The sequence below is a fragment of the Dipodomys spectabilis genome, unplaced genomic scaffold, assembly GCF_019054845.1.
Source record: "Dipodomys spectabilis isolate Male_0828 unplaced genomic scaffold, ASM1905484v1 ptg000576l, whole genome shotgun sequence".
Taxonomy (NCBI): domain Eukaryota; kingdom Metazoa; phylum Chordata; class Mammalia; order Rodentia; family Heteromyidae; genus Dipodomys; species Dipodomys spectabilis.
In genome coordinates this window covers 1,777,411-1,849,499 of record NW_024871253.1, presented here as the reverse complement: position 1 = coordinate 1,849,499, position 72,089 = coordinate 1,777,411, and the positions used below count along the sequence as shown (strand labels likewise).

Sequence of the window (72,089 nt, the reverse complement as noted above, 5' to 3'; positions counted from 1 at the left end):
CTCCATACCCAGATCTTTGAAGTTTCCTACCTCAAGATGGATTCGGGGAATATGGGAAGTACTGGAGCAAGGAAACTGACCAGCCAGCTTGCCATAGCTACTCTTAAAGACACAGTCAAAGTCATCAGAATGAGTCCAGTGAGTCACAGCATTTATGGGTAGTTTCACAACAAGGCCTGTCAGCCTGCAGGGAGAATGGGGTACATTGGACTGTTATTCTTAGACCTTCCCCAACATCTCAGCCACAGGCATCAGTAATGGTCCAGCCTGTAAGGAAATTGAGTCATGAGGTTATTGGAATAGCAAGACCAGAAAGCAAACTCAACAGGCTTTATTAGGGCGTGAAGCCTGGAAAAAACAACCAAGTCTCCTTTAGGGTTGCTGAACAGGATATGGCACCTGGCCATACTACTAGAACTCTTTAATTATTACACAGAAAGAGGGCAATGGGGGAGGGGGTGGGCAGAAGACATCAGCGTGAGATGGAGGCCAAGTGTGTGAGCAATGTTATTTCGACTGAGGAGTTTCAAGGTTTCAGCAGCCTCTGTGTATACCAGGGGCATCAGCAGCAGACCAGGCCTTGGTCTCAGGCTCTCTTCCAAGACTGCTGGTGCATTTGTTCAGAGAGTAAGGGAGAGAAGATGGTTCAGGGGTCTGCAGCAAGAACACTGGTAAGATATGGCTGTCTGAGGGAAGGTGAGTGCTTTAAGAAAAAGCATTTTCCATCACAGCTCTGTGCAGTCCACGAGCCCACTGACCTCCACCAGGCAGGTCACCTTCCCCTCCCGCCCGCTGCCCTTGCTCTCACCCCACAGCCAGGGAAGTTTCAAAGTCCATTAGCTTGTCCTCCAGAAATTGCTCATCAGCAGGGAGGTCAGATAAGCGTTTCCCAGCCATGTTCAGGATTAAGCCATCCTTCCAGTTCCCCCACCTGGGCAAGACACAAACCGATGCCTGGGTCCTGCAGAAGGTTTAGCAGCTCAGTGTGGGGTAACCTGGAGTCAGGGGAGGAGGACTAACCTGTACACCTTCTCTCTCTCCTTCAGCTTTTCTTCTCTGTGTTTCTTGAACAGGCCCTGAGTGTCCTCAACCACAGTGCAGGCTGGGTGGGAGGAGGAGGAGGGCATTGTGGGAATCCACCCAAGGCCTCTGCCTCCTGCCTGCAGGCTCTTGCCCCTCCCCTCGCTTTAGTGGCTCCACAGTCAAGGCAGCTTCAGAGACAGTGGCTGAAAATTCTTCTGCAAATTACAAGATGCAGCTTTTGCCACATGATATGCCATAGGAAAGGCAATGATCGTGTTGCAGTTTTGAAACTTACTGGAACATGCTTCCCCTTTGACTCCTGCCTGCCACATTCCAGAACAGATGTGGCAACCTTCTGGGTGTGGAAGGGCTTTCCTGTGTCCTGAGCCCACCGGCCTCTACTCACCGGTGCCCTCTGGAAGGGTCAGGGTGCCACTGCCTTCAGCCAGCGGTAACAAGGAAACCTGTATTCAGCCCCTCCATCTCCAGGACCCTTCACAGAGATCCAGTTCCAGAACCAGGCGTCATCCTGGACAAAGTGTGATTTTTGCAGTTTCACAAACAGCAGTGGCTCAAGGTACTCTGACACATCCACCTTGAATTCATCCTCCTGTGGGCGACAGTGAAGCACAGTAAGGGTGGTGTCCTCCAGGTGGTCCACAGCCAACGTGACAAGAAGGAAGGGAGTGTATATAGAGCCTGAGGCACCATGACCAGATTTGAGTTACCAAGTCTCTCGTCCCAGATTGAAGGGGTAGAGACAAAATGGACAAGTGCATCCCATTCTTCATCTTCCTCCCTATAGTCACCCTGCCAAGTGCTGGGCAAAGGACTGAGCACCAGGCACAGAGTCCCAGCCAGCACACACTTGTGCTGGGAGACAGTGCTGACCAGTTACTGCTGAGACCCTGCCAACACTGAGGGCCAGCAAGGATCCCTCTCATCTGAAATAGGCTTCTCTCCCAGCAAAGATCTGAAGGTAGAGAAAGACCTGGCTAGGGTTGATGACAGCAAGGAGAAAATGAGAAAGACTGCCAGGCGGAGCCATGCAGAGGCCAGAGGGGCCTCCTCAGGACTTATGCACAGGTAGCAACCTTGGGGCTTAGGGAGAGGGATAATCTTAGAGGTGCAGACAGGGGAACAACATTATAGAATTATTTTTGCAATTGGATCTCATTTTTGACTGTGTTGATCTACATTATAACCTTGCTACTCACATTTACCATACAGCTGGAATGACAAGTAAGCACCATTGAAGCTAGACTGGTGTGGGGGGGGGGAAGGGGTTCTAATAAAATTTTAACCTAGGCTGGCCTTGAACTGTGATCCTCTTGATTTCAGTCTCCTAAGTTGTAAAGATTATAGGCATGAGCCACCAGCAACCAACTGGTAGCTTTGTTTCTAAATGAACTCTCTTTTCAATAATTTGGCCTTCATTTTCATCACAAGTAATAGTAGCTGTGAAATCATGTACATAGTGACTTATTTATTTTAACACAAACTAAAATAAACACATTTTGTTCATATTAAAAAAAACATTATAGAGTACCAGGTTTGGAGAGACAGCAGGACCAAGAATCCCTAAGGTTAATCCAAGGGCTTTGGAGCAGGAGCCATTCGATTTTTTGTTGGGGGGCGGGGGAGGGCTTCAACTCTGGGACTGGACTCTGTCTCTGAGCTTTGCCATTCAAGAATAACACTCTGCCACTGTGAGCCACAGGGCCACTTCTGGTTTTCTGGTGGTTAATTGGAGCTAAGAGACTCATGCACTTTGCTGCTTAGGCTGGCTTTGAACCTTAATCCTCAGCTCTCAGCCTCCTGAGTAGGTGGGATGACATGCTTGAGCTTCTGGCACAGGAAGCATTCACATGTTTTAAGTAGCACAATGTTTTAAGGGTGGGAGTGTATTGGGGAATGATTGTTCTGGCTTTAGAAGGCTCTGGAATGGAGGCCACCAGGCCAGTTAGGAAAGTCAAGGCACATTGGAGGCCAAGGAGAATATTAGGACAAGGAGGCCAATTGTGCAGGAGATGAAACTGATGTAGCTTACTCCATTCTTAGTGACGGGGAGGAGAAGGGATGGAAATAGGAGGAGAGGCATGGGAGGGATAGGGATAAAGCTCCTTTCTCAGTGCTCCACTGAAGGGTTTAATGGCACAGGCAGCGAGATCTGTGGATCTGGGAAAAGGCTGGACAGATGACGGGAATTTGGGGTTTGTGGGAGGGAAAAAGAAAAAGGCCAGGACTGGATTAGAACAGCAGGTAGATGTGAGCAGAGAGGAGGGTCCAGAAACCGCAAATTCTCAGGTCTTTCCTTCTTCCTCCTTCTTTTACCCCCCCCTTCCATCCCACCACCCACTCCACCCACCCTCCCATCTCACCACACACTCCACCCACCCTCCCATCCCACCTCCCACTCCACCCCCCCTCCCATCCCACCTCCCACTCCACCCCCCTCCCATCCCACCTCCCACTCCATCCCCTCCCATCCCACCTTCCACTCTACCCCCCTCCCATCCCACCACCCACTCCACCCACCCTCCCATCTCACCACACACTCCACCCACCCTCCCATCCCACCTCCCACTCCACCCCCCTCCCATCCCACCTCCCACTCCACCCCCCCTCCCATCCCACCTCCCACTCCATCCCCTCCCATCCCACCTTCCACTCTACCCCCCCTCCCATCCCACCACCCACTCCACCCCCCTCCCATCCCACCTCCCACTCCACCCCCCTCCCATCCCACCTCCCACTCCATCCCCCTCCCATCCCACCTCCCACTCCACCCCCCTCCCATCCCACCACCCACTCCACCCCCCCTCCCATCCCACCACCCACTCCACCGCAGGAGCCTCTCCAACAGAATTGGAAACAACAGATTAAAAGACAATACAACACGAAACCTAGAGAGCGAGGAAGCAGGACAGTGGCCTCTGCAGAGACCACTAACTTTGGAGACAAGAGAACTGTGAGGAATGAGGTGTACAGATGAGTATCGCCTAGCATCCCTGGTGCCAGGTAACAGAAACAGAGAGAGCTGCCTGCTTGCCAGCAGCTTCTCTGGAGCACTTCATTCCCAGATTCGGCAGATTCCCAGATTCATTCGCAGATTTGGCACCTACACTCCCTGCATGGGGTGCATGTGTTCTCTGCTGAGATGGGGAGCCAGGCCCTGCTCTGGTGGTCTCCCCATCCTGGTGTAGCACACCCCACCCAGCTCCCATGGCTTACCTTGGCCCGGGAGGGTCGCAGCAGCACCCCCAGGGCAGACTGGCCTTTCTGACCTATCAGCCACATCTGCACAGAGTTGTTGGAGACCGCAAACAAGGAGCTGCCGTTGGAGATGAGAATGCGGTAGACAACCATCGTCCTCACAGATGCTTCGATGTGAAGATGCTGACAGTGAGGGAAAGTGGGTGTGCTAAATATCCTAGCTCAATCCCCGCCTTCTTGGAAACCTTGCTAGGGGTTGGGGTGTGGGTATAAGGTGTCCAATCAACTCCACCCCTCAGGATGCATCAGGCCACAGCTCCACCAGCCTAGACTCTGCATAACCTCAAAAGCGGGGCCCTGGCCTAGGCAGAGCTACCAATCACTGTTTTAATTGGAGCCAGTGGGAAGGGTTAAGTAGATAAAGATTTCAGCAAAAAAAAAAGGGGCAGAAAGGAATAAACACTTAGTCCAGCACAAAAACCAAGTGAAGGGCCAGGCGCTGGTGGCTCACACCTACGATCCTAACCCATCTGGAGTCTGAGATGTGAGAAATGCAGTCCAAAGAGAGCCCAGGCAGGAAAGTCTGTGAGACTCTGGAATGCAACTAACCACCAGAAAACTAGAAGTGGAGCTATGGCTCAAAGTGGTAGAGTGCTAGCCTTGAGCAGAAGAGCTTAGGCTCTGAGTTCAAGACACACTACTGACAAAAAAAAAAAAAAAAAAAAGAAGGGAGGGAGGGAAGAAAAAAAGAGACAGTGAGAGAGAGAAAGCAAGAGAGAGAGAGAGGGAAGGAAGGAAGGAAGGGAGGAAGGGAGGAAGGGAGGAAGGAAGGAAGGGAGAGAGGGAGGGAAGAAAAGAGGGAGGGAAGGAGGGAAAGAAAGAAAGAAAAGAAGGAAAGAAAGCAAGGAAGGAAGAAAGAAAAAAAGTAAAGTAAAGGAAGGAAGGAGCAAGCAAGAGAAAGAAAGAAAACCAAGTAAAAAGACATGCTTGGGAACAGATGTGACTGGGTTGAGGGCCATGGCTGGGAGTCCCTTTAGACTTAAAATGCACACACAGTAGCCTCTAAAATCATTTCATCCACCACGCTCGAGAGTGCACAGAGGGTGGGGGAAATCAGAGAACAGACAATACTTCCTGTGGTATTTGAAAAAGAGTGTTGATTTGGGCCACCACATTAATTTGACCAACTATGCGCATTTCCCTTCTCTGTGTCATGTACTGGGCTCATTTCATATGAGTTTAAAAGTCTCATGCAGGTAACCAGTGGCGCATGCCTGTAATCCTAGCTAGTCAGGAGGCTGAGATGTGAGTACTGCAGTTTGAATCCAACCTGGGCAGGAAAGTCTGTGACACTCATGTCCAGTGAAGCACCAAAAAGCCGGAAATGGAGCTGTGGCTTGAGTGTTAGAGTGCTAACCTTGAGAGAGAGAGAAAAAAGAAAAACTTAGGGACAGTACGTAAGTCCTTAGTTCAAGCTCTAGGTCTGCCATGCTTGTGTGCATTCGCATACACACCCACACCCACACCCCCCACCTCTGCCTCTCTATGACCTGCGGTATTAAAAAATATATCTATCTATCAAGATAGATAGATAGATAGATAGATAGATAGATAGATAGATAGATAGATAGATAGATATCTTGGCCATGAAAGCCCTTCCTAACCTAATTTGCCCTTCAAGGTGGGAGATGTTTGTTGCTCCCAAACCTACCACATAGTTCACTGGAAGAAAGAACTTTTTTCTGGAAAATTCTAATCATCCTTCTACTTTCTGATTGTACTCCTGTTTCACATTAGTATCAATTATAGTAGAATACTAGAGAATTCTTCTTTCACCACATCAAAGATTCAGCTCCCTCTCTAGTACTTTCTTTTGTCTATCTTCTACTACTTACACCAGAGATGGCATTGTAGCCCTGTATATGTCTCTGTCCCCTTATAGGTGTGATCACAGTACATTCGGTGAGGTTTCCCCAAGGTTTCATACAAGGTCAGGGCTTGTGGGTACCAAGAAATGTTTGATAAACTCCACCTGAACTGAAAAAAACAAATATCAATAATCCCTTCCTCCTGGGGACACAGAGTAAGCTAGTACCTTCAGTAATATAAATAATAAGGAAAGGATAAACTAAAATCTGGTGCTCCCAACAATTACAAGCTGGAATTTCACAAGGACAACTGTCAGAATGAGTCACCCGTTTACATTTGCCTGACAATTCTCAAAAGAGCATTAAGAGCATTCTGTGGGCAGCAGGTATGACTCAAATGATAAAACATTGCTTAACAAGCACAACCCTTTGTGTTAAAAACTCACTACACACATGAAGAAGAGGAGGAAAGGATTTTCAGCCAATCACAATGCTTTAGAAACTGGACATCAGAGGTCAGATAATGATACAAGCAGGAGAAAAGGCTGTTCTGCCATGTGCCTTAGGAGGAACAGAACTGTGAGACACTATGAAGTGCTGTTTGCCAAACTAGAAACATCCATAGAAAGATAGTAATTTTTTTTGTCAGTTGTGAGGCTTGAACTCTGAGCCTGGGCGCTGTCCCTCAGCTCTTCAGCTCAAGACGAGCACTCTACCACTTGAGCCACCACGCCACTTCCATTTTTGGGGGTGGTTTGTTGGAGATAAGAGTCTCATGGCCTTTCTTGCCTGGGCTAGCTTGCAACTGCAGTCCTCAGATCTCAGCCTCCTGAGTAGCTAGGATTACAGGCGTGAGCCACAGGCGCCCAGAGAAGGATAGTAATTTATAGCGAAGCACAATGGGAAAATTTAGACTTCAGAATGAAATACTGATATTGGGTTTAAGTTGTGCCATTTTGTCCTTGGCATCATCCTAATATCTTAATAGCTGATGGGGACTTCTCACACTGTGTGAGTTGTGTCATGAGTTGTTAAGCTCCAGGAAAGTCTTGCTCCAGAAAATACTTGCTTTTGGTTGTTCTTGTTCCCGCATAGAAAACTGTCCCTTGGTTACCTCTGATTGTTTCCCCTAGGTAATTTTCTTTGCTTATGTATAATATGCTTTTGTAAGTATAGTTCTTCACACCAATCGTGGGTTTTTTTTTTTTTTTTGCCTTTATAAGCTTTGTAATAATTGCATTCAGGGTGCAGGTTCTTTGGGACATGAGTCTGCTCACAGTTGCCAGCTTTTCTAATAGAGTACCTATTCTACCTCTCAAAATGTGGCTTCCTTGTATCTCATGGATCAAGTGCCCCCATAACAAAAATACCCTGATGTGCTTCCTGGATTCACACAAGATGGGGAGAGAGCATGAAAATAGAACAAAACAACGGTTGGTCCTGGAGGAATGGCTTCAGATTTCAGAACTAAAATCCAAATGAATCTGGATCAACTTCTGAGGGAAAATCTAGATCAAGGAGTAGAGATGAGTAAAAAGCAAAGCAAGAGCACAAGGCCTGAGTTTAAGCCCCAGTACACACATCTGGAATTAAGTTCTCAACAAACTAAAGGGAGGCTTTTGGAATGGAGATGCTAAGCAATTGACTCAGGACATATTTGGGGCCTTCTCTACTATGTCCTAAGTGGAAGTAAGGTCAAGAGTTAGGAAATCTAGCCGTTATTGACCTAGTATTGACCATTTGAGGCCCATTGTATGGATGGGAGCGGGGGTGGGGAGATATCTGGCTTGTTCATCTGATTTCTGCAGAAGTTAGTTTGACTTGCAAGGTGTGTTGCTACACAGGTTATAAGACAGAGTTTTGTTTGAGGGATGGTGGCGTGTGTGTGTGTGTGTGTGTGTGTGTGTGTGTGTGTGTGTGTGTCCTAAGGCTTGACGGCAAGGCCTAGGCTCTGTCCCTAAGCTGTTTTTGCTAAGGTCTTGTTCTCTACTACTTGAGCCACAACTCCACTTCTGGCTTTTTTGGTAGTTAATTGGAGATAAGAGTCTTATGGACTTTCCAGCCTGAGATGAGATCCTCAGCTCTCAGCCTCCTGAGTATCTAGTATTACAGATATGAGTCACTGTGCCTGGCTAGAGTTCTGGTTTTTATATTTGAGTCATGCCACTTTTCTTTTGTTTATATGTATCTCCCTATCACTGTATGAGTTCCAATTCCTCTGTATCCCTACCAGTACTTAATCTTGTTAGCCTGTGGTAGAGAGAAGTGGTTTGTTTGCAGAAGGCTGAGGATCTATAGTCAGCTACTCAAGAGGGTACATAGTGGCAAGCCATTGTGGTTTAATTTATGTTTTGCTAGTGACTAATTACAGTGAGGGTTTTGTGTATTTGATGTTTCTTAATCTATTTCCATATGATAGCTATTCAAACTTTTGCTCTGTGGTGTGTGTATGTGTGTGTGTGTGTGTGTGTGTGTGTGTGTTCATGTGCATGTCCTTAGTGAGGTTTGAACTCAGGGCCTTTCATGCTTGGCTTTTTCACTTAAAGTTGACAGTCTTCCACTTGAACCATATTTTTTGGGGGGGGGAGAGGCCTGACCTCTGGGCCTGGGCGCGTCCCTCAGCTCTTTAGCTCAAGGCTAGCATTCTACCACTTGAGCCACAGCGCCATTTCTGGCTTTTTTGCTTATGTGGTGCTGAGGAATCAAACCCAGGGCCTTATGCATGCAAAGCAAGTGCTCTATCAGTGAGCCACCTTCCCAGCCCCACTTGAACCATATTTTTACTTCTGGGATTTCACTTATTAATTGGGTATTCGAGTTTCACAGTTTCATCTATCTGAGCTGTCTTAGAACCACAAAGTTCAGAACCCAGTCTCATGAATAGCTAGAATTACAGGTATGAGCCAACAATACCTGGAAGTTTGCCATTTTAATTCAGCTATTTTTTTCTCCTTCTTTAGTTTAAGCATACTTTATAGACATTATTTCAGCTGTAAGTCCTTTGTAAGATGTATGATTTACAAATATTGTCTCCCACAAAATAAGGTTTCAGTAAGAATCTCTTTTCATCTTTTAGCAGAGATGTCTTAAGCAGAAGAGTTTTGTCATTACTGTCTTAGTTTTTTTGAGAAAGGCTCTTAGTATTATCCCAGGCTGGCCTCTTGGTCATGATCTTCTTGCCTTAGTGCCCACCAGTGAGGGAATTATATGGCAAAGCTGTCAGTCATGATAAAGTACAATTCACCAAATGTCTTGCTGTTTTCTTCCCCATGTAGGATTCTCTTCTGGTTTTTATTTTTGAAGATTTATGACCTCACATTTCAAATAAGCCTCTGATCTATTCTAATTAAATATAAAGTATAAAGGTGAGCTACATTCATGTTTTACATATTGAATATTTGTGCACAAATGGTGCTCTCCAGTACCATTTCTTTTCTTTTCTTTTTTTTGGTCGGTCGTGGGGCTTGAACTCTGGGCTTGGGCACTGTCCCTGTGCTCTTCAGCTCAAGGCTAGTGCCCTACCGCTTGAGCCACAGCAACACTTCCCAGTACCATTTCTTTAAAAGACTATTTTTCTTCATTGAATTGTCTTTGCACCTTTGCCAAATGTCAGTGGAACGTATTTGTATCTACTTTTGGACTACCCTTTTTTTCATGATCTCTGAGGTTTCTGTTGTATCATTTTCTTGAACTATTTTAAAAATGATTTTACCATCTTTAAGTAGTTGTATTGTTGTAAGGTGAATCATCCCAGAAGCCATATTTTGGAATATAGAATATTGGAGTCTTTATTATACAGTTAACAGGCTGCCTGTTGTTACAAATACACATAACAGAGCTAGGAAACATGCTAAAGATGAAAGAAATAACAAAAACAATACCAACAAGCCAATTCAGCTTCAATGGAGAGCTGAACTGGGACTCCATGATGACTGGAGACGAGCCAGAAGACAGGAGACAGGACACGACCACAGAGACACACGTGGCATGGCATAATGGCAGCGAGGCTGGTCCAGGCCTAAATAGGTGGCGCAAGGGAATTCCCAGTCCCAGGCACTAGACTGGTAGATTCAGTAACCTATCAGCCAAGTGTCTGCCCCTGCCTCCAGGGATCCAGGCATGCCCATTACCTGGGAGGCAGGTTATGGGCAAGGGGTTTTCTTCCCCCAGTATGAGGACAAGATGCCAGACCCTAACATCCACCATCTGGCCAATAGGTGGCTGGCCAGACCTGACCTCCTTACTTCAGTATAAAGGAGTTGCCATTCAACAAAGCAGTTTATGAAAATAGTGCATCTTGATCAATGTCGACCCTTTCAACATTCCCATCTTCCCCTCTTAACCCACTCCTTTCCTCATGTTTGTTCATGTTTCAGTTTTTGTTGTTGTTGTTGTCATCTCACAAAGCGAAATGTGGATATTGGGTGTCAGTAACATCAGCTTATTCTCACTGCCATCTTAGCATTTTAGTAGATGATGGAAACTTTCCAGGAACCCTAGAATTGAAATAGGTTATTCTTTGAAGTGTAGATTTGTTTGAGTTGTGTCATGAGTTATTTAGTTTAAGGGAAATCTTGCTCCAGAGAATATTTGCCCCTGGTTGTCCTTGATTCCCCCCCCCCCAGAAAACTGTCCTTTAGTTGTCCCTGATTGTTCCCTCTAGATAGTTTGCTTTGCTTATATGTGACACACTTTTATTAGTTTAATTCCTCACACCATTCATGTGGGGTTTTTTGTCCTTTATAAGCTTTGTAAGAACTACATTGGGGCTATAGGTTCTTTGAGACATGAATCTGCTAGCAGTCACCAGCTTCGCAATAAAGACTCCTGATTCAACTTCTCATAATGTGGCTTCTCTATATCTTAGTGATTGAATTCCCATATAACAAAAGCAGTTTATGTTTACAATGCATCTGTGTCTTCACACACACCCCTTACACCAACCTCTTCCTTTATTTTTCTCAATTCTGTAGTATATACAATGCATTCTTGCCCACATTCTTCTACCCCTTCACTTGGCTACACCCTCCCCTCTCTCCAGTACCCATTTCCTTGTAATTCTGTTGTTGGGCTTTGACTTAGTCTTTCTAAAGAATTACTCTGTTTGAGCTCTCCATAGAATCTATTATACTTCAGTTAATTCACTCACTTGCTTACCACCCAGTGTTTTTACTTACAGATTTATAGTCACATTCTTGCTATCACAAGTGAGGGAAATCATGTAACTTGTGTTTCTCTGTGTTTAGCTGGAAGAATTAACATGGTAAAAAATGGCAATACTGCCCAAAGCAATTTAGAAATTCCATGCAATACACATCACAATCCCAAAAGCATTCTTTAATGAGATAGAGAATGCAATCTAAAAATTCATATGGAATAACAGAAGACCCTGAATAGCAAAAGCAATCCTTAGCAAGAAGGACAGTATTGCAAGAATAACAATACCAAACTTCAAACTCTTTTACAAAGCCATATAATGGAAACAGTTTATACTGGCACAAGATTAGGCCGGAGGACCAATGGAACAGAACAGAAGACCTGGAAATTAACACACAGATGTATAGCCCCTAATATTGGATAAGGGAGCCAAAAACACAGGTTGGAAGAAAAACAGCCTCTTCAACAAATGGTGCTGGACAAACTGACTATCCACATGCAGAAAATGGAAACTAGATCTTTATATATCACCTTCTACCCACACCAATTCCAAGTCCATTCCGTAAGGTCTGCATAGGGTCACCTCCCTAACTCTTGGCTAAGTTTCCACCCAGTATCCTATTCTATTGGTCTACCTGTCTGCTGTTGTACCAGGATCACACACTATTTTGTTAACATTGTTCCGTAGTTTTTTCTTAAAATTGCACTTGATTTTTTTAAAATTGTTATTATAAAGGTGGTGTACAGAGGGGTTATAGTAACATAAGTCAGGTAAAGATTTCTGTTATTTAATTTGAAGTGAGGTATTTATAATACCTCCTTCACTGTGCCCCACCTCAGTATTGCTTTAGGTATTAGGATTTTTTAATGTTTCCATGTGAATTTTAGGATTGTATTTTCTATTTTTAAAAACAACACCCTAGGGTGTTGGGAGAACTGGATATCCACATTTAGAAGACTGAAAGTATATCCCTATCTTCCATCCTGTGCAAAAAATAAGTTCAAACTGATTAAAGACCTTAATATAAGACCTGAAACTTGGAAACTCAGAGAAAAACATTTGGCAACATACCCACAGGTTAGGACTTTCTCATTAGGACCACAACAGTTCAGAAAATAATTGAAAAATTGATAAATGGAACCACATCAAGTTAAAAAGCTTCTGTATATTGATGAAAACAGTTATAAAATTGACAAGACAGCCTAAAGAATGGGAGAAAATCTTTTCTTGGAATTCATCTGATAAGGGATTCATATTCAGAATATATAAAAACTAAATATATCAATACTAAATGAACAAAAAATCTAATGAATAAATGGATTAATGAATTGAACAACCAGTTCTCAAAAGAAGTACAAATGGTCAATAAATGCATGAAGAAATTTTCAACCTACTTAGCCACCAAGTAAATGCAAATACAAACTATGTAGAGAGCCAGGCACTGGTGGTTCATACCTATAATCCTAGGTACCCAGGAGACTGAGATCTGAGGATAACAGTTCAACCCCACCCCCAACACGAAAGTTCATAAGACTCTTATCTCCAATTAACTGCTAGAAAACCAGAAGAGGCACTGTGGTTCCAAGCGATGGAGTGCTAACCTTGAGCAAAAAAACTCAAGAGACAGCACCCAGGCCCTTAGTTCAAGCCCTGTGACCACCACCAACAAAATAACTACATAGAGAAACTTAGATGTGGCTCCATAGTAGAGTGCTTACTCAACAATAAATATGCCTTGAGTTTAATCCCCAGCAATCTCACACACACACACACACACACAAAAGTACTTGGAAAATAAATAACAATAAGTCCCCAAACTACATTGAGATATCTCTTCATCATGTCAAAAAGACAATCATCAAGGAAACAAACAACAGATGTTGGCAAGAGGCAAAAGGAATGCTTGTACTCTGTTGGTACAAGTATAAATTACTGTGCCTTCTATGGGAATCAATATGGAGTTTCTCAACAAAACTAAAAAAAAACAAAATACCTTGTAATCCTACTGTACCACTTTGGAGGGTGTACCTGAAAGAATGTAATTCAGGATACAGTAGAGAAATCTTCACACTCATGTTTTATTGTGTCACAATTCACAGCAGCCAAGATAAAGAATTAGCCTATACTTGTCATTGACAGGTGAATAGACAAGTCATTTTGGCCTTTATAATCTTTTTGAATAAAGTCTAAGTCCAACTATTGATACTTCCAACACAACTAGGCTGACAGACATGGACCATTGGTTAGGTCTCATGTTTATGCCTGGGCTGTCAATGAGCTGTGATCCTCCCAATGACTTTCAGGTAAATGAGATTGCAGATGTGAGTCACCAATACTCATAATCTGGAGACTTTTGAATGAAGTAATCGTGTGTGTGTGTGTGTGTGTGTGTGTGTGTGTGTGTGTGTGTGTGTGTGTGTGTATGCGTGCGCCAGACCTGGGGCTGGAACTCAGGGCTTGGGCACTGTCCCTGTGCTCAAGGCTAGAGCTCTACCACTTTGAATCACAGCACAATTTATGGATTTTTAGTACTTAATTGGGGATAAGAGTCTCACAGGCCGGGCACCGGTGGCTTACGACTGTAATCCTAGCTACTCAGGAGGCTGAGATCTGAGGATCGTGGTTCAAACTAGCCCAGGCAGGAAAGTCCGTGAGACTCTTATCTCCAATAATCCACTAGAAAACTGGAAGTGATGCTGTGGCTCAAGTGGTAGAGCACTTGTCTTGAGCTGAAGAGTGCAGGGACAGCGCCCAGGCCCAGAGTTCAAGCCCCATGAATGGGGGGGGGGGGGGGGGGGAAGAGTCTCACAGACTTTCCTGCCAAAGCTGATTTTGAACCATAATCCTCAGATCTCAGTCTTCTGAGTAGTTAGGATCACAGGCATGAGCCACCCATGTCTGAATGAAGGAATCTTAATGGAGGTTAACAAGTGAGAAGAAGTGGCAAGAATCATAATGTGTTATGCCTAGAAGATGATGGGGGCCAATTCCAACTCGGCTGACTTCCATGTCTTGTGTTTCTCTGCATGGAGGGGCGTGGAAGTTACCAGAAGCCAGGAGCCATTGGACTACAGGTTGTCAAGGTCAGACAATGGGAGGTCTAACTTACAAATGGTATTAAGCTACACAGTGGTAGAATATAGCTTCTGATCTAGGAGGAGTTATTTTGATAGCTAACATTGGCATGAAACCAAACACTGCTCCAAGAAAACCAAACACTGCCTGTAGGAACCATCACATCCACACATGGAGCCAGAAAAAGGGGGCAGAGATACTTTTTATTAGTCACATAAGTAGAATTCCTTGTCTGTCTCTGTCTCTCCTGCTGGTACTAGGGCTTGAACTCAGGGCCAGGGTACTTTGCCTTAACTTTTTTACTCATGGCTTGTGCTCTACTACTTGAGCCACAGGCCCTTCTGGCTTTCTGCTGGTTAACTGGAAATAAAAGTTTCATGGAAGCCGGGTGCTGGTGCCTCACGCCTGTAATCCTAGCTACTTAAGAGACTGAGATTTGAGGATAGTGGTTCAAAGCCAGCTCAGGCAGGAAAGGCCGTGAGACTCTTATCTCCAATAAACCACTCAGAAAACCAGAAGTGGCACTGTAGCTCAAGTGGTAGAGTAGTGGCCTTGAGCTGAAGAGCTGAGGGACAATGCCCAGGCCGAGTTTAATCCCCAAGACCACCACCAACAACAACCAAAAATATGTTTCATGGAATTTTGTTCCCAGGCAGGCTTTAAACTGTGATCTTCAGATCTTAGGCTCCTGAGTAGTTAGAGTTACAGGTATAACTCAGCGGTCATGACTTACCTCTTCATTTTCTTGTGGCTTCCTTCTAAGAGGATACATGACAGTATGAAATTCAAAGGGAGAAAGAAATGTTACATTGAATTGAGAAGAAAGCTGAAATCTTTCTAAGGCTTGGAATAAAACAAGAATGCCCTATTTTACCCCTTTATTCAGCATAATGCTGGATGTCCTAACCAAAGCCATGTATCAAGAGAAACAAATGGCAGACAAATTGAAAAAGAAATCTTATGGCCACTGAATGTGAAAAGATTTGGTCTTATGAATAGCACTCCTCTCCATAAAAGGTGTATCAAGATGATTAGAACTAAAAAATAAATTCACAGAGTTTCAGGATAGAAGTAAACATACAAAACTCAGTAGTATTGCTATATGCCAATAACAAGTTATTAGAAGGAGATATCAACAAAACAAGCGCATTGACAATACATACCTAGGAATAAATTTAACCAAAGAAATGAAATATTTCTTTTTCTTTTTTTGTCGGTCATGGGGCTTGAACTCTGACCCTGGGTGCTGTCCCTCAGCTCTTCAGCTCAAGGCTAGAACTCTGTCACTTGAGCCACAGCGCCACTTTTGGTTTTCTGAGTGGTTTGTTGGAGATAAGAGTCACATGGCCTTTTCTGCCCAGGCTTGCTTTGAACCACAATCCTCAGATCTCAGCCTCCTGAGTATTTTAGGATTACAGGTGTGAGCCACTGGTGCCCAGCTTGAAATATTTCTATTATGAAAGTTATAAAAACATCAATTAAAGAAATTAAAGAGGACATGAACGAGGGAAAGATCCCCCACATTCATATATTCAAAGAATTCATGTTGTTAAAATGTTCCTATTACCCAGAGAATTTACATAGTCAATCTAACTAGTTTCCCCAAGTAGCTGGGATTACACGTATAAGCCACTACATCTGGCTGAAGACTGTAAAATTGTAAGAGTATACTAATAAACAAGAATGACTGAAAAGTTGCAGACTTAGGCCAAGAAATTATTAAGTATAAAAACACTCAGCAGGAAGGGCAGGCTATTCGAAAAGGAACAAAAGTCCATGATTTTGCATTATCTCCTAAGATGTATCATGGTTGTTTCTTACAATTTCATTTCCATGCCTCTGAGTCCAAGTTGTTGAACTGGACTTGCTCCGGATAGGATGTGTTTTTTTTTGTCTTATGTGTTGCAGGGTTGATTGCTGTAGAAACACACCTTTGAGCCAACTTAAGCAACTAAGGGGCATGAGTTGGAAGGAAGCATAGGGAGCTCACAGGACTCAAGAACATCTGAACTGTGTCACATGGGACCTATAAATCCTTAGGAAGCCAGGCACTGGTGGCTCACACCTGTAATCCTAGCTACTCAGGAGGCTGAGATCTGAGGGTTATGGTTTGAAACCAGCTGGGGCAGGAAAGTGTTTGTGTGAGTCTCTTATCTCCAGTTAACCACCATAAAACCAGAAGTGGTGCTGTGGCTCAAACTGGTGGAGCACTAGCCTAGAGTGTGAAAGCTCAGGCCCTGAGTTCAAGGCCTATGACTGACCAAAAAAAAAAAAAAAAATCCTTAGGAACTTAGTTTTGCTGCTGTTGTACCTCAGTCAAAATCTTCAAGTAATGGAGAATAGTATACTGGGTTGAGTGGAAAAACCAGAATATTTGTAATATACTACAAGTGAGTTTTAAATAATAAATGAAATCTAAGTTGTTATTGAGCTGAAGGTGACCAAAAAATGAAAAATAGGGATTCACAGATACAGTGTGTGTGTTAGGGGGGGATATGATCCAGTCACCCTGGAATGGCTCTACCTCTTGGACACTGCTCAACTGAAGACTGTGTATCTAATACACAAGGTTTTAGGGGCCATTTAATATCTAACCCATAAATAAACTATCAGCTGAGTGACACCACCCACTCCCTCTGTTATTATTGAGTTCAGGAGACCCTTCCCAAAAGACCACCAGAGACCAGCACCAATGTAAAGGCAAGGGAGTCTTTATTGTAAGCTCTAGCTTGGTCCTCCAGGCACTCGGCAACTGGTGATGCTAAGAGGCCCCAATCATATGGTTACAGCACATTTTATACACATGAACAAACAACTTTAGGGGAATTCCAGTTTGGCAAGCATTTGATTGGTTAATCTTTACACAGCAACACTAGTTCAAATTTCATTGGTCCCTGTTTTGGGTCCAAACCGCAAACGGTCATGAGACACAGCTGGGCATTGTTGATTAGCCAAGTCTAGGCAGTCTAGGGGTTATTTTTGCTGATAGAACATTTTGCTGTTTTTCTTGGAACTTGTTTGTGCAAGGGGTTATTTTTAGGGTTACATTTAAAATGGCTTCTACAGTTCAAGATGGAGTGAGTCCGGCTCTTCATTTCCCCCTTCTTATTGAGACTGAGAGAACCAATCATGGTTTCCTTTGGCAGAGCTCTACACCGGAGCCCAGAGGGCCATCGGTTCCAAGGGGCTGATATTGAGCTCTCAAAACGATAAGCTGGACTGTATTTATGTGCTCTTTAACAAATGTTACCAACTGATTTAAAATACAGGGGCCCAGTGTTAGCACTATCAGAAGAACAAGCAAGGGTCCAATTAGAGTTGACACTAGGATAGTCAATCAGGAAAAATGATTAAACCAAGATTCAAACCATCCCTCCCGACGCTCCCTCTCTCTTTGTCGTTTGGCTAATCCTTCCCTCACCTTTGCTAATGACTCCTTAATAACTCCAGAAAGGTCTGCATAAAAGCAGCATTCTTTCCCTAATGCAGCACACAACCCGCTTTGTTGTAAAAACACCAAATCCAGCCCTCTTCTATTCTGCAACACAACTTCAGCTAGGGAATCATGTGATTTTTGAAGAAATGAATTTTCTAACTCCTTTATGTCCTCCTCTATAGCGGCCCTTAAATTTGCATAAGAAGCTTTTTGGGTCACTAAAGAGGCCACTCCCATTCCCAGTCCAGCCACCTATCAGGCTTCCAACGGTGACAGCAGTAATTGGTTCTCTTTTTGTCCTGCTATGCCGGTTGTCTAATGACATTCTAGTTAGCATTTCCTCTTGGGTATGGTAAATTAGCCTGGGTAGAAGCTGTACTAAAATACAAAAAGAGTTCTTTTTATCCTTAGCGAGATTAAGTACTTCTAAGGAGAGGCAAGGGGTCAAACCGGTAGAACAAGCCCACCATATGTTAAGCGGGGGAGGGGGGGGGCGGGTAATCAAGTATCCTGTTAGGTTGGAATGATCATAGGTCTGGTTGCACATCTGAAAATATTTTGCAGGCACCTGCCCTACGCAAAGCCCCTGTCCCGTCACCGTCTGCATTGTTATCTGTGCGGATTTCTGATTCCACCGGCATTGGGCATCACTATTGCCTACGGAGATATTTTCTGTTGCTGCTATACCTTCATTAAAAGGGAATTGCACATCATAGCACATCCAGCAAGAAGCAGTAACCTCAGGGCGAGTTTGATTGAGGACCTTGTAGGTGTGTACCAACATTTGCCTAATGGGTCTTCTGAAGCAGAGAGGACCCCGGAAGCAGTGGGGTCCCCGGGAACCAGAGAGGGTTGGTTGCTTTTCCTGGAGGTTTTCTCCTTTTTGTTTGGTCTACAGCTGGAGGCAGGTTTTAGTACAATGTTGGGTCCCACAGCCTTAGGAGGGGCAACGGTTATTCTCAGCCTGACCCCCAAAAGTCCCCCTTCATCCTGAGGTGTTAGTCGGTTGACATCATAAATTCTTACCCCCCATGGCAACCCTCCCGTCCAGGGCTTGTCCTTCTTTCCCATTTCTGAAAATTGCATAGAAACAGGGTGACACTGTCCTTCCATTCTTTTCCACTGATAACCGGGTGACCATTGTGTTCCTCCCAATACTGGAGCCACCTGCACTGGGGCTCGTCCCCTGGCACAAGGTGGTTTGGATCTTCTTGTCAGTGTTAGTAAATCTCCCTTTCTGGGGGCTGTCCACCAAATGTCACCAGTTGAAACACAATCCTATGAGCCACAGTAAAGTCTTTCTCCCCCCTCCCAACTTTTCTCACTCCAAACGTTTACAGAGGTGTGCTGGACATACATACAAGGGGCAAGTTTGGGTTACTGCATTAGATTGGGATAATTGCAGTAAGCTACCCAAGTCAAACTCCAAATCAGGGAACCATATCCATAGCGGTGCTACTCGCGAAGTGAAATTTAACCCTTCCTGTGTAGCGAAGTTGAAGATTTCCCACATTTGGTTTACAAGTTGGTGTGGGTTGTCATCTATCATTCCCAAAATTTCTAAGGGGGTTAAGCATCCTATTAAAAGCAAGCTTATCATTTTTGCAGGCTGCGATGCAGTTTAAGCTTAAGAGGGTTAGGGTTATTAGTGGATGCTATTTCCCACTCAGGCTCCTTTTGGTTCAGGAAAAAGTCTCTCACATGACGTGTGGAAGCCGCCTTGGCATGCGAGTGATAAATCCAGGAGGCAATCCCTCCACTTTGGGGGGAGGTAGAGGGCACATCGTGAGGATCACCACATACAGTCCTTTCCAGTGAGGCTTTAGAGTCTCTTGTTGGTGTCTCTCAACATAGATCCAGTATCCTGACTGGAAACCATGAGGCTGCGGTGGAGGCTCAGTCTCATATCATGCCTTTAAGCGGGGCTACACGTCCTGCAGGGCTCTTAGGGAACGTAAAAGATCAGAGTCATCTAATTCCACCAATAGATGTTCAGATAAATTGGGATGTATAGGAGGGGGTACATCAAACATAATTTCAAATGTGGTGGCTCCTAGTTTGTAAGGGGAATTGCGTACCCTATAAAGGCATAGGGAAGGAGGGCCATCCATTCTCCGCCAGTCTCCATGGTCAAATTAGTCAGGGTCTCTTGTAGAGTTCTACTCATTCTTTCTACCTGAACTCTGGGGTATCTAGGCACAATGTAATTTCCAATCAGCCCCCAGAATAGATGCATATCCCTGACTCACTTTGGAAACAAAAGCAGGTCCATTATCCAACCCTATCATCATGGGGAATCCATACCTGGGTAAGATGTCTTCCAGCAGTTTCTTAGCAACTACCTGTGCTGTTTCACATTTAGTGGGGAATCCTGAAAAAGTATCTATAAAAACTAAAAGATACTTACAACCATACTTGCCAGATTTTTCCTCAGTAAAGTCAACCTCCCAGTGGGCTCCCGGTCTGTCTCCACGTATCCGACTTCCTGCGTTGGTTGAGTTGTGGCTGGTATTAGTTAGTTGGCAAGCTTTACAATAGGTGACAATTTGTTGAATCTTGGAAGTTGCACTTTTGATCTTTATTTTTGCATGTCTAATCAAGTCCTGCATCTTTCTTTCTCCCCTGTGAGTGGATCGATGCATTTTCCTCAGAATCCTATCTCCCATCTTCTCAGGTACTATTACCTGGCCTTGTAAGTCCCGCCACCATCCGTTAAGACACTGTGCCCCAGGGGATAGTCTCAATCCAGTCCAAATCAGCATCTGAGTACTGTGGTTGCTCTGCTAAGTTCAGGGGCCCAGGGTCTGGTAGACTGACTACCTCCACTGTCTCTTTTTGTAAAGCTATTTTCTGGGCAGTCTCATCTGCCAAGTTGTTTCCTCTAGAGACTGTATCTCTGGATTTCTGGTGTCCTGGACAATGTACTATTGCCAGTTTATTGGGTAGCCACACCGCTAAGAGGGCAAGTATTTCTTCTTTATTTTTTATAGTCTTTCCTTCTGCTGTCAACAGCCTACTTTCCTTGTAAATGGCACCATGTACATGGGCCGTGGCAAAAGCATACTGGCTCTCAGTATATACAGTCAGTTTTTGTTCTTTACACAGCATGAGTGCTTGGGTTAGGGCTATCAGTTCAGTTTTTGGGCTGATGTCTCCATCGGGAGGGGCTCGGCCCACACCACCTCATCCTTGTATGTTCACCCCTGGTTGCTGGCCTCAGGGCAGCCTAATGGTAACTCCATGGCTAGGCCCTAAGGGAAATCCCAAACTCCTCATCCTGCCCCCAGTGCTCAGCAACCTTACCAACATGGTTTGCTCATTTCCATTGGAAAGCACTCCCAGGCTTTAAACTATCTCTCTCCTTAGCTCTTTTATTCCTTTTTATCACCAAAATTTAGTGTGTTTGTGTGTGTGTGTGTCACACACGGGTGTGTGTGTGATGTTTAATTTTCATCCTGCTCAGCTAAGGGCTGGGCATGAAAAGGGCCTTTGAGAGTCCTTCCCAGGGAAGTACCAGGGAGAGTGTGTGTATACATGTGTATGTTCTTTATGGGATGACTGGAGAAAGCTGGGAACAGCAACACTGACATCTGCATCTGGATGTGGGAGTAACTTGTGGGTGATGGCATCATCCCCCACCCCCAACACCCAGGACGGGGACCTCAAACACCCACCCCAGGGGTCCTGGTCTGGGTGTGGTTCCTGGGACTGGGGATCTGAGCCTCTCACCTGCTTCCATTCTCCAAGGTACTTCTAGAGGCTCAGGCAAGTACACATGTCAGTGACATCACGAGGGTTGAGGACCTGGGAACCCATGGGTGCCCCTGGAGTAGGGGGGTGAGAATGAGGTGCAGCAGCCTGCAGGGATCTGGAGCCTCAGCCTTGGAAAGACCCCCTGGGGTACGCAACTGCTATCCCCACAAGGTGATTATGCATGAAAGGTTGGAGCCCCAGTTCCTCCAGGGCCTCCTAGCTCAAAGGTGGTCAAGCCTAGCGTCTCTGCAGGCCCCTGATCTTGCTGTCCTTTCTACTGACAGATCATCATCCCCTGCACCAGGGCATCACCAACAAAGGCCTGTTGGGCTTTGGTTCTTATTTTATTGTGTGAGAGTACTGGGGCTTGAACTTAGGGCCTGGAGCTCTTGGTTAGCTTCTTTTCCATTGAACGGTAGTGCTTTACTACTTGAATCATACCTCCACTTCCAGCTTTTGTGGGACTCATTAGAGATAAAAGTCTCAGGGATTTGTCTTCCCAGGCTGGCTTCAAACCAAAATCCTTAGATATCAGCCTCTGAGTAGCTAGGATCACAGAAGTGAGCTACAGGCACCAATCTGAGCTCTGGTTCAAAGTGGGCCGCCATTAAAGTGATGGAGATTAAGAATTCCAGGCAGGGGCTAGGAAGGTGGCTCAGTGGTAGAGTGCTTGCCTTGCATGCATGAGGCCTTGGGTTTGATTCCTCAGCACCACATCAGTAGAAAAAGCCAGAAGTGGCACTGTGGCTTAAGTGATAGAACACTAGCCTTGAGCTGAAGAGCTGAGGGATAGTGCCCAGGCCGAGAGTTCAGGTCCCACGACCCACAACAACACCAAAAAGAATTGCAGGCAGCCTAGAAAGAGACAGTGACCTGGTGAAAGTGAGGCCCCTTCTCTGGGGACCCTGGGGAAAGCTGAGATAGTGAAGCCTATATCTCACCCTTTGGGACAGTAGACATAAATGGCTCTGAGAAAGCAAAGACCTTCACTCTGCTGCAGACTCAAGCAAAGTTGAAATGGGCTGTTAGGACTAGGTCAAAATTAAGCAGATAGGGAGGAGGGACCAAGATGGCAACAGGGCAGTAGAGAAATACCACAGCTCTCCCCAACCAAAAAGAGAGTTCAAATTCCAATGCTTAATCTCCCCAAGAGACCGACAACAACAACAAAAAGACAAACACCCAGAGAAAAACAGGAGGTGGAAAAAAAAAACAAAAAGAAAGAGGGCAAAAGAAGAATTTCAGAACAGAAGCGCGAAGACCCCTCTTCCCTAACCTTTACTGGCCGCTCGGCAGCGCACCAAGCCGCGGCCAGCCAGCTCGGCGGGGGCTGCCAGAGGCGACACAGGGTCGTCTGCAGATCACCTGTGCAGCAGCTGCCTGAGGTATCAGTGTCGGACCCGCTGATCCGGAAGAACAGAGAAACCTCTGAGGCAGCAGCCTGCACAAAGATCCCACCCCCACCCCTCACTCTCCATCCGAGCAGAGAGGATCCATCCCACCAAAGCCACTCGGCCCCACGGCGGGAACCCCAGAACTACATGGGACATTCACAGAACACCAGAGCAGAAGGGCTGCAAGGTACTGGTGCTGATCTGGAGAGTGCAAACAGAGACAAACCCACCCCAGTGCTCAGAACCTGCACGGAGGCTCCCCACCCCTCGGGTGGAGGCCAGAGGCCCATCCTGCAGCGCAGACCCAAACTGAGGCAGAGACAGAGGAGAAACCCCAGCGCTCAGAACCTGCACGGAGGTCCCTCCCCCACCCCTCGGCTGGAGGCCCAAGGTCCCTCCCGCAGCGTGACCTGAACCGCATCAACCGAGACAGAGGAGAAACACACAGAGCCACCACTGCCCAGCCTAGCCCGCAACCACCTCAACTGAACTCAGACTGCAACAGCAACCAGCGACCTACATCACACAGAAACAACTAGCTCCAGGGTGAATACCCCACAGGGGGCAGTGTATCCCTCAAGGGAGACCAGAGCTGGTGGGAATCCCTAGACCCTGATCCAGACCCCTACCCAACACCTGGACCACAGGACTCACTAAAACTGGGAACTGTTCGAGAGCTCCACCAGCCCATGGAGCACACTCCGCTGGCCAGGCTAAAGCAAGAGCACCCCTGGAAGGGAGCTTAAACGCCCAAGCCAGAAACAGCGCCCCTGGGTCGAAACAGCCAACAGTGGAAGAAATTTGAACTGTGCACTCCAGGCTGCGTAACCTAGGCGGGATACACAACAGCACAGGTCCAACCGGCATGCCCCAGGCGGGGGGCCTGGACCAGGCCTGGGGATCCAGTGCCTGAGCAACACAACCAACTCCTCCCAACTGAAGTCAGAAGCTGAGCATATGCTTTGGGGGGCGGGGGGGGGGGGGGGGGAGACAGGGAACTGCACCCCCTGGGAATTACGCCTGTGACAAAAGACCTGACCTGGGGGGGGGGGCGCTCAGGACAAGAGAAGCCCAAACCCCACCAAAACCCAACCCATATACTCTAGGCTGGGAATTGGGCAACACGGGTCACTAGCACCTTATAATAGGCAGGAGCTCAGGCTGGTAAGGTGGCTCAGCAGTAGAGTGCTTGTCTTGGGTGCAGACCCTGGATCTGATTCCTCAGCACCACATAGCAGAAAGGGCCAGAAGTGGGGCTGTGGCTCAAATGGTAGGGTGCCAGCCTTGAGCTAAAGAGCTGAGGGACAGCACCCAAGCCCAGAGTTCAAGCCCCCACCCCCCCAAAAACAACATCAGGAGCCCATAGCAGACTCCAGCAACTGGGAGAATGCATCCAACACATCAGATCTCGCCAAGAGCACCTGTAGGAGCAAACAGGAGCAGTCTAGGCTACTCAACCCTTCTAAAGGCGGGAACTGCCAGTGATCTACAGCAGAGAGCCGAGAACCCTATGTGGGTCAGACCAGCAGCTGGAGGTCAGCCCCCAACAGAACTGAGATCAGGTACAGACTCTCTCTACCAGCACAGAAACAGCAACCAAGCAAAGACAGACACCTATTGACCAAAATTTCAGATTAGTCTCCAATAAGCCCTGAATCCCCATGTGAAAATCAAAGAGAAAAATTACAAGGTTTATCAACACCCAGGATAGCAAGCTATCCTCAAAAGCCAGCAGCCACCCAGGGGAGAGCCCCAGTGGGAGCAAAGCAGGAATGGAAGACAAAAGCTACATCCAAGGGATGCTGGAGGCAATGACTCAAGAAATAAAGTGAGAAATAGACTAGAAATTGAAAGAGCACAAGGATGAACTATCAAAAGAGATGCAGGATATCAAACAGAAGATGCATGCAAAAATAGAGGCAGCACACACCTCACTCAGAGGTGAGATTAGTGCAAAAATAGAGTCAGTACACACCTCACTAAGAGGTGAGATTAATACTTTGAGAACCAACATCGAACCCATAAGTGAGTCCATTTCCTCCATGCAAAACACAATGGAAGCTGTAGTTAACAGAGTGAATGAAATGGAATGTAGAGTGTCAGATACAGAAGACAGAATACACCAACTGGACCCAAAGTGACAGATATGGAAAAATCACTTAAATTATGCCAAAGGGAAATCCAAGAGCAAGCGGATAGTGCCAGAAAATTTAACCTTCATATAATTGGAGTGGACGAAGGTGAGGAATATTAAAGCAAGGGAATGCAACACCTATTCAACAAGATAATCGGTGAAGATTTTCCCCATCTCAAAAAAGAACATCTTACCTACATAACAGAAGGATATAGAACACCTAACAAGCAAGATCCCAGGAGAAACACTTCTCGACACATTATAGTAAAAATCATAGATCTGAATAATAAGGGAACAATCTTGCATGCAGCAAAAATGAAGAAGGAGCTATACTACAACAGGAAAAAAATCAGAATCACTGTAGATCTCTCCACACAAACACTGAATGCAAGAAAGGTCTGGGAAAGTACCATACGAGCCCTGAGAGCCAATAACTGCCAACCCAGACTGATATATCCAGCAAAGCTAGCATTCACATTTGATGGAGAACTGAACATTTTTAATAGCAAAGAAAAACTACATGAATACATAAACATTAAGCCAGCATTACAAAGAATACTAAGAGGGGGAACACAACCTGAAGAAAGCAACCAGGAACAGGGACCTGCACAAAGACAGGCATTAGTAGAAGTCTAATTGAGCAAGCACAGGAGGAAAGGAAAGAAGAAAAACTTAGGAAAACAGGGAATGACAGGGACCACAATGCATCTCTCTATACTATCTCTTAATATTAATGGTCTTAATAAACCAATCAGAAGAAAAAGAGCTGCAGATTGGATCAGAAAACATGACCCATCCATCTGTTACCTTCAGGAGACCCACCTCTCAGCCAAACATACAAACAAACGAAGAGTGAAGGGTTGGAAAAGGATCTACCAATCAAATGCCCCCAGTAAGAAAACAGGTGTAGCAATCCTGATATCTGACAAAATAAACTTTTCATTAAAATCAATACAAAAATACAAGGAAGGACACTACATATGAATACAGGGAACAATCCAAGAAGAGGATATAACCATCATCAACTTATATTCCCCAAACATTGGAGCACCCAAATATGTTAAGCAAATACTCTCAAACTTACAGAATAAAATAGATCCCAATACAATAATACTAGGAGACTTTAACACCCCACTCTCACCAAAGGACAGGTCTATCAACCAGAGGACTGGCAAAGAAGCTACCGAATTAAGTGAGGCCATACTTCAAGCGGAACTAACTGATATCTACTGAGTATTTCACCCTAAAACAATACAGTACACATTCTTCTCAGCAGCTCATGGAACTTTCTCCAAAATAGACCATATCATAGTTCATGCAAGGAACTTAAGCAAATACAAGAGGATTGACATAATCCCCTATATCCTATCTGACCACAGTGGAATCAAGCTAGTTCTCAATAACAAAGCATACTGCAGAAATTACTCAAATACATGGAAATTGAACAGCACACTTCTAAGCAACACCTGGGTAATGGAAGAGATTAAAGAAGAAATTAAAAAAATTCCTACAACTCAATGAAAACACATCATGAAGAAACTTGTGGGACACAGCAAAAGCAGCCCTGAGGGGCAAATTTATTGCCTTCAGTGCCCACATCAAGAAAATAGAGACAGACTAAGTAAATAATCTCATGTTGCAATTAAAACAGCTATAAAAACATGAAAAAATGGAACCTAAAGTTACTAGACAAAGCCAGATAACCAAACTAAGAGCGGAGATTAATGAAATAGAGAATAGAATCATAGCCAAAATTAACCAAACAAAAAGCTGGTTCTTTGAAAGAAGAAATAAAATTGATGGACCATTGGCAAGATTAATTAAAAAGAGAGGAAACCCATATTAACAAGATTAGGGATGCCACAGGAAAAATCACAACAAGAACCCAAGATATCCAAATAATTTTAACAGACTACTTTCAAAAGTTATACTCTCTAAAGAAAGAAAGCTTGGCAGAAATTGATGCATTTTTAGAGAAATACAAGTTGCCCAAACTGAGTAAAGAAGTAAATCAATTAAATAAGCCAATATCTTACAACGAGATACAGGAAGCAATCGGAAGTCTTCCAACAAAGAAAAGTCCAGGACCAGATGGATTCACAACAGAATTCTATAAGACCTTTAAAGAAGAACTAATACCCATACTCCTGAAGCTCTTCAGAGAAACAGAGAAGGAGGGAGCTATCCCAATCTCATTCTACGATGCTAATATCACACTCATCCCCAAACCAGGCAAAGACCCAAACAAAAAAGAGAATTACAGGCCAATTTCCTTGATGAACACAGATGCAAAGATCCTTAACAAAATTCTAGCTAACAGAATCCAGAAACACATAAAAAAAAATAATACACTATGACCAGGTAGGCTTCATCCCAGAGATGCAAGGATGGTTTAACATATGTAAGTCAATAAATGTAATCCAACACATCAACAGAGCCAAGGTCAAGAATCACATGATTATCTCCACAGATGCAGAAAAGGCCTTTGATAAAATTCAACATTCATTCATGCTAAAAGCTCTGGAGAAAATAGGAATAGAAGGAACATTTCTAAAAACAATAAAAGCCATTTATGACAGACCAATAGCCAATATTATACTTAATGGGGAAAGCTACAACCAATTCTCCTAAAATCAGGAACAAGGCAAGGATGCCCACTGTCTCCACTCCTCTTCAATATAGTCCTGGAACCCTTAGCCAGGGCAATCAGGCAAGAAAAAGACATTAAAGGGATCTGCATAGGGAAAGAAGAAGTTAAACCATCCTTTTTTGCAGATGACATGATATTATACCTTCACAATGCCCAAAATTCATCCCCAAACTCTTAGAAATCATAAATCACTTAGGCAAAGTAGCAGGATACAAAATCAACCCACAAAAATCAGTTACCTTCCTGTACACTGACAATGCACAAGCAGAGAGAAATAAAGGAAGCAACCCCATTCACAATAACCTCCCCCCAAAATAAAATATTTAGGAATTAACCTAACCAAAGATGCAAAAGAACTATTTAATGAAAACTATAAAAAGTTAAAGAAATTGCAGAAGACGCTAGGAAATGGAAAGACCTCCCATGCTCTTGGATAGGCAGACTTAATATAGTGAAAATGGCAATACTGCCAAAATTAATATACAAATTCAATGCAATTCCTATTAAAATCCCAATGACGTACATCACTGAAATACAGAAAACAGTCCAAAACTTCATATGGAACAAAAAAAGACCTAGAATAGCCAAAACAATTCTAGGGAATAAAGACAACATGGGAGGGATATCTATGCCAAACTTCAAACTCTACTATAGAGCTATAATAACAAAGACAGCATGGTACTGGCACAAAAACAGACCCAAAGACCAATGGAATAGAATAGAAGATCCAGAAATAAATCCACATGCCTACAGTCAGCTGATATTTGGCAAAGGAGCCAAAGACATACAATGGAAGAAACACAACCTCTTCAACCACTGGTGCTGTGAAAACTGAGTGGCCACATGCAGAAGACTAAAAGTGGACCCTAGCCTAACACTAAGCACCAACATCAACTCAAAATGGATTAAAGACCTTAACATCAAACCTGAATCTCAAACTACTGCAGGACCGAGTAGGAGAGACACTTGAATTTATAGGCACAGGAAGGAACTTCCTGAACAGAGTCCCAGGGTCACAACAAATTGGAGAAAGACTGGACAAATGAGACTACCTTAAAATAAAAAGCTTCTGCACAGCTAAAGCTATAACAACCAAACTAGAAAGACAATCAACTAATTGTGAAAAAATATTTACCAGCAATATATCAAACAAGGGGTTAATATCCAGTATATACAGGGAACTCAAGAAACTAATCCCTCCCAAACCTAACAAACCAATTACTAAATGGGCAACGGAACTAAAGAGAGACTTTTTAGATGAAGAGATAAAAATGGGAAAGAAACACATGAGGAAATGTTCATCATCCCTGGTGGTGAAGGAAATGCAAATAAAGACAACCCTGAGATACCACCTTACCCCAGTCAGAATGTCCCACATCCACAAATCAGCCAACGACAAATGCTGGAAGGGATGTGGAGAAAGAGGAACCCTATTACACTGCGGGTGGGAATGTACACTTATACAACCACTTTGGAAAGCAGTCTGGAGGATCCTCAGAAAGCTAAATATTGACCTCCCTTATGACCCAGTCATACCACTTCTAGGCATCCATCCTGAACAACAGGAACCAGTATACAAGGACACATGCACCTCCATGTTTTTGCAGCACTGTTCACAATAGCCAGGAAATGGAAACAACCCAGATGTCCCACCACAGATGAATGGATCCAAAAATTGTGGTATCTATACACAATGGAATATTATGCAGCCATTAGAAATGACAAAATAATGGCATTTGCAGGGAAATGGATGGAGCTAGAAGAAATCATGTTGAGCGAGGTAAGCCAAGAACGAAGAGACAAACGGTACATGGTCTCCCTGATAAGAGGATGTTAAATCCAAAATGTTAGGTGATACGACAAAATTAACAGGACTTAAGAAACAAAGGACTTTCACTCATCTGGTCGAATCACTACCAAATAACCCCAAGCTGCTGATCACACGTATGGTATACATGTGTACACCAGAGGGGGACCAGGAAGATGACACAGAACTAGAGGGAATCAGGGAAAAACATATAACAGTGGGACCCATCAGCTGCACTGCACACTGACCAAAATGAACTAAGCAACCCAATGGCAGCGATGGGAGGGAAGGAACAGTGGGAAAGAGGGAACAGCTGATGCTATGCAAAACAAAAGAAATGTACATATCACCCAGTGTGGAAGAAATAACTGTATTGCAAAGCTCATAGAACTCATAAATGTTATAAACCGTGAAAAAAAAGGCTATGTGCATATACCCACGAGACAATGTTAAGCAAAATGTACCCCAAGACAGGGACACAATTTTTTCTTTCTTGCTATTGTTTTTAGTGTATTTTTAATGCACTATGTGATTCTTTTGTTTCTTTTTGCATGTTCTTCCCCCATGGTATAACCCCAGTTTTCACTGTATTTGATTCCAGTGTTCTGCGTCTTGTATATACATTTTGGTAATTTGGGGAGGGGAAGGGGCATAGCGGAATGCTTAAATGGGGATGCAGGCTGACCCATTGTGACGATGAGATGTACAGGACACTATGTTGAAAACGAACTTTATAATGTTTTGGGGGAAGGCAGGAGGAGTTGGGGAGGTGGGGAGGGAAGTGATGGTAGGGGGAAAGCAAAGGAGGAGGTAACAATGCTTGCTATGAAATGTACTTATTACCCTACTCATGTAACTGTAGCCACTCTGTACAGTATTTTTACAATAAAAATAAATATTAAAAAATTAAGCAGATAGGGTATTAATTAGCCCAAGGAAGAAAGAAATTTAACTGGGACAACTAAGTCCCAGGTAATCTGAGAGACATAGATACAGACCCTGGGAATAGAACAAGGTTGCAGTCTGACAGTTACAGAAACTTGAAAAAGTGAACAAAAATAGTTTTTGTGTTATGCTTGCTTGCTCAGCAAATCTGCTAAAATTTGAAACTTGACCATTTGTGAACAGCTTGTTATTGATTAAGAATAGGGCTAAACATTGAAGGCAGGACCTCCCTGTAGAGAAAAACTCCAGGCTAGTCACTAAAAGGAAATTGCACAGATAAAGACTTGAGTAAAGTAGAGAGTTAAACACTAGGATGCCTTGTCTCACCACTAGGCCATTTAGGAAGCTCATCAATGCTTTCCTAAGGCTATGACATCTGCATTTCTCTAAAGCAGGGCCCTCCTAGCTCACCCCATTGAGCCAGGCATCCGCACTTCAAAGGATGGCTTGCCTCACCGCCAGGCCTTGGAGTTAGGGGCACAGCCCCCATCTACTGCCTAGGCACCAGGAAGAAATTATTTAGGCACAGCCACCTTCATTACTTTGCTTTGATGGCTTATTGCCTTGGTTACTGGAATTGTAATCACCATTTATAATCACTAACTGTTAGTTCTGCTTTTGTAACTTGCTTGTTTGCTGATTGCAAAACTGCCACTCACCACCTGTGAGTCCCCTCTTGGGGGTTTCTCCTATATAAGCCTACCCCATTTTGAGCTCCAGGCTGTTCTTTGCTGCCCTGGTAGAGTGTGGAGCAGTCACGCAGCTAATAAAGATTCCTAGCCCAATTTAGTGAGTGTTGGTGACTCTTTTTGCCAATCATGGGTTCAAATCCCACTGGCCCCAAGAAATTGTGATACTTCAGGGCTATGTATGATCCAATCAGATGCCAGAGCAGCCTAAACTCACCAAAATGACTATAAGAACGAGTGAGCTTCTCACTCTCTAACACAGAAGTCTGTACTCAACTCTTCTTCACTTAGGAAACAGGTAAATAAGATCTCCTATGGCATAAGGCAGCCCTTTCAGCCAGAAGTCCAGGTTGGGGTTTATACAAACTCACTAATAGTTATAAGGCTTTCCCAGTTCCCTCTGATGTCTTACTCTTACTGTTACAAATAGCTTGGGATGTTGGGATGTCACATAAGAATAAGGACAGTAACTCAAAAGGAACTCGGCAAAGCAAAGTTTACTTTTTTTTTTTTTTTTTTGTCAGTCATGGGGCTTGACCTCTGGGCCTGGGCGCTGTCCCTCAGCTCTTGATCTCATGGTGAGTGCTCTACCACTTGAGCCACAGCGCCACTTCCGGTTTTCTGGTGGTTCATTGGAGATAAGAGTCTCATGGACTTTCCTGCCCGGGATGGCTTTGAACCAGAATCCTTCAGAAAAACAATTCTCTCAAGATTAACCGAAAGGAAGCAAACATCCAAAAATCTCTACACAGATTTCCAGCCCAAAGATCTGAAAAAGGAGGGAGTGAAGTTGGAAACTCCTAAGTCAGGAGGAAGAGGAGCGAGGCTCACAATGCATTCTTTCTTGATGTCATCAGGCGAGTCTGTGATTCCTGGAAAGATGCTGCGAAGGAAGGAGTGACATTATCCAAAAAACCAGAAATGTACTCATTACCTGACTTACGGTGAACCTATGTACAAGACCTGAAAAATTAAAAGTAATCTGGGCAATGGAGGTTTACGCCTAGAACCCTAGCTACTAAAGAGGCTGAAATGTGAAGATCAGAGTTCAAAGCCAGCCTGGGCTATGAGACTTTTTTGTTCCAATTAACCACCTAAAAACTGGAAAGTGGAACTGTGGGTCAAAGTGGTAGAATGCTAGCCATGAGCAAAAAGGCTCAGGGACAGTATCCAGGACCTGAGTTGAAGCAATGACCAACAAGTAAATAAATAAGTAAGAAATGAACTGTATCATATCGCCCACAACCCTAAACTCTGAAGATAAATGGACAAATAAATTACCAATTGGCAGATTTAAATGTATGGGCTTTATACCCCGGCACTGGTGGCTCATGTTTATACTAGCTGCTCAGGAGACTGAGATCTGAGGATCACAGTTCAGAGCCAGCCTGGACAGGAATATCTGTGAGACTCTTATCTCTATTTAATCACAGAAAAAGCTGTGAGTGGTATTGTAGCTCAAACCGTACAATGCGAGCCTTGAGTTAAAAGAGCCCAGAGAGAGTGGAAATGCCCAGGCCCAGAGTTCAAGTCCCAGGACCATAAAAAAGAGAATATATATGATTCATTTATCATCACAACAGTATTCTGTGGTTGGCATCACTCTTCCTACCTAACAACTGAGGGGAAAAACGTGAGGGTTTAAGAATATAAGACAGGAAGCATAATTTAACTAGAATAAAAGAATCAGATTCCAGTGATGAGGAAGGAAATCCCAAGACTCTTATCATAACAACAAAGATAAATTCTAATATTTGAGGCCCATGAAAGGCCAGGATGGAGTCTGATGGAATAGAGGAGAAAGTACAGATTTAAGGAAAAGGACTTTGACTCTTTAAAAAGCATTGCACAATTATGCCATTGTATGTATGTATATATAGAGAGACATATATAGAGACATATACACACACATACTCACATATAAACTTGAAATGGAATATATGCAGGATGGTTAGTAAGCTAGGAACAGACATGTGTAATTCATTCAAGATCACCTTATGATGGCTTCACTTCCCAATTTTTCAGTTCCTATCTCACAAACCAGAGAACTTCATCTGTGTCTGTTTTAGACATGGCGAAGGAGGGGAAAGGACATGAACAAATAATAGAGAGAAAAAAAGTCAATGGCATTTTTGTTCCTATATTAGGGAGAGAAGATACATAATAATCTGACACCATTATTATTTTTTGTGTGCCAGCCATGGGGCTTGAACTCAGGGCCTAGGTGCTGTCAAGGCTAGAACTCTACCACTTAAGCCACAGCTCCACTTCTAGTTTTTGGTGGTTAATAAGATTTAAGAGGGCTGGGAAGGTGGCTCAGTGGTAGAGCGCTTGCCTTGCATGCATGAGACCCTGGGTTCGATTCCTCAGCACCACATAGCAGAAAAAGCCAGAAGTGGTACTGTGGTTCAAGTGGTAGAGTGCTAGCCTTGAACTGAAGAGTTCAGGGACAGCACTCAGGCCCAGAGTTCAGGCCCCACTACTGATGAAAAAAAGAAGAAGATTTAAGAGTCTCAGGGACTCTCCTGCCTGGGCTGGCTTCAAACTGCAATCCTTGGATCTCAGCCTTCTGAGTAGCTAGGATTACAGGTGTGAGGCACCCAGGTGATTTCTGTCAATTTGTAATACTAAGTCCTTAGCTGTATGGCACATATGCAAAGTCATATGGTGTGATGATTAGGAAATGGGAACCCTAATTATTTTGATATTCTGAGAATACAAATTAGTCCATCCAGGGTGGAAATCAGCTGGAGGTTTTCTTAAAAACTTCAAAGCAGAGCTTCCATGTGATTCATTGTGCAACTTCTGGATATATACCCCAAACAATCAGTCAGCTTACTGTGGAGATTCCTGAACATGTATTTTTATTGTATTTTAGTGAAAATGTGGTGTATATGTACACAGTGAAGCTTTATTCAGCTTTAAAGAAGAAAAATTATTTTACTTTAAGGAAAATAGATGGAACTGGAGATCATCAAATTAAATGATAATAAGTTAGTTTCAAAGACAAGCATCACATATTTTCTCTTTTTAGAGTCTGCAGTTATGAGCTTAAAAGGGGCCTGTTAAGGGATCTAGAAGAGAGAAAAGGGCAAGGATGGGGATTTAATATTAACCCATAAAATAAATGAATACACTGAGGGTACATTATATGGGTGGGTGAGAATGTCAGAATAAAACACCTCACTTTGCACAATTAATGTACATTGGTTTTAAAAAGAAAAATCATCCCCTGGTGGCTCACACCTATAACTCTAGCTACTTAGGAGGCTGAGATCTGAGAATTATGGCTCAAAGGAATCCAAGACAGGAAAGTCCATGAGACTCTTATCTCCAGTTAACCAGCAAAAAGCCAGAAGTGAAGGTGTAGTCCAAGTGGTAGAGCACTAGCCTAGAGTTAAAAAGCCAAGAGACAGTGTCCAGGCCCTAAGTTCCAGGCTCACAACCAGCACGTGCGGGTGCACACACACACAGAGAAAACAAAGAAAAAATAAACAGTATGCAAGAGCACCTATCTACATGTTTCATATTTTAATGTTTTATATTTTAATTATGCTTTGTACTGAGAATCAGGTATTTATGCTTGTGTCTGTTCAATTGTTCTAGAAACATTAGTTGATAATGTGGGAGTTGGAGGTGTGGCTCAGTCAGTAGAACACCAGCCAATGAGCAAAATTTCAGGTACTTAGTTTGAGTCTCAGTCTTACAACAACAAAAGAAAAGCAAAGATAATGCTATCCTCCCTCCATTGATTTGGTCTTTATTTTCTCTTAAAATTCACAAGGTTTCTTTGTATAGGTTTATATCTTGGTTTTTTGTTCTGTGGTCCCTGTTTCTAGACATGACTGATAACAATGTAGTCTTATGCAAAAAGGTATATATTAGTCTTGATATTGGAAGGACTATCATACCATTTTGTTTTTCTTTTAAAAGTATTAGGCTCTTCAAATACTTTTGCAATTTACATAGAAACTTTTTAATATTCATATGGATATCTATAAGAAATTTTGATTATGAGTGTTAAGCCTGAATACAAATTTGGGGATTATTATCATCATTACGAAGTTGAGAGTTCCAGTTGATAAACATAATATACCTTTCTGTTTATTCAAATCACCTTTACTTTTTGTTACTTTTATTCATTGTGTTGTGTTAGCGTACAAGTCTTGTATATGTTTATTAGTATACCTATTTATTTAGCAAATGTACATTTTAATCTGGTATTTTTAGGTAGGGCCTCTGGCAATGGTAGGCCTCATGCTGAGGCCTATGTGCCTCTGGCCTACCAGCGATCTGGACCTCAGAATGACCATTGAGGCAATGTCAGGCAAGTGGAGGAACACAGATCTCATGTATGGAGGAGCAAGCTCCTTGGTCTCTTTCTCCTGCCCCTGGCTGCAACCATTGAGATGAATTTCCTGTTTCCTGTAGTGTATGGCATGCATGAGGTGAGGGGCTGAGCTCATCATTGCACTGCGGGGTATAGTGGGATATGAGGCTGTAGACCTGTGTGGTAGATTGGTATGGGGCTCCAAGGATAGCAGTATGAATGTGATCAGAATCAGATATCCAGGCTGCCCACCACTCAGGGTCCCCAACTCAGAAGCCAAGAGTTGAGGAAAATGATGAGTTTCATTCAAAGCCAGTCCTGAAGAAGATAGCAGGGCATCTACCTGGAGGAGATGAGGGGCACATAGTACTTTGATGGAATAAGAAGGAAGATAGTAAGGTTGCAGGCTTGGCAGTGTATTAGTCAACTAAGGCCTGTGCCTACTTCAGAATCTGACAATGGACTTCCATGTTTAGGGTTGCCATGAATATCACCTAAAATGATCTGTAGATTCAACATAATCACCATCAAAATTCCAATGAAGGGGCTGGGGGTTTAGCCCAGCGGAAGGGCGCCCGCCCGATGCGGGCAAGGCCCTGGGTTCGGTCCTCAGCCCTGGAAAAAAAAAAAAAGACAAAATTCCAATGAAATTCTCCACAGAAATAGAATTGTACACTTCACATAGAAACATGAAAAACTCCAAACAGCCAGAACATTTCCAAATGAAAAAAAAAAGAAGAATGCCAAGGTCATCACAATACTCGAGTTTAAATGTTACTGCAGAGCTATAGTAACAAACCTAGCATGGGCTGGCACAAAAAAAATGTGTACACTAATGGACTCAAATAGAAGGCCTAGAATAAACCTATGGTTACAACCATATGATTCTGGACAACTATACACAATATTTTAGATAATCTTGGCTGTGAGAAAAAAACAAATTACTTTTGTTTGCATTTCTATAATTATTGAAGTTGAACATTTTTAATGTGAAAGACTTGAAGAAAGCTTAACATAGAACCATTCTAGTAGCAATGAACAGCACTTACTATTATTTAACAATGCTTAATAGTGTTTAACTGGTGCCTCAAATCCCAAGGAGAGCTGGGTTCCTTTGATTGTGCTTATATAGAACATACTTTATGTATCTATTAATCTGCTGGTAATATCTGGTTTGCTTCCATCTCTTAAATTCAATGAACAGGGGCTGGGAAGGTGGCTCAGTGGTAGAGCACTTGCCTTGCATGCCTGAGGCCCTGGGTTCGATTCCTCAGCACCACATAAGCAAAAAGAAAAAGGCCGGAAGTGGTGCTGTGGCTTAAGTGGTAGAGCTCTAGCCTTGAGCTGAAGAGCTGAGGGACAGCGCCCAGGCCCAGAGTTCAGGCCCCATGACCGGACCCCCCCCCCCAAAAAAAAAAAATTCAATGAACATAGGTATGCAGACATTTCTTTAGGATTTTGCTTCAGTTCTTTCAGATCTATACCCAGAAGTGGAATTGCTGGACCATATGGTAATACTAGTTTTTGAAGACCTCCCCTTCTTTTGTGCAAGGTTCAACAAACCTTCGATAATCTTGAATTACTTTGAGCTGACTTTGATAAACTCTTTCCTTGTAGTATCTGTTTCAGCTAGGGCTTCATTGCCACACACTTCAAAGGATGAACCCTCTGCGATTTCTGCTGCAGCTGTGTGACTGGAGTCTTGAAGACAATCCCTTCAACTACCCCACCCCCACCCCCCATCCCCTGCCAAATAACAAAATAACAAATCCTGTCATTCCATAGCTGGACAGTAGAGGGAGCGTTATCTAAACATTGGACTTTAAACCACTCAGTATTTGAGGTGGCATTCAGCTTTGAAACAATGTATTAATGCCAGTGATATCCAAAAGCCATTCACAGAAGATGAGTTGAAATGGGTAGATAGACAAGATTCCTGAAGTTCTCCATTCTCAGTCATCTCTATACCACCAAATGCAAAAGTTGTCCAATAAAAATCTGGGCAAGTTGCTTCCTCACAAGAATACACTAGATATATTCCTTATACAAGAATACACTAGATTGGTAAGAAATGTATGCATTATCCTGCCCATGTAATTGTAACCCCTCTCTACAGTATGTTCACAAATAAAATAAAATTAATTTTAAAAAAAGAATACACTAGATATATTTAATTGAATGAGTTCAACTGAAGAACTCAAGTAGGTAGAAGTTAGAATGAGGAACATTTTTAGAAGGCATCAAGAATTGGTAAAAGATATTTGATCCACAGGGCTTATTCTGTGACCAACAGAACAGACATGGAATTATCCACACCTGAAAATAGCATAGCAAGTTAAAGAATGCTAAACACAAGGAACATTCTAAATGCTCTCAAAGAGAAAGAGCTGTAAGGGAAAAAATAATTAGACTTTAATTTTACAGCAGCTTCATTGTACAAAATAACATACTAGATTTTCAAAACTAAACTTATTTTAAAGTAGTTTGATTTAAAAAAGAGTTACAAAGATACTAGAGGATTCTCACACCAAGCATATACTCCACACCCAGTTTCTGTATTAACATTTGATATTAGTATGGTACATTTGTAAAAATTATTCAACTCAGGCTGTTACACTGTTATTAACTAAAGTCTATTCCTTATTTAGGATTTATTTAGTTGTATTTCTAACTTCTTTTATCTTGCCATGCAAGACACCAAATGATATTGAGCTATCATGTGGTTTGTAAAAATTATTCAACTCAGGCTGTTACACTGTTATTAACTAAAGTCTATTCCTTATTTAGGATTTATTTAGTTGTATTTCTAACTTCTTTTATCTTGCCATGCAAGACACCAAATGATATTGAGCTATCATGTGGTTTGTAAAAATTATTCAACTCAGGCTGTTACACTGTTATTAACTAAAGTCTATTCCTTATTTAGGATTTATTTAGTTGTATTTCTAACTTCTTTTATCTTGCCATGCAAGACACCAAATGATATTGAGCTATCATGTGGTTTGTAAAAATTATTCAACTCAGGCTGTTACACTGTTATTAACTAAAGTCTATTCCTTATTTAGGATTTATTTAGTTGTATTTCTAACTTCTTTTATCTTGCCATGCAAGACACCAAATGATATTGAGCTATCATGTGGTTTTAGGCTCCTGTTGTCTGTGACAGTTTCTCAAACTCCCTAGATTTTAATGCTTGGCAGTTTTGCGTTCATATTAAATAATTTGTAGACTGTACAATACTTAGAATGCTTTAACTGTTTTTCTGAAGTTGTGTATTATGGGTCTTGAGAAGATTATAAATATAAGAGCTGTGTTTATTGTACCATATCAAGGGCATATACTAAACATAAAACTTGTCACTCGTGATGTTAGGTGAAGTGTTAATAGTACCAAGGAAGACTGTCTTCAGGTTTCTCCAGCTGAAGTTACTTTGTCCCAGCCACAATGGTATCCTTAGAAAAGAATGTGATGAGTGGGAGTTCAAGATCCAAATTCCATGAGGCCTGAATATATACATGAATCATTGGAGTACTTCTGTGAGGGAATATGTCTATTCTTGCCACTCATTTATGTATGCAATCAGCTTGTTAGATACTTATTTCATATTTTGAATTTTAATCCAATTGTAACTTGTGTGTGTATATGCTGGTTACAGGGCTTGAACTCAGGGCTTGGACACTGTCAAATTCCATGAGGCCTGAATATATACATGAATCATTGGAGTACTTCTGTGAGGGAATATGTCTATTCTTGCCACTCATTTATGTATGCAATCAGCTTGTTAGATACTTATTTCATATTTTGAATTTTAATCCAATTGTAACTTGTGTGTGTATATGCTGGTTACAGGGCTTGAACTCAGGGCTTGGACACTGTCCCTTAGCTTTATTTATTCAGGGCTGGCTCTCTACTTCCTGCAGTGTGATTTAATATCATTACAAGTACATCAGAGTCATACTAAGTTCATAAAGAACTTAGAAAGCATTCAGATTTTAGGCTGTGGTTTGAGTTTAAGTTTATCAAATTAAGAAGACCTTATTATTATTGCTTCAAATAAAACTATGCAACAAGGTATGCACCTAGGTTTTGATGCAAGTTGGGTGGTATAGAGGTAGACAATGGGTAATATTTTACTTCCTAGGAATTGGTATAATTTTGTGACAGAAAATAAGAAATGCCAGAATTGGAAAAGATAAGGCAGCAGATATGTATTTGTGGAAAAGAAATTCCTTTTTTCATTGGACTCCAGGGCTTTAAAAGAGAAGCAGAGAGAATATGCTGAGGTGTAAGAACCCTAACAGGTACATCTGCTAGTATGCCAGGTAGAGACACACAGTAACACAGACAAATATGTTCTAGGAGGAAAACCCTAAGAATATAACTTTAAAAAACCCTTTCTAGCTGGGCACTGGTGGCTCATACCTATAATCCTAGCAACTCAGAAAGCTGTGATCTGAGGATCTCAGTTCAAAACCAGCCTGGGTAGTAAAGTCTGAGAATCATCTCCAATTAACTATCCAAATGCTGGAAATGGGTCTGTGGCTCAAAGTGGTAGAGCACTAGCCTTGAGCACAAAAGTTCAGGGCTAGTGCCTAGGCCCTTAGTTCAAGCTCCAGTGTTATTACTCACAGCCTGGGACAGCACAATGGAATACTGGAGCCCAAAGAAATGAGAAAAGACACAGATAGGGGAGAGGGAGCCAAGGGGTTCAGTGCTCACTGGACCCCAAGCTCCCGTAAGCAAGCTTGTTTATTTAGATCAGCTGAGGGGTTCGTGCAGAAAACAAGGTATCTATCATGTGGTTACAGCCATTAACGTGAGATATAGTTTATATGCATAGTGATAATTGACCCCCTTATTGTTAGGGAGCAGAGAGGAGCAGGAAACATTTCACCTTAATATGAAATATTCATCTTATTCCCAAGGTCTCAAGCTTTATAGAGTTCAAAGAGTTCTAACTTAAACATCAATACCTTACACATTTGTTTACTTTGTCTGACCTTTCCAGGGTCCAGTTCTCAGCCTTCTGAGTACTAATGAGGTGGCAGTCCAACCTCTTAGCCCTTTCCTGGTCTCACAGCTACCCCCAGAGTTCTTGACACCCAGGGCAGACAAAAAAAGAAAAGAAAAAGAAAGAACATGAATGTGTTGTGTTTGAAAAACCTTTTAGAGCCAGGTGCCAGTGCACACACCTGTACTGTAATCTTAGCTATGCAGGAGGCTGAGATCTGAGGATCATGGTTCAAAGCCAGCCTGGGCAGGAATGTCCATGAGACTCTTGACTCAGAAAAATGGAAGTGGCGCTGTGGCTCAAGTAGTAAAGCGCTTGCCTTGAGCTGAAGAGCTGAGGGACGGCACCCAGGCCCAAAGTTCAAGCCCCACAACCAACAAAAACAAAAACAAAAAAAGACCTTTTAGAACGTGGGGTTCTGTGGCCTGTGTTACAGTCCTAATTGTATCACAGCATGAGATGTCCTCACTACATTGCATTAGACCTTTGCAACTGCTCTGTTATGTCATCTCATAAACAAGAGCATATTGGGAGGGACACATTTAAAGTCTGGGCCATCTAGGAAGAGCAGAGACCAACAACAGGAAAGCAATGGCTAAAGCTAAGAAACTAATAAGTGCAAAATATGGGAAAGAGAAATGGTAATAAAGAAATGCACCCCAGGGACTGGTTCCTGTGACTCTCTCAGGTAGCTTCCATACCCCATTTGGTCATTGGCCTTTGCTTGTTGAAGATGGAAAGAAAAACCTAATAAAACATGGCCTGTGTTGTAGTTCAGCACTGGGACTGGTAACCTGGTCCCTGGTCAAAAGGGTTAAAGTTAGCATTAGGGTTGGGAAGAGGGCTGGGGTGAACATAAATCTACCAGTGTATTCCTTGTAAAGCTTGGATTACAAATTACCACAGAAAGGGTAGCTTAACAATATACATTTATTTCCTCATAGTTTTGTAGCCTAGTGTCTATAAATCAAATTGTTGGCAGGGTTGACTTCTGTGGGCTTCTCTCTTCGATTGTTGATAGGCATCTTCTTCCTGTTCTTTCAAATACCTTTTTTGTTCTATGCATGTCTGGGTCTTAATCATCTTTCCTTGTACAAGTCACAAGGCCCACCCACATGACTTCATTTTATTGCAATTGCCTTTTAAAATCCTTGTCTTGAAATGTAGTTATGTCCTGAGGTACTAAGGGTTAATATTTCTACACGTGAATCTGGGCTGGGATATGGTTATTTTTCCCTTCTGTTTTCTACTCCCAAAACCTACCCAAAGAGATCAAATTTAACAGCTTAGCATAACTCCATACTTCTACTTCTTCCTGTTTATAGAATCATTTATACATGGTGATTTCTGCCACCAAAATGAAGTTGTAGTATAAATATTTTCTTGGAAATTGCTTTTAACAAGACATGATGCAATTACAAATGTGTGATGGGAATGGACTACTTGATGAAAATATTCAGATTAGTAGGTAGAGATCTAACTGTTCTTTTCATCAGCTTTTAGAATTTCCCTAAAAGTTTATATTACAACTAATAGTCACAACTTTGGTAAGTGCTTTGTTTGTTTGTATTTTTGGGTCCGGTCGTGGGGCCTGAACTCTGGGCCTGGGCGCTGTCCCTCAGCTCTTCAGCTCAAGGCTAGTGCTCTACCACTTAAGCCACAGTGCCACTTCAGGCTCTTTTCTTTTTGCTTATGTGGTGCTGAGGAATCGAACCCAGGGCCTCAGGCATGCAAGGCAAGTGCTCTACCACTGAGCCACCTTCCCAGCCCCTGGTAAGTGCTTTAATGAATATTTTCATATCTACAGATCACTTTATAGGCAGAGCTTTTGTACTTAGACCGTGATATTTCTGAGTAAAGTGGTATACATGCTTCATTTTAAAAGATTTTATAGGCTAGGTGCCAGTGGCTCACAACTGTAATCCTAGCTACTCAGGAGGCTGTGATCTGAGGATTGAGGTTCCAAGCCAGCCTGGGCAGGAATATCCTTGAGACTCTTATCTCCAATTAACCACCAACACTGGAAGTGGCATCGTACAGTGGTAGAGTGCTCAGCTTGAGCTGAAGGGACAGTGCCGAGGCCGAGTTCAAACCCCATGACCGACAAAAAAAAAAGATATTATAAAATAGTATTCCAGAAAGGACACATCATAGTATATATATATATATATATACATATATATATATATATATATATATACTGTATATTGCATACTATATATATATCATATATATGTATATATGTGTATCTGCATATTATGTCTGTGTGTGTATATGTGTGTGAAAAATATTTAATTTTAATTGTAATCTGTAAATAAATGTTTGTCCACTCTCTAAAATTCATGTTCAAGTTTAAGAGCCGTTATGATGATATTGTCAGGTGGGGCCTTTGGATCAGGAGGACTCTGCCCTCATGAATATCCTTATCCCAGTAGTGAACTCACTATTCCACTCATCCTTTTGCCATGTGATGCCTCCTTCCATGTTATGATGTGACAAAAAAGGTCTTGCCAGATGGTAATATATTGGTTTGCCAAGCTCTATAATTGTTTTGTATAAATTCCTTTCCATTACAAACCCCCTAGTTATTTATAACTACTCTGCTATAGCAGCACAACATGGACTAACACAGTTGTTATACCCTGAATTAAAAAAAAATACTATCATGCTTTAGTTAAGGATTTGGAGTTTATACCAAATTCAGCCTATTGTTTCTTGTTGTACTTATTTTTTCTCATACCCTTATAAGCACAGCATTGACTTCTCTGCCATGATATTACTATTAGGTTCACCTAGATCAAAATCTGAGTTACTGTAGGTATGGGGACAGGAGCTGCTTATTTCAGAGCTATGTACCCAGAAACAAGAGCAGAAGGTCCAACTTTCCCTCCTGACTTCTCTGCCTAGCTAGACAGGACGCCCTCTCCCTCCTGGCCAGAATCACCCACCTGCACACATCTGATCAATGAGATTCTCACACAACACATCTTTCTTGGGTTTGGGAATGACTTTCTTTCTATGATTTTTAGGGAAATGATTCAATAGTAATATAACATGTTGTGTGTATGTTTTATAGAACTCGACATTTGGGGCTGGGAAGGTGGCTCAGTGGTAGAGAGATTGCCTTGCAAGCCTGAGGCCCTGGGTTCAATTCCTCAGCACCATATAAGCAAAAAGAAAAAAGCCGGAAGTGGCACTGTGGCTCAAGTGGTAGAGCGCTAGCCTTGAGCTGAAGAGCTGAGGGACAGCGCCCAGGCCTAGAGTTCAGGCCCCACAACCGGACCCAAAAAAAAAAAAAAAAAAAAAAAAAGGACTCGACATTTCTCTGGGGGCACTTTTTGTTTTAATTTAAAAAAAGAGGCAGGGAAGGAAGAGTTGGGGAGGTGGGGAAGGAAGGGAGGGTAGGGGAAAAACAAAGGAGGACGTAACAATGCTCAAATAGGAAATATACTCGTTAACTTACTCATGTAACTGTAACCCCTCTGTATAGTATTTTTACAATAAAAAATTAAAAAAGAAAAGAAAAGGTTGGGTACTTGCGGCTCATGCCTGTAATCCTAGCTACTCAGCAAGCTGAGATCTGAGAATCAGTTTGAAGTTAGTGCCAGTCTATGAGACTCTTATCTCCAATTAACCACTAGAAAGTTGAAAGTTGAGCAGTGGCTCAAATGGTAGAGCCCTAGTCTTGAGCAAAAAGCTCAGGGACAATGCTGCAAGAGAACAAAAGGAAACTGCTGAACAAAAGGATTCCCATCAGAACCCCAGAGGCTCAGAAAAAGAGAAAATTGATCAATGAAATTGCATCAAGCTACAAAGTTCCTGCACAGCAAAGGACATTGTCACTAAGCTAAAAAGACAGCTTACAGAATGGGATAAGATCTTTGCCAGCAATCCATCTAAAAAGGGTCCAAGAACCAGAATATTGAAGATGCTTAAAAAATTAAATCCCCAAAGAATTTATAACCCAATCAATAAGTGGCCAAAGGAGCTAGATAGATAACTTCTCAGAAGTTCAAATGGATAATAAATTCATGAAGGAATGTTCAACATCCCTGGCTATAACAAAAATGTAAATCAAAACAATATTGAGGTTCTATTTAACCTGAATCAGAATAGTGATAATGTCTCAAGTCTGTTATCCTAGCTACTTAGGAGGATGAGATCTGAGGATTTTGTGGTTCAAAGCTAGCTTGGGCAGGAAAGTTCATGAGATTTATTTCCATTTAATCACCAAAAAGCCAGAAGTAGAGTTTGTAGCTCAAGTGATACAGCAACAGTCTTGAGAAAAAAAAGCTAAGAAACGGTACCCAGGCCCTGAGTTCAAACCCTAGCTAGCAGGCACACACACACACACACACACACACACACACACACACACACACACACACACTATTGGTGGAAATGTAAATTTGTATAACCACTATGGAAATCAGTATGGTGGTTCTTCAAAAACCTGAAAATAGAACTTCTCTATTACCTAGTAATACCCCTCCTCCTCACTGGGGAAGCAGAGCTGGGGTTGTCAGTGTGTTCTGTTCTTTTTTCAGGTTGCCAGTGTGTTCTTTTACTCCCCCAATGTCTCCAAATCTTACAGAGCTCCAGTTCCTCCAGTGTTGAGTTCCCATACTCTCTCTCCACCATAAACCTCATAATGAAGCCATTCATGTGTTGCCTGTTTCTTGCTTGTGGAGAAGGGGGCCCTTCTGAGCACTCCCATTCATCCACTATTAGAATCAAAAGGTAACCATTTCAAAGTTTAGAGTTTTATGATTTTTAGTATCATTGCTACCCACATCTTGTTAAGAACCCTTAAGATAAGGTCCTTTTCCTGTTGAGATGTGTGAAGTCAAATAACAAAATGGAAATGGGGTCCCAACAACACAGGGTTATTGGGACCAGTGAATGAGGAAGTGAGTAGGAAAGCGAACAGGGATGTGGAAGTCCACCTCATAGCCAACTGCTCCATCTGTTGAAGTTGAAGCAGTCATAGATATTAGGTAAAAGGTTTGAGAGAAAAGGACAGACTCATAAAGGACAGAAATATGTGTATCTTTTTTCTAGAATCTGCAGAGTTCCTAGAACTCAGGTCCCACCCTTTTTGCTTCCTTTATGGTCTGGTTCTTCTGTCCCAGAACCTGGTCGGTGAGTAACTTAGTGTGGGAGTCGGGGGGTGGAATGAAGTTGGAGGTTGCCTGATACCTCAGCCATCTCAGACCCACCTGGTTTTAGCAAAATCCCCTGAAGAGGAACTTGTGGTTCTTCAAGCATCTTGTCCTCAAACTAAATAAGTTTAGGGTGGGGCAGAAATTCAGCTAGGTCATCAGGCATATACTGGGGAACAAGTCACAGTGTTGTGCAACTGTCACCACTACTTCATTCTAGAACGTTGTCTCAGTCCAAAGAAAGAACTCTTGTCCATTTAGCAGTTATTCCCATTCTTCCTGCCATTAAATCACAGGGAGAGACATCTAGGACTCACACATTCAGAGGGCTGACCACATATACAGGCAACAAGAAGACAGACACCTACCAAAGAGAGAGAGAGTTCATAAGAAACCAACCTTATTGGGGCTGGGAATGTGGCTTAGCGGTAGAGTGCTTGCCTAGCATGCATGAAGTCCTGGCTTCCATTCCTCAGTACCACATAAACAGAAAAGGCAATAAGTGGTGCTGTGGCTCAAGTGGTAGAGTGTTAGCCTTGCAAACAGAGAGGCTCAAGGACAGTGCCCAGGCCCTGAGTTCAAGCTCCAGGACTGGAGAAAACAACAACAACAAAAATAACATATCACTGTGTCAGACTTAAAAAAAAAAAAAGAAACCAACCTTATTAATAGTTTGCTCTTGGATTTTTCTCCCTCTAGAACAGTGAGAAAGTTAATTTCTGGTGTTTCAATGTCCAGAGTATAGGAAGATTTTTTTAATGGCAGTTCTAGAAAACAAATACAATAATATTTTAATTATATCATTCCTATTATGCTTATTTGTTAGATGATATGTAGGAAGTTAAGTTTTATATTAAAAAATGTTAACCTGGGGCTGGGAAGGTGGCTCAGTGGTAGAGTGCTTGCCTTGCATGCATGAGGCCCTGGGTTCAATTCCTCAGCATCACATGCAGAAAAGCATGAAAGAAAGCAGAAAAGTCAGAAGCGGCACTGTGGCTCAAGTGGTAGAGTGCTAGCCTTGAGCTGAAGAGCTGAGGGATAGTGCCCAGGCCCAGAGATCAAGCCTCATGTCCGACAAAAAAAAAGTTAACCTGAAGCCAGGTGGCCAGTGGCTCATGCCTGTAATCCTAGCTACTTGAGAGGCTGAGATTTGAGGATCACTGTTCAAAGACAGCCAGGGAAGAAAAGTCCCTGTGAGACTCTTATCTCCAATTAACCACTTGAAAACCAGAAGTGGAGCTGTAGCTCAAAGTGATAGAGTACTAGTCTTGAGCAAAAAGAGCTTGGGGACAGGGCCCTGAGTTGAAGCCCCACAACTGACAACAACAACAATCAAAAAGTTAACCTGACAATTGGTCAAGATATTGAGGACCTGTACTTGGCTTAAATTTGTTTGTGTGAAAATTGTATAAAGATTCAGATATACAGATGAGAAAAGTTGCTGTTATTCCATAAAGAAATCCTTTCTGTGTTGATTTGGATCTGAAATGTCTATGTACTAAAATGCCTTGTGCTAGAATCTTAGTTGTAAGACACTGGAGCTCCTGGGAGGTGGTACAGTCTTTAGGAGGTGGAGTCCAGAAGGAAGTAAGGTGACCAATGGTGTGCCTTTGAAGGGGGTATTGGCTCCTGGACTCTGCTGTCTCTCTCTGCTTCCAGGCTGCCATTGGGGGAAGCAGCTTTGCTCCAACCCATGGTCCTTTTCTTTTCTCCTGCAGTACTGAGGACTAACTTTAGGACCACATGCTTGCTAGGAAGACACTCTGACTCTTAAGCTACATTTCCACTCCTTTTTGTTTTAGTTACTTTTTCATATGGGGTCTCACATTTTTGCTGAGGGCTGACCTTGGACCTCAATCGCCTACCTATGGCTTCCTGCATCGCTGGGATTACAGGTGTGAGCCATCATGCCTAAGCCATGCAATGGTCCTGGTTGTGATTTTTCTGCCTCACCTCCAAGCCCAAAGTAATGGGACCATGTGAATATGGACTGGACTCTTTGAAACTGTGAGCCAAGTTAAGTATTTCTTCCTTTTTATTGGCTTATTTTCAGTATTTTTGTCATACTAATAGAAAGCTGGCTAACACATAAAATTGAGAGGTCAAGTTTTGCTGTTTCTGTGATTATACCAAACAATGGTGTTCTGAGACTCTGCTATCATTTAAAGTAGGAATTTGGAAAAGTTTGGAGAACAGACTAACGAAAGACTCGAATGCCATAAGCAGAGCTCAACAGGTGATTCTGGTGGGAGCTCAGAAGACCAGAGTGCTGATACAAAGGATGCTCCAACTCCTCAGGCTTTGGGTGAAAATGAGGACCTGTTGAAATAGACCAGAGATCATTTGTCTTGTATCTAGTGAAGAATCTATCTACATTTTGCCCATGCCCCAAGATTTCATGGGAGACTGAGTTAAATGTAATGAACTAATAAATCCAATGGAAAAAAATTTCAAAATGTCACAGAATTCTGTTAGTAGCATACCTGCTCTGGTCAGATTTGGTGTAACAATTAAGAGCAAAAAACAGCAGGGCCAAAAGATTTGAAATGTTTGTAGTTTTGTCAGAAAACAAAAGTATTTAAAGTTGTGGCCAAGAAGAGTATGGTTGCTAAAACAACCTTTAATAACAAAAACTGGTGCCAGTGGCTCACACCTGTAATCTTAGCAACTCAGGAGGCTGAGATATGAGACTCATGGTTTGACGCTAGCTAGGACAGGAAAGTCTGTAAGACTTTTAGCTCCAATTAACCACCAAAAATTCAGAAGTGGATCTGTGGCTCAAGTGACTGGGCTCTAGCCTTGAGCAAAAAAAAAACTATAGGACAGTGCCTAGGCCCTGAGTTCAAGCCTCAGTACTAAGAGAAAGAGAGTGAGTGAAGGAGGGAGGGAGAGAAAGAAAAGAAGGAAGGAAGGGAAAAAAAGAAAGAGAGAAAGAGGGAGGGAGAGATAGGGAGATTCAGGGAGAGAAAGAAAGAAAAGGAAGAAAACAAAGGAAGAAAGAAAAAGGAAAGAAAGGAAGAAAGAAAGAAAGAAAGAAAGGAAGGAAGGAAGGAAGGAAGAAAGAAAGAAAGACAGACAGGAAAAGAAAGGAAGGAATGAAGAAAGAAAGAAAGAAAGAAAAAAGAATCCTGTGTAGCCCGGATTTCATGTGTGAGCCATTGATACTTGACTATGTAATTTTTAAAGTATGGTTTATACAGGAGATCATAGCTAGAAGTTTGGATTTGGATTTTTGAGCAATGTTCGACTTTTGAAGCTTTAGGAACTTCTTTTTTGGGGGGGAGGAGAGTCCAGTCGTGGGGCCTGAACTCTGGGCCTGGGTGCTGTCCCTCAGCTCTTCAGCTCAAGGCTAGCGCTCTACCACTTGAGCCACAGCGCCACTTCTGGCTTTTTTCTTTTTGCTTATGTGGTGCTGAGGAATCGAACCCAGGGCCTCATGCATGCAAGGCAAGCAACCTACCACTGAGCCACCTTCCCAGCCCTTTAGGAACTCTTGAAGATGGACAAAAGACATTTCATATGGGATGTATGTAAGCATTTGCGAACAAGGAGAAGATTATTATAGTACACAATCTCCAAAATCAATGTGCTAAAAGATAGATCTCAGCTCAATGGTGTTATTGGAGGCTGTATAACCAGTGGGATGTGACCTTGGAGGGGAACATTCAGATCCTGACATCTCCTCTTATGTCACTGCTTCCCCAGTACAACGGGGTGAACAGCTTTACTTGCCACAGTAATTCTCTACCTAGTCATGATTTAAAATTTACTGGGACCAGGAGAGAAAATAAATATTTTGTCTTCTTCAGTTGATTAGATAAGATATTTTTGTCACAGTGATGGAAAGTTGACTGAAAAAAAAACTTTTTTTGGTCGGTCGTGGGGCTTGAACTCTGGGCCTGAGTGCTGTCCCTACACTCTTTAGCTCAAGGCTAGCACTCTACCACTTGAGCTATAGTGCCATTTCTGGTTTTCTCGTGGTTTATTGGAGATAAGAGTTTCATGGACTTTCTGGCCTAGGCTGGCTTTGAACTGCATTCCTCAGATATCAGCCTTCTGAGTAGCTAGGATTATAGGTGTGAGCCACCAGCACCAGGCATGACAAATTTTTTTATGGATGAAAGTGGAGGTGTGGCTTAAGTAGTAGAGCACTAGTCTTGAGCAAAAAAGCTAAGCAAGAGCACAAGACCCTGAGTTCAAGCCCCAGTACCAGAACAGACAGACAGACAGACACACAGATAGACAGACAAACACACAGACAAACACACAAACACATACACACATAAACATTTTTTTCTAGTGGAAACATGCTGAATGTCTTAATGCAGAGTGAAGAATCCAGGCAGAGAAGCCTTACTATCTTTTCTAGTTTAAGATTAGTAGAATAGGGTAGGAAATGTTCTATCAATGCCCAGGAATTTGCCAAGACCATGTGAAGGAATTCACACACACACACACCCCAACTCTCTTTCATTACTTCTTTACCACTAAATTCAGAGTAGGCTTGGACATGTAGCACTAGATTTTGGCAAGGGACTTAAACATTAATTTATATCAATAGGAAGGTATTAGAGGGTTTCAAGTGTTTAAACCCCCACCTTGTCCTGGAAGAGGCAATTTGCCATGAGTCTTGAGTGCCTGGAACCATTCTTCTAGTTATGCCAAGTACACAATGTCCTAGTTTTCTTTACTTAGGGTGAGTCTGAAGGATGAGTTTGTAGGGAGAAAATTTGAGAGATGAGGTAAATATCTCCCCGAAGCAGAGCAGATTTGCTTCTGCTTCAATGTAATAGTATGAGCCCCTCCAAATCTCCTGTAATGAAACTCAGCTAGGTCCATCTATGTCACCTCCATGGGACTATGGGTATAGGAGCAAGCAATGTGAACATGAAGTTCTTGACATTGCTCCTTCTGTGAATAATGAAGTTCTTTTCCTGTGATCCAAGAGACTGTGGCTTCTGCTAGCCTCCCATAGACAGTAATTGGCTAACTGATTCGATTGTAAGCAGGGGAAAATTCCAGACCTTCCCATCTACCCAACTTTTCACAATTTTACCTGCCAGAGTGTTATAAAGAACGCCAGTGGCTCACATCTGTAATCCTAGCTACTCAGGGGGCTGAGATCTGAGGCCCATGATTCAAAACCAGACTGTGCAGGAAAGTTCATGAGACTGTTATCTCCAACTAACCACCAGAAAACTGGAAGTGGTACTGTGGCTCAAAGTGGTAGAGTACTTGAGCAAAAAAAACTCGAGAACAGAACCCAGGACCTGAGTTCAAGCTCCACAAAGGACCAAAAGAAAGAGAATGCAAATCAAAACTACCTTGAGAGGAAGATACTAGTGGAAGGAGGTTGGGCTAACAAGGATGAAGGTTAAATACAGTCTAAATGGATTATTTGCAACTATTAAAATAGAAACCTTAAAACTGACAAAAAGGGGCGGGGGTGGAGGGAAGAGTGATAACTCTTTGTGTTGGTGAGGGAGATGTACGTCCTGATATCTTATTACCAACTTTTGGGAAAACAATTTTCCAATATTAACATAAAATATATATGCATATGATTCAACACAACAATCTCACTCTGGAGAATCTATGACATAATTTAAAAGCTCTGTATAAAAGATATGTAGAGATGTGTGAATATATACATATATACATATGATTCATCATAAATAATTATAACTATAAATAATACCATAAAAGTCCAGCAAGAGGGGAACTCCAGCCAGGAAAGAGAGCTCACGTCTATAATCTCAATTACTTTGGAAGCAGAGATTGGGTGGATTATGTTCCAAGGTCAGCAGGCAAAACCAGCCACTGCCACTGATGCCTATCAGTGGCACACACCTGTAATCTTACCTACTCAGGAGTCTGAAATCTGAAGGTTGTAGTTCAAAGCTAGCCTGGGCAGGAAAGCCTATGGCATTTTACTTAGCAAAAAAGCTAAACAACAGCACCCAGGTCCTGACTTCAAGCTCCAAGACCAGAAAATGAAAATAATAATAATAATAACACCTTACCTTAAAAATAACCTAAATTCAAAAAAGGCGCAAGGTATGATTCAAATGATAGGATGTTTGGGCAAGGCTGAGTTCAAACTCTGGTACCACCAAATAAATAAATAAATCCTAAAAGATAATGAAAAAAAATCTCCTTACTGATTTGAATATTCCCATCATGGAGTTTTCTCTTACCTGTTTTGATAATTTAGTTAGTATTGTTTTAAAAAAGAGAGAGAAAGAAAAAAGCACGTTCTAAAAACAACAAAAAATTGTTTATGGGGCTGGGAAGGTGGCTCAGTGGTAGAGCGCTTGCCTTGCATGCCTGAGGCCCTGGGTTTGATTCCCCAGCACCACATAAGCAAAAAGAAAAAAGCTGGAAGTGGCGCTATGGCTCAAGTGGTAGAGCGCTAGCCTTGAGCTGAAGAGCTGAGGGACAGCACCCAGGCCCAGAGTTCAGGCCCCACGACCGGACCCCCCCCCAAAAAAATTGTTTATTTCTGTGGAAGAAAAAAAAACATGGTGTAATTCTATAAATAGGAAGGGAACAAGTATACTGGAATTACTGACTTCTTTGGGGGTGAGCATTGCAAAGTAGAAAACAAAAGGAGAAAATTAAATTAGGTATTTTCTAAATGGGTCGATGTAGAAAATTATTTTAGTATGAACACTCCAATTTTTCTCTGAATCTGGGTTTTCCCTAGCCTTGCCCACAGGGACATGCCCCCTTCCCCTTTCTCTGGGAGACCAGCCATGGGAAGAGTTACCTCATTGAGCTGAAAGGCAGACCCGGAGGGAGGCAAATCCCAACCAGTGGCATCCAAAACATCTTCTGAAAATGCTCACTAGCGTTAAATCAGAATAAAAAAACGGGAAGGAGGAAGATAAAGGACCTGGAGAGAAATTTGGTGAATCTCCCTGTTAGGAAAATGGAGGAGAATGGAAATGGAATAGGCCAGACTGGATCATCAACAGGCCAGGACTGTTTACTGAGGGACAGCGAGGGACACAGACCTTTCCACGGGTTTGGAGGTTGTGCCTGAGAGGTGGGACAGGAGCTGGGGTTTTATGGAAGGTCCAAGCAAGGAGGCAGAGGTTAATGAAAAAGCCACTAGGTCAAGGAAGGTGGAGGCCTTTCAGTTGGGCCCATAATGGGATGTTTACAGCTGGGCTTAGGTGGATGGCCCTGCCTGCACTTCAAACAAGTTCACACATACCTGGGATTTGGCCTGGAGTCTGTATGGGCCTGGGACAACAGGGTGGGGATCAATCCTTCACTCCCCTTCTGTCCCCATCTAGGTCCCCACTTCCCAGAGTCCACGCTTAGCCCCTCTCCTCCTCCTTCCCCTCCCTGGCCACTTCTCTGCATAGCTCTGAGAGAAGCAAGCTCTTTTCCCACCTTCATCGGGAACAATTGCAGCTTCAGGCTTGTCAAGGGTGGGGATCTGGAGTGCCCCAATTCTACAGGGGGCAGACTCCCAGATCCCTGCTTTATTAAGCTGAGGACGGGGTGCTGCAGAAAACACATCAAGAGCAGCACTCAGCATTCCTGCGGAGCCTTAAAACTACAGGCCGGAGTCCTCAAGGCATCCGCTTGGCCACCGGGGCCTGGCGCTTTTCCGGGTCTTGCCGTGCTGTGCAACTGTGGCTGGTTGGAGAGCGCAGGGAGACAGAGCTGGAGCTGTGGCTGTGGCTGTGGCCTCCTCAGGGCCAGATGGAGAGGGGCCCAGGATCCCTGGCCTGCTACGACTGTGGAGGGGGAGAGGTCGAGGGGCAGTGACTGACAGGCTGAGGAGTGAGTGGCAATACAAGCACCATAGCTGGAACTTGTGTCCATGGAGTGGAGAATCTGTTGGGGGAGCAGGGAGGGACAAGGTTGGGAGCCAGAGGTTTGGGCTGAGTGTATCCCTAACCCTTCTCCAAATGGCCCAGAACCCGAATAAATACCCATCCAGTGGTCAGATGGGAAGCTCAGTGGATTGTGGGAAATAGATGATGGTGAGGATGGTCCACCAGCAGCTCGAGTCAGGCAAGTAGCGGGCTGTGGCCTCTTCTCTTCTGGCTGCAGCAGGTTCTCTGAGGTCCACTGGGCAGGTGGTGTGAGGTGGTGTGGCCCTGGTAAACAGGCTGGCTAAGGGGGTGGCTCTGTTCTCGAGCAGCCTCTCCCAGCCCTTGCTAAGTCTGGTGGTTTGGGCCCCCACAGGAAGAGGAATTTGACCTTGAAACCCCCCAGAACTTGGGGTCACTGCAGTTCGTGAAGTTGCACAAAGAGCATGTACTAATAGATGATACGTGGTTCTGCAACCTAATCACAGTGCGGGGCCCCAGAACCTGTGCAGAGGTGGCCTTCCCATGCTACCGCTGGGTTCAGGGCCAGGGCATGGTGAGCCTGCCAGAGGGCACGGGTGAGCAGGCAGCATTGGGAAAGTGAGCACATGGCCTAGCTGGCCAGCGGTGGGAGAAGCAGGATGAGGAGGCTTGGAGGGGAATTACTTAGAGAAAGGACAATGAAAGAATTGGTATCCGCATGCAAGGAAGGTGGAAAAAATAGAAAGTCCACAAGTAGCCAGGTGCCAGTGGCTCACCTGTAAACCTAGCTATTCAGGATGCTGAGATCTGAGGATCATGGGTTCAAAGCCAGCCCGGGCAGCAAAGTCCATGAGACTCTTATCTCCAATTAACCACCAGAAAAATGGAAGTGGCGCTGTGGCTTAAGCGGTAGAGCGCTCTCCTTGAGCTGAAGAGCACAGGGACTGCGTCCAAGCCCAGAGTTCAAGCCCCACGACTGACAAAAAAAAAGTCCACACGTAAAACACAGTGACAGAGAATAAGTGATCTGAAGACCCAGTGTTCCAACAAGGTGAGATCAGGGACAGGAGTTGTAACAATGAAAGCCAAAGTAACAGAACAAGTTAGCAAAGGCAGGTGAAGGCCCAAGCAAATGACAGGTGACTCTTGGGTGGTGACAGCTGACAGAGCTAATAGAATGATGTTGTAGAACTAGAGAAATGGGGGAAATATGGATGATACACTGAGGGACAGGGGGAGAGGTAAAAGGTGGGGATGCCTGAAAAGAGCAAATATAGAATTTGTTATCTTCATTGTAATTGTAAGAGAGATAACCAAAGAGAAAGAAAGAATGGAAACAAGGCACCTTTGAGGGACTGATGAACACAAAGTAAGAATAGGAACAGATCAGGTTAACAAATATAAAGTATGTTGTGAAGAGGTGACAGGTAAACAGAAATAAGAAATTATCTTCCAAACAGAAAGAAAGAGAAGAAAGAAAGGGATAAAAGGAAGGAAGGAAGGGAGAGAGAGGGAGGGAGAAAGGAAGGAAGAAAGGATAGGAAGGAAGGAAGGAAGGAAGATGTTATTGTCTCATACCCATAATCCTAGCTGCTCAAGAGGCTAAGATCTTAGGACTGATGTTTGAAGCCAAGCCAAGCAGAAAAATCTGTAAGACTCATTTTCAAATAACTAGCCAAAAGCTAAAAGTAGAATTGTGGTTCAATAGGTGGAGTGCCAACTTTGAGTGAAAAAGCTAAGAAACAGTGTCCAGACCCTGAGTTCAAATCCCAGTACCTGCACTGAAAGGAAGAGAGAGAGAGAGAGAGAGAGAGAGAGAGAGAGAGAGAGAGAGAAAGAGAGAGGCAAGAAAGAGGGAGGAAGGGAAGACAGAGGGAGAGAGAGGGAGGGAAGAAGGCAGGGCGGGAGGGATGGAGAGGAGAGAGAAAGAAGGAAGGAGAAAGAGAAGTTATTTATCTTCTAGGACAGGTGAGATGGCAGAGTTGAGGGTAGCGCACATCAATTTCCTTAGTTTATGAATATCTAATGAGAGAAGATGAAGGATAGTCTCAGGATGAAAGCGTAGTGAACAAGAAATGTCATTTGGACAGATGACAAGGACAGGTACAATTAAACAGAAGCAATATGGGATAACGTGGGAAAGGTGTAGCCATGGCAGGTTTTACGAAGAGAATGCATGAATCAGGAAGGAAAGGGACAGGTAGGGAAATTTGAGTTAAGGGTTAAGAATGAATGGCAAGCATTCCATTTTTATCCCAAGACAATTATGAGGGCTAAGATTGGTGAAATAAAGAAAAGAGGCTGGATGCGGATGGCATAAATGATAAGCAATCACAAGAGTTAGAGACAAAGGAGTAAGAATATGATGCAGTAACAATTAAGAAATAAGAGATTAGGACAAGCCAAGGTGTATCATGAGATTGGATAAAGCAAGGTGGTCAGCCCTCTTCGTATCTCCCTCGCCTGCCTGGCAGGAGGAGACAATGCCTTGGATATCTTCCAGAAATATAGAGAAGAAACTGGAGGAAAGACAACGAATGGATCTACCAGAGATCTCTATCCACAGGCTTCTCTTGTTGGTTGCCATTGGTCCTGTATTTTCCCCTTACATATCACATGAATCTCTAGATTTTCCTGGCAGAGGTCTGTAGGGTGGTAGCCTCCATTCTATCATAGTCACCTGCCCCTTCCCTTTTCCTGCCCCTTTCTCCATTATGGACTTCAGCATGCCTTCTTGATGCTTGGTCCCCATCTTTTAGCTGTGTCATCTGGAAGGAAGTGTTGCCATTGTCCATAGCTGCAGACTGTAAGAATGACTTACCCCTAAATATGAGATTCCACAAGGAGAAGAAGCAGGACATTGAATGGGCCATCAGGGCAAGGTAAGGAAGTGTTGGGAGTAGAGTGGGAGGCTGTCAGATCCCCAAACAGGTAGAATTTGGTAAGTTGGTGGTTTCATCCTTAACCCTGTCCTAGGTCTCTGAAGGTTGCCCTCAAGCATGTTTGTACTTCATGACATCCTGGAGCCATCTGGTGGACTTTGAGTAGATTTACTGGGGCAAGAAGAGTGTCCTAGCTGGTTAATGACTCCCTTAAGTCTCTATAAACTTTGATGGTCATTTCTTTTTTCTTTTCTTTTTTGATCAGTGTGGGGGTTGAACTCAGGGCCTGAATGCTGTCCCTGAGCTTTTTTGCTCAGGGTTAGTGATTTACCACTTTCTATCACAGTGCCATTTCCAGTTTTCTTGTGGTTAATTGGAAATGAGTCTTATGGACTTTCCTGCCCAGGCTGGTTTTGAACTACAATCCTCAGAGCTCATCCTCCTGAATAGCAAGGATTACAGGTATGAGACACCAGCACCTGTTGCAACCACAACATGCCCTTTAACCCGCCCGCAAGGCAGTATTGGAGACCAGACCATGGAATTGAGGTTTGAGGTATCAGGTGACCTGCAGCCTTCTGCCAGCTTCAGATCCCAAGGTTCCATTAATCAAGGTTTTTATTGGTCTTGAGTAGGAAATAAGGTATAAACTTCAACCTGTGGCAATACTCTGTATACAAGTGGTAGATGACCTCCTTATTCTGGGAGGGAGAGCTAAACAGTAAACAGCTTACAATTTGTATAAACCTAAGTCTTCCCTCAGGCTCACATACCATTTAGGGTGGAGTTAGCCCACACCCAGGATAGACATCTGAATCCCTGGAAAGCTAGGACTGATTGACCTTTCCAGGAAACTCTCACTGTTCTAAGAGTATGTTGGGAGAAGGCATTCCAAACTCCCAATCCTTTAGGAGTCTCACAGCGTGGATTTTCAGGCTCTCGCTGTAATGACCTACGAGCGAGAAAACTCACAGAGGCATGGTTAAAGGTGACAAAGGAGTTTTATTAGTTGGTCTGCAATGCTGTCCTGGGTTACCTTAGAATTAGGAGCAGCTGTACCCCAAGGAGGCAAGTTTTTTTTTTTTTTCATTTTTCCTCCTTCCCCCAGGTCTCTCTGCTCTCCACAGACCTCTCCACAGGCCTCTCCAATCTCTGCAGGTCTCTCTGATCTCCACAAGCTTCTCCCATCTCCACAGGCCTCTTCACATCTCCATAGGCCTCTCCTGTATCTGAAGGCCTCTCTACATCTTCACAAGCATCTTGGCTCTCTGCAGGCCTCTCTGCTCTTTACAGGCCTCTCTACAGTCCTCTGGCCTCTGTGCAGGCCTCTGTGCTCTTCACAGGCATTTGCACAGGCCCCTCAGCCCTGCATGGGGCTCTCCTCGGGCCTAGGTCTTCTTGGGCTTCTCTGCCAGCCTGGGCTCTCCTCAGGCCTGCTCTGCTCCACTCTGGGAGGCATATCTCTTGAAGCATGTCTCTTTCTCTATGTCTTCTCTGAAACCTCTTGCCTCCCTATATCTGGTGGTCGGCCCAAACAAACCACCCACCAGTGGACCCCCTTTGATACCCTGCTCCCCAGCAGGGGGGTTGGGGGGAGGCATGCATGGCCTTGACATCAATGGGACTTCTCACCCCACTGATTCTAACACTCACAAGAGCCCAGCTGTCTTATAGTTTCTTGATGGCCATTTCTGATGGCCTACCTGCTATACTTCATGTATGATAAAATAAGGACTCCTTGTAAAATAAGGACATAGTGTACCTGGTGGTCTCATGGAGGCCTCAACTCTGGATAAAAGATGGTCACATCTCCATAACCCTTGAATATAGCCTGTAGAGAGGGTAAATATCCTCTCTCTCACAGTGACGGTTCACCAGTGTTGGCAGAATGATGAGCTTTTTGGCTACCAGTTCTTCAGTGGTGCCAACCCCATGCTGTTGAGATGCTCCACCTCTCTGCCCTCCAGGCTGGTGTTGCCCTCTGGGACAGAAGGGCTTCAAGGCCAATTGGAGAAAGAACTCCAGGTACTTTCTCCCATATATGGTTGTTTTCCTCTTTGGTAGTATGGCAAGCAGAAGTGATGACGACAGACCACAAGGTGAATATAAGGGAATGGAGGCTACCACACTGAAGTCCTCTGCTAGGAAAATATAGAGAGAAAAATAGGGAGAAAATGCAGGACCAATGGCAGCCAACAAGATAGTAGGCCGGAGATAACTAGGATCTGGCCATCTTGACAAGGGAAGACTTTAACTAATCTGTGGAGTACAAGGGATTGACAACCTGTAGTCCTTATAACTCCATCCACTACAAACAGATTGCATGTACCAAAAAAAGACTCTGCTTCTTTTTTTTTGTGAAATAAGATGCTTTAGATCTGTTGCTTTGTATTGTTTATTCAGCTCTGCTACTCTAACTACAGAAGTAGAAAAAATGGCAAAAACCTAGATGGAATGTCTTTACAACTCTTTCCTTTTGCTCTGGAGGCTGACTTTGGAATCCAACCATAGATAGGTTGACCCTTTTCCCCAGACTGACTCACTGTGTGGGGCTGACTTTATCCTGCTGGATGGAATTCCAGCCATGAAATTCACGGACACAAGCTTTACTTGGCTGCCCGCCGTGTTATGCTGAAGATGGACAGCAAAGGGAAGTTACATCTCATGGTCATCCAGGTAAGTTGTCTGGAAATCTCCCCCAAACATATACTCTGTTCACATTATCTTTTGCCCATAGACAAAGTCTCTTGTCTCATTACTTAGAACTGTTCAAAGCATGTCAGAATTGCCGGCAGCCTGTCATTCCTTTCTGACAATCATCATGGCTTCTGTTGGTACTTATCCTCAGGCACATAGCAGCCTTTGAATCTGTTGAACACTAGATTTTTTATTTATTTATTTATTTTGCGGATTGTGGGACCTAAACTCTGGGCCTGGGCGCTGTCCCTCAGCTCTTCAGCTCAAGGCTAGTGCTCTACCACTTGAGCCACAGTGCCACTTCTGGCTTTTTCTGCTTATGTGGTGCTGAGGAATTGAACCCAGGGCCTCATGCACGCGAGGCAAGCACTCTACCACTGAGCCACCTTGGCCCTCTCTCCTTCTTCTTCAACTCTCTTCCAGACGGAGTTTTTTTCTCCTTGTATCTGCACCTTCTTGATTATACTTTGCTTTGGCCCTATGTTAACTAAAACCACATCCCTGCCCCCTCCCCTCTTCCACACCTCCAATTCTCAGCCCCCTCTCGCTCACTGGGTAGTGAACTCCCAGAGCCATACAACATCCTGAGCACTTGGGATTCCCAGCAAGCCCCAGGCAGCCAGATCTTCAGGAGGACAGAGGGAGCCATAGGTCAGCTGAGCCACTGCCCAATTGTAGCAGCTGCACAAGGCCACCTCTGCTTATGCTCTTATAGTTAACGGGTAAATCCTATTACCATGAAAAAAATATATAGCTCTCTGACACAAAGTATATATGAAGACATTTAAATGGAGACCTTTTATTATTGTTTCTTTTAGCAAAATCTTTTAATGTACTGTACCAGGGCTATAATGTAGGTGTTTTGTTTTTGTTTGTTGGGCGTGGAGCTTGAACTCTGGGCCTGGGCACTGTCTTGAGCTTGTCTGCTCAAGGCCAGTGCTCTACCACTTGAGCCACTGTGCCATTTCGAGTTTTCTGGTGCTTAATTGAAGAGTCTCATGGACTTGCCTGCCCAGGCTGGCTTTGAACCATGTTCCTCAGATCTCAGCCTCCTGAGTAGCTAGGATTACAGGCATGAGCCACGAGCGCCCAGCTTATACTGTAGTTTTTAAATACAACTCACATGTTTTCGTATTCTCTCAAATTGTTGTATATAAAAGTTCATTGAAAAATGCTGGAAGGAGAAAGGAACCAAAAGAAATCCAGCTTTTACAATTATTAACACACATTTTCTATGTGTAAGAGGATCTAGGAATTGTCCCAAAGAGAAGTAAGTTCTGCATCCCTTCCTCCACACACCCCTACACATAGAGAAACAGTAGCTGGGCAGAGGTGACATGAAAGAGGAGCAGACAGGAGAGGTTGGGGCCTTCTGCTCTCAGAGAGCTCAGCTAATGTCTCTGAACAGTTATGTGGGGGGCATCGTCCATCTCTTCTACCAAGGAGATGACATTGTGAGAGGGGACCCTGAGCTGCAGGCCTGGTGTCAGGAAATCACTGAGGTGGGGCTGTGCCAGGCTCAGGACCGAGGTAAGATCCATCTCAGAGGCAAGAGCGCCTAGCCTCTTGCCAGAGGCCTTTCCTAGCTCTGCCCCTCTGGGGATAGGACCTTAACCCCAAATCACACCTCTCCCTCTCCATGCATGAAAACATCTACAAGACGGTCACATATATTTTGTATTGTGTGTGGTACTGAGGCTTGTTGGTAGGCCATAGCTCTACTACTTGACCGATGCCTCTAGGCCTGTTTTGCAATGGTTACTTTTGAAACAGTCTCATTTCCTGCCAGGGATCTGCCTAATTTAGGCTTCCTGCTGGGATCACAGGCAACTACACAGCATTCCATTTCCCTTGATGGAGATGAAGTGCTTTGGACTTTTCTGTATGAACAGATCTAAAATTACTATCTTGCCCAATGTTGGCCTCTGTGCAGATTTAAATAACAGGTGTATATCACTGCATCCAGTTACCAGTTGAGAAAGGACCTTGTAAACCTTTTCTGCCTGGACTGGCCTTGAACTGAAATCCTCCCATTCTTAGCCTCCCAAGTAGCTAAGAGTGAGCCACCAGTGCATAGCAACTATTCACAATTTTTTGTCGGTCCTGGGACTTGAAATCTGGGCTTGGGTGCTGTCCCTGTGCTCTTCAGCTCAAGGCAAGTCCTCTACCGCTTGAGCCAAAGCACCACTTCAGGTTTTCTAGTGGTTTATTGGAGACAAAGAGTCTCTCGGACTTTGCTGCCCTGGCTGGCTTTGAACCATGATCCTAAGATCTCAGCCTCCTGAGTAGCTAGGATTACAGGTGTGAGCCATCAACACCCAGCTAACTGTTCACAATTTTCATTCTAGATAGCCAGATCATCTTCCTGGAGGGCCATGGCCTCAAACCTTTACTCCTGGCCCTACTTCCAGTCATGCCCATAACTTGCCATGAATGACCAAAACTAGGCCGGAATCATATCCAGGATGGCTTCTGTTTCATCTTTATGGTTCTCTATTTTTCTATCTTAGAGTTCAATGAGAGAAGCTCCATACCAAAGCCTGTGGTAACTCACTGTGGCTTTTCCTACCTTCCTTCCTGCCTGTTACATCCAGCACACACACAAGGGCTTGGGCATGTTGCATACTTGCCAGAGGGCAAGGCCATTTCTAAACATAACCTCAGTACTGTCCATGCTTTGGCTCAAACCTGAACTCTGCATGCTAACCCTGATGCTCATCTACCTTTGCTTCAACTGCCTTCCTCATTAGGATCTAGACACTACCTTTAGTATCCTGACCCCCGTGTGTGTGTGTGTGTGTGTGTGTGTGTGTGTGCGCGCACGCGGCGCACGCGCACGCGCGGCGCACGCGCGCGCGCATGCCAGTATTCAGGGCCTGGGCGCTCCGTCCTTTAGTGCTTTTTTGCTCAAAGCTGGCACTCTGCCACTTGAGCCACAGATCCACTTCCAGCTTTTGGGTGATTAATTGGCGATAACAGTCATACAGACTTTCCTGCCTTGGCTAACTTCAAACCATAATTCTCAAATCTCTGCTAGGATTACAGGTGTGAGCCTGTCCCTCAGCCCACATTTTAATCTCTTGAGAAGGGCCTTTTCTCAGCTCCTTCCAGATTCAGATTCTTCTCTAGCAGACAAGGATTACTCTGCACTGATTCCAATTGTCCTTAAGCTCTTCATCTGTCAGAGCAACACCTTAAATCTCATTCTCTACCTTTTTGGAGACAATTAAAGAAACTGGTTTGGAACTATTACAGCCAGACCTGGGCATGTACAGATCAATAATCAATATGCCTAGCATGGATGGACTCTTACCTTAAAGGATCTTCTTCACCTACCCCATAGCACTCCATCTGGACTAAAATTTCTACAGTACTTCTCAATTATGTCTCTTGGGTTCCACAGGTCCTGACTCTAGATATGAAAATAATGGACTGTAGGGTCCATGATGACCAATTCTACAGTTACAGGGCGTCCCCACTCCTTCAATTTTCTCTATTACAACAGAACAGCACTTCCATCTTTTTGGTCCGATGTGGGACTTGAACTCAGGGCCTGGGCACTGTCCCTGAGTCTCTTTGTGCTCAAGGCACTGTCCCTGAGTCTCTTTGTGCTCTACCACTTGAGCCATGGTGCCACTTCCAGTTTTCTGGTGGTTAACTGGAGATAAGAGTCTCATGCACTTTCCTGCCAGGCTGGCTTCAAACCATGATCCTCAGATCTCAGCCTCTTGAGTAGCTAGGGTTATAGATATGAGCCACCAGTACCCAGCCACTTCCATTTTTTTTTTAATTGTGAAAATACCATACAGAGGGGGTTACATGGGCAAGGTAATGAGTACATTTCTTATCAAGCATTGTTGCCTCCTCCTTTGTTTCCCCTTCCCATCCCTTCCCATCTTCCACCCTCCACCCCCCAACAAAGTTGTAAAGTCCATTTTTTTCTTTTTTTTGGGGGGGGGGGGTCCGGTTGTGGGGCCTGAACTCTGGGCCTGGGTGCTGTCCCTCAGCTCTTCAGCTCAAGGCTAGCACTCTACAACTTGAGCCACAGAGCCACTTCCGGCTTTTTTCTTTTTTCTTATGTGGTGCTGAGGAATCGAACTCAGGGCCTCATGCATGCAAGGCACCACTGAGCCACCTTCCCAGTCCTAAAGTTCGTTTTTCGACATAACGACTTGTACATCTCATTGTTGCAATGGGTCCACCTGTATCCCTATTTAAATGATTTGTTTTTTCCCTTCCCCTCCACAAATTATACCAACATCAAATACAATGAAAGCAGGAGTTATACCCTGGGGGAGGGACATACAAAGCAACAAAGAAATCATCTTATAAATAAGTTAGAAACAATCGCAAGAAAGAAAAAAACATTTGAATACTTATTTTGGGGTTCATTTCACTTAACAACAACTTATCTGACCTTTTCTGCTTATCTCAGACATATACTAGTTATTGCAAATAAGAGAAACCATGGGACCTATGTTTCTTTGGGCCTGGCTTACTTCACTTAATATAATTTTTTCCAAGTCTTTCCATTTCCTAACAAATGGGGCAATGTCATTCTTTCTGATGGAGCCATAGAATTCCATTTTGTGTGTGTGTGGGGGGGGGGTATCTCATTTTCTTTTTTTTGGGGGGGGGGTCCGGTCATGGGGCCTGAATTCTGGATCTGGGCGCTGTCCCTCAGCTCTTCAGGTCAAGGCTAGTACTCTACCACTTGAACCACAGTGCCACTTCGGGCTTTTTTTTCTGCTTATGTGGTGCTGAGGAATTGAACCCAGGGCCTCATGCATGCAAGGCAAGTGCTCTACCACTGAGCCACCTTCCCAGCCCCATATCTCACATTTTCTTGATCCATTCATTTACTGAGGGGCATCTGGGTTGGTTCCATATTATACTTTTCTTTTTTTTTTTATCATGTTAGTAGTTTTGTGTATTATTGCATTGTGAGGTTAAGTTGTATTGCCCCAAAGTCTAGTCAAGCTGTGTGCCTTTGGTTTCATATCCAATTTAGGTAACTTCCTTTGGAAAGTGTCTGTTAAACTCTTTTACTATTTTCCCTTTGGTTGTCTGCTTTTTTCTGCTGTTTTTTTTTTTTTTTCCAACGACTTTTTTTTTTTTTTTGGTCCGGTCGTGGGGCCTGAACTCTGGGCCTGAGCACTGTCCCTCAGCTCTTCAGCTCAAGGCTAGTGCTCTACCACTTGAGCCACAGCACTACTTCCAGCTTTTTTCTTTTTGCTTATGTGGTGCTGAGGAATTGAACCGAGGGCCTCAGGCATGCAAGGCAAGCGCTCTACCACTGAGCCAACTTCCCAGCCCCCTTCCAACGACTTTTTAAAATCATGATATATGACCATACAGCCTATTAGGCCTCAGCCTCCAAATTGTATGATAGTCACAGCACACTGAGTGGCTTTGCATGGACCATCTCATTTATAAGTAACAATGGCCCTCATTTTTAGAGAAAAATTTGAGATTCAAAGCAGCTAGAGCAATCAGTTCAAGGTCAGTAGCAGAGCCAGAACCAGGGCAGAATGGCACAGCTAGTGCCCTTGATGAGTCCATCCCGCTTTATAGATGTCAGCGGCACTTCCTGGTCCCTTAACTGAATTATCATCCAGCTCTTCTGTTTCTATCCTCTTACCCTGCTTTATTTCTACTATCATCATAAACATACTGGATGTAGCTTTTCTTCTATTTATCTTTCCTCCCTACTAGAATCTACAGTATAAGGTGGGAAAGATTTCTCTCTTTTGTACCAATGCATTTCCAGTGACTAGAGTACCTGGTATAAAGTGGTTTGATGCTCTTTGAATGAATAGTTGGTTATTGTAGAGTATGGACAGGTCAAGACATCAGTTTTTGTTGATTTGTTTTGTGTTGGTAATAGGGCTTAAACTCAGAGTCTGGGTGGTCTCCCTTAGCTTCTTTGCTCAAAGCAAGTGGCATTCTTCCATTTGAGCCACACCTCCACTTCTGGCTTTTGGCTTCAAAGCCTTGGCTGGCTTTGAACCATAGTCCTCAGATCTCAACCTCCTGAGTAGCGAGGATTACAGGAGTGAGTTACCGGTGTCCAGACAGTATTTGCTTCCTTATTTCAAGGTCATGGCTTCTAAACACCTTTCTTTCTTCTAGGCTTCCCTGTCTCCTTCTAGTCTTTGTCACCTCTGTCACTTCCTTACCATGTACATCTTAACATGCATTGCCCAGCATGCAGCCATCAGTCAGGGCCAGGTACAGATGACAGAAAGCTTGGGGCAATGTCTAGATAAGGGGGATGCTTGAAAGAGAAATTAGGGAGCAACTTTCCTGAAATTACAGCTTGGTGAATTCTGATGATTCCTCCCTGGTTTGACTGGTATGCCTGGATTCCTAAAAGCCCAGGCTCAATGAGGATGCACCCATCCACCATCAAGGAAGATGACAAAAGCCACAGTAATGGGGTCATTACCTAATGTCTGGCAGACTTGTTTTCAGATGGCCAGCACATGGCTCCTGAGCTGGAGAACACCAGACATGGTGAGAGGGGCTCTGAGCCTAAGGTGCAGGACTAGGCTCCATCTCCCTATGTCTTGGAACTCAGAGCTAATGCATCCTTTCTTTCTGCTTTAGGTGCCCCTGGGTCATCACAAAGTAGGGTATTTTTCAGGCCCTGAGCCAAAAGCTGTGCTAAGGAGATTTCAAACAGAACTAGACAGACTGGAGAGGGAAATTGTGGTCCAAAATGAGAAGCTAGACATTCCCTATGAATACCTGAAGCCAAGTTGCATAGAAAAGTGTCACCACTTGAGCCTAATCTGCTCCTCCTTTAAAGACTTCTTTGCTTTCTGTTCCCTACTTGCTACAATTCTAATTTTACCCTATAACTGAGTTCCCTACTTGAATATTTCACTCCCCGAGGCACTGTCCTCAGCTTTCAGTACCCTGTGAGAATGGTCTTCTAATTGGAACTGTATCTTTTAGAGAAATCCACTATCTACTCCTGTAGTTTTCTCCTGGTCTGGAAGTTTGACTTATCCATTTGTTATGTAATTCTTAGGATTGGTTTTCACTTGATAGGATATTGAGGTCAAATTTTATTTCCTCATTTGTCTCTTCAGTTATTCCAGTATCATATATTCAGAAACCTATCCTTCCCCACTAATCTCCATGCTGACACAAGTCGTCATATTTGAAATAGACTGTGAGTTGTCTATTTGACTCCATGCACTAATTTGTCTTTCTCTGTACCACACTGATTTACTATGGCACTATATCTAATGCAGCCAGGTGATTTTTGGATAAGACATATTTATACAATCAATTTTGACTGATTGGTTAAATTTCATCTATCTACAAGTCATATACTGGATAATTTTATACATTTTGAATCCCATTTGCTGGTTGTTTTCATGTTTTAAATATGTGTTCACAAATAACAAAAAGCAGAGGATTGGAGGCCTGAAGAAGGTATATATATCAAGAACTCTGCCAAAATTCTATGCCTCCATCAGAAAGAATTCTATGCCTCCATCAGAAAAAATGACATCGTCCCATTTGTTAGGAAATGGAAAGACTTGGAAAAAATTATATGAAGTGAAGCAAGCCTGGCCCCAAAAAACATAGGTCCTATGGGTTTCCCTTATCTGCAATAACTAGTATATGTCTAGGACAAGCAGAAAAAGTCAAAAGCTATGTACATATGACCATACAAGATGACGTTAAGTAAAATGAACCCCAAGATAGGGACACAAGTGGATTTTTCTTTCTTGCTATTGTTTTTAACGTATTTATAATGTACTATGTGTTTTTTGTTGTTGTTGTTGTTTCTTTGGTACGTTCTTCCCCCATTGAATAACCTGTTTTCACTGTATTTGATGTCGCTGCTCTGCATCTTGCATATATATTTTTCTAATTTGGGGAGGGGAAGGGAAATAACAAAATGCTGAAACAAGGATACAGGTTGACCCATTGTAACAATGAGATGTACAAGACACTATGTTGAAAATGAACTTTACAACTTTGTCAGGGGAGGGAAAGGGAAGGGATGGTAGGGGAAAAACAGAGGAGGAGGAGGTAACAATGCTTCATAGAAAAAGTACTCATTACCTTACTCATGTAACTGTAACCCCTCTGTACAATATTTTTACAATAAAAATATATTTTAAAAATTATTAAAATAACAGAAGAGATAAGAATAGAGGTGAATTTGATCAAAGTATATAATGTGCATGTATAAAGACAGTGCAATGGAATCTTTTTATAAATATATACTAATAAGTGCATAAACGCACAAATGAATTGAAAATGTTAAAGTTGAGCACCAGTGACTCACACCTGTAATCTTAGCAAAGTACACAAGAGGCTGAGATCTGAGGATTATGATTTGAAGCCAGACCAAGCAGGAACATCTATAAGACTCTTACCTCCAAGGAACCAGCAAAATCCAGAAATGGAGTTGTGGTTCAAGTGCTCCAGTGCCAGCCTTGGGTGAAAAAGATAAGGAAAAATGTCCAAACCCTAAGTTCAAGTCCTAGTGCAGATATTAAAAAAAAAAAGGAAAAGAAAATGTTATATTAAATCAATAAATAAAAACTTAGGGCAAAATTGCCATTTACTGCTTTTTTTTGTACTTATATTGTACTGTTTTTATTTTTATTTTTATCCAACTATTTTTTTTATCCACTGACAAATCCATAACACTGATTTATATATTTTTCTATCTAAAGACACTATATTTCTTTTTATTGTAAAGATACTATACAGAGGGTTACAGTTACATGACTGAGGTAATGAGTACACTTCCTCTTGAACATTGTTACCCCCTCCATTGTTTTCCCCCTGTCATCTCTTCCCTCCCTCCCTCCCCCGAGGTTCCTTTTTTTTTTTTTTTGATTGTGATTAAGTGATTACATAATTTCCGGAATTTCACAGTATTGTGGAATAATGATGCTCATTTAAAGTCACAAGTTCATTCTAACTTTCCTGGAGCAAATTGTCTATCACAGTCTTTAACATATAACGGTGTTCACATGTTATACACCATACATGTGATCAGCAGCATGGGGATATTTAGTAGTGGTTCGACCAGATGAGTGGGAGTTCTTTGTTTCTTAAGTTCTATTAGTTTTGTCTTATCACCTAACATTTTGGATTTAGCATCCACTTATCAGGGAGACCATGTACCGTTTGTCTCTTCGTTCTTGGCTTACCTCGCTCAACATGATTCCTTCTAGCTCCAGCCATTTCCATGCAAATGCCATTATTTTGTCATTTCTAATGGCTGCATAATATTCCATTGTGTATAGATACCACAATATTTTGATCCATTCATCTGTGGTGGGGCACCTAGGTTGTTTCCATATCCTAGCTATTGCGAACAGTGCTGCAATAAACATGGAGGTGCACGTGTCCTTGTATATTGGTTCCTGTTGTTCAGGGTAGATGCCTAGAAGTGGTATGACTGGGTCGTAAGGGAAGTCAATCTTTAGCTTTCTAAGGACCCTCCAGACTGCTTTCCAAAGTGGTTGTATGAGTGTACATTCCCACCAGCAGTGTAATAGGGTTCCTCTTTCTCCACATCCCCTCCAGCATTTGTCGTTGGCTGATTTGTGGATGTGGGACATTCTGACTGGGGTAAGGTGGTATCTCAGGGTTGTCTTTATTTGCATTTCCTTCACCACCAGGGATGATGAACATTTCCTCATGTGTTTCTTTGCCATTTTTATTTCTTCATTTGAGAAGTCCCTCTTTAGTTCCCTTGCCCATTTAGTAATTGGTTTGTTAGGTTTGGGAGGGATTAGTTTCTTGAGTTCCCTGTATATACAGGATGTTAACCCCTTGTCTGATATATTGCTGGTAAATATTTTTTCCCCATTAGTTGGTTGTCTTTCTAGCTTGGTTGCGATAGATTTAGCTGTGCAGAAGCTTTTTATTTTAAGGTAGTCCCATTTGTCGAGTCTCTCTCCAACTTGTTGTGACCCTGGGACTCTGTTCAGGAAATTCCTTCCTGTGCCTATTAGTTCAAGTGTCTCTCCTACTCTGTCCTGCAGTAGTTTCAGAGATTCAGGTTTAATGTTAAGATCTTTAATGATTTTGAGTTGATATTGGCGCATAGTGATAGGCTGGGGTCCACTTTTAGTTTTCTGCATGTGGCCACCCAGTTTTCAGCACCAGCAGTTGAAGAGGGTGTGTTTCTTCCATTGTATGTCTTTGGCTCCTTTGTCGAATATAAGCTGGCTGTAGGCCTGTGGATTTATTTCTGGATCTTCTATTCTGTTCCATTGGTCTTCGGGTCTGTTTTTGTGTCAGTACCATACTGTCTTTGTTATTATAGCTCTGTAGTAGAGTTTGAAGTTCGGCATGGATAGCCCTCCCATATTGTCTTTATCCCCTAGAATTGTTTTGGCTATTCTAGGTCTTTTGTTGTTCCATATGAATTTTTGGACTGTTTTCTGTATTTCAGTGATGTACGTCATTGGGATTTTAATAGGAATTGCATTGAATTTGTATATTAGTTTTGGAAGTATTACCATCTTTACTATATTAAGTCGGCCTATCCAAGAGCATGGGAGGTCTTTCCATTTCCTAGTGTCTTCTGCAATTTCTTTCTTTAACTTTTTATAGTTCTCATTAAATAGTTCTTTTACATCTTTGGTTAGGTTAATTCCTAAATATTTTATTTTTTGGGAGGTTATTGTGAATGGGGTTGCTCCCTTTATTTCCCTCTCTTCCTGTACATTATCAGTGTATAGGAAGGCAACTGATTTTTGTGGGTTTATTTTGTATCCTGCTATTTTGCCAAAGTGACTTATGATTTCTAAAAGTTTGGGGATGGAGTTTTTGGGATCGTGGAGGTATAGTGTATCATGTCGTCTGCAAAAAGGGATAGTTTAACTTCTTCTTTCCCTATGCAGATCCCTTTAATATCTTTTTCTTGCCTTATTGCCCTGGCTAAGGGTTCTAGGACTATGTTGAAGAGGAGTGGAGACAGTGGGCATCCTTGCCTTGTTCCTGATTTTAGGAGAATTGGTTGTAGCTTTTCCCCATTAAGTATAATATTGGCTATTGGTCTGTCATAAATGGCTTTTATTGTTTTTAGAAATGTTCCTTCTATTCCTATTTTCTCCAGAGCTTTTAGCATGAATGAATGTTGAATTTTATCAAAGGCCTTTTCTGCATCTGTAGCAATAATCATGTGATTCTTGACCTTGGCTCTGTTGATATGTTGGATTACATTTATTGACTTACGTATGTTAAACCATCCCTGTGTCTCTGGGATGAAGCCTACCTGATCATAGTGTATAATTTTTTTATGTTTCTGGATTCTGTTAGCTAGAATCTTGTTAAGGATCTTTGCATCTGTGTTCATCAAGGAGATTGGCCTGTAATTCTTTTTTGGTTGGGTCTTTGCCTGGTTTGGGGATGAGTGTGATATTGGCTTCGTAGAATGAGTTTGGGATAGCTCCCTCCTTCTCTGTTTCTCTGAAGAGCTTGAGAAGTATGGGCATTCGTTCTTCTTTAAAGGTCTTATAGAGGGGCTGAGAAGGTGGCTCAGTGGTTAAAGCACTTGCCTTGCATGCCTGAGGCCCTGGGTTCAATTCCTCAGCACCACATAAGCAAAAAGAAAAAAGACGGAAGTGTTGCTGTGGCTCAAGTGGTAGAGCACTAGCCTTGAGCTGAAGAGCTGAGGGACAGTGCCCAGGCCCAGAGTTCAGGCCCCATGACCGGACCCCCAAAAAAAAAAAAGTCTTATAGAATTCTGCTGTGAATCCATCTAGTCCTGGGCTTTTTTTTGTTGGAAGACTTTTGATAGCTTCCTGTATCTCATTATAGGATATTGGCTTATTTAATTGGTTGACTTCTTCTTTGCTCAGTTTGGGCAACTTCTATTTCTCTAAAAATGCATCCATTTCTGCCAGATTTTCTTCCTTTAGAGAGTATAACTTTTGAAAGTAGTCTGTTAGAATTGTTTGGATATCTTGGGCACGTGTTGTGATTTTTCCCGTGGCATCCCTAATCCTGTTAAAATGGGTTTCCTCTCTTCTTTTTTTAATTAATCTTGCCAACGGGCTATCAATTCTGTTTATTTTTTCAAAGAACCAGCTTTTTGTTTGGTTTATAGTTTGTTTGTTTGGTTATAGTTTTCTGATTTTCTAATTGGTTAATCTCTGCTCTTAATTTGGTTATCTGGCTTCGTCTAGTAACTTTAGGTTCCATTTTTTCTTGTTTTCTAGCTGTATTAATTGCAACATGAGATTATTTACCTGGTCTGTCTCCATTCTCTTGATGTGGGCACTGAGGGCAATAAATTTGCCCCTCAGGACTGCTTTTGCTGTGTCCCACAAGTTTCTTTGTGAGATATTTTCATTTTCACTGAGTTGTAGGAAATGCTTTATTTCTTCTCTGATCTCTTCCGTTACCCAGGCATTGCTAAGGAGTGTGCTGTTCAATTTCCATGTATTAGAGAAATTTCTGTGGTATGCTTTGTTATTGAGAACTAGCTTGATTCCACTGTGGTCAGATAGGATACAGGGGATTATGTCAATCCCTTTGTATTTGCTTAAGTTCCTTGCATGAACTATGATATGGTCTATTTTGGAGAAAGTTCCATGAGCTGCTGAGAAGAATGTGTACTGTGTTGTTTTAGGGTGAAATACTCGGTAGATGTCAGTTAATTCCGCTTGAAGTATGGCCTCACTTAATTCGGTAGCTTCTTTGCCAATCCTCTGGTTGGTAGACCTGTCCTTTGGTGAGAGTGGCGTGTTAAAGTCTCCTAGTATTATCGTATTGGGATCTATTTTATTCTGTAAGTTTGAGAGCATTTGTTTGACATATCTGGGTGCACCGATATTTGGGGCATGTAAGTTGATGATGGTTATATCCTCCTCTTGGATTGTTCCCTTTATTAATATGTAGTGTCCGTCCTTGTCTTTCTGTACTGATTTTAATGAAAAGTTTATTTTGTCAGATATCAGGATAACTACACCTGCTTTCTTACTGGGGGCATTTGATTGGTAGATCCTTTTCCAACCCTTCACTCTTGAGTTTGTTTGTATGTTTGGCTGAGAGG

The 72,089-nt window shown here is 43.1% G+C and overlaps 1 protein-coding gene and 1 pseudogene across 1 annotated transcript in view; one reads left to right on the top strand and one right to left on the bottom strand.

Annotated features, from left to right (window-relative positions):
• Nucleotides 1–1,127, bottom strand: part of LOC122100398 (polyunsaturated fatty acid lipoxygenase ALOX15-like) — a 6,998-nt gene extending 5,871 nt beyond the window's left edge. Inside the window, 3 exon segments of the mRNA XM_042670785.1 lie at nt 81–184; nt 809–931; nt 1,021–1,127. Of these exon segments, the coding sequence (XP_042526719.1) occupies nt 81–184; nt 809–931; nt 1,021–1,127 (334 nt within the window).
• Nucleotides 1,128–55,944: 54,817 nt separating this feature from the next.
• Nucleotides 55,945–66,238, top strand: LOC122100397 (annotated as a pseudogene).
• The last annotated feature ends 5,851 nt before the right edge of the window (nt 66,239–72,089 follow it).